At 42.8% G+C, this 72,089-nt stretch overlaps 2 long non-coding RNA genes across 3 annotated transcripts; one reads left to right on the forward strand and one right to left on the reverse strand.

The window, feature by feature from the left end:
• Positions 1-13,772: 13,772 nt before the first annotated feature.
• On the reverse strand, positions 13,773-16,123 carry LOC309333868. 2 transcript variants are annotated; one of them, XR_014152732.1, is made up of 2 exons: positions 16,020-16,123; positions 13,773-14,193 (listed from the first exon to the last, which is right to left on the reverse strand). It is a non-coding gene; the product is annotated as an uncharacterized lncRNA (long non-coding RNA). The 2 variants fall into 2 exon arrangements; XR_014152733.1 differs by having other exon boundaries at positions 13,773-14,357.
• A 3,867-nt stretch (positions 16,124-19,990) lies between these two features.
• LOC309333886 lies at positions 19,991-44,204 on the forward strand. The gene is made up of 2 exons (XR_014152756.1): positions 19,991-21,086; positions 43,468-44,204. It is a non-coding gene; the product is annotated as an uncharacterized lncRNA (long non-coding RNA).
• The last annotated feature ends 27,885 nt before the right edge of the window (positions 44,205-72,089 follow it).

The raw sequence follows: 72,089 nt of genomic DNA on the forward strand, positions 1-72,089 counted from the left end.
AGATCTTTGTCGGTGACAACAAATTAAAGATGTCCACATAGTCACCATTAAGGATCTTAGCCCTTTTCCTCTGGGAGAGATGATTTCCCAGAATAACATCAGTGGATAGATGAGTGGAAGTTTTCACGTCTTCCACTAAGGCACCTGCTTTCCATTCCAGAGACCCTATAAATGTTTTATGATGGGAATTAGTCCTCCTCTCATGTACCCATAAAGGGAGCCCACAACTTTCCTTGCCCAGGCCCCAGTAACCGTCCAATGGGGCATCGCTATCTGAATCTGACGAAGAAGTACCTGATTCATCCTCGGTGTTGGAATGCTTACTCCTTTTACTCTTCTTCGCCACGTGCTTCTTCTTTGCCTTTCTCTTTCCCCCTCCTCACTGTTGACTGGAACCGGGTCAGTGGCCGTGGATGTTTCTTGTTGTCCTTGTACCTCTTCCTCTGAAGAAGCACCAGATCCACCTTCTGTGGATGTAGGCAGAAGTGGTGGCTCCTGGAATATACTAGGAACATCTACGTCCTGCTGTGAAGAAGAACGGTTAGGTCTGCCATGGTGGACCCTACCACTCACGGAAGCAGCTGCCAACTTTTTTTAACGCAAGGACTGAGAACGCATGAGGGGGTGGTGGGCTGAACTACTGCCAGGTTGTGCAGCACCAAAACCTGAGGTACCAGGATGCTCCTGGTTGCTGGGGAGGGTGTCTGGGATGCAATCCTGGGTACTCAATACTGGTGTGGGGGCCCCAGCGCCCATTGGCATACACTGGAGATAAAATGTCTCAAAGGCAGAAAAGAACTGGGCGAAAACCTGAGGGTTGCAAGGCATACCAGGCATTTGAGACCCCCTCCCCCCCGTGTGCCAGACTCACATCCATTAGGAGAGGGGGACTGTTGATTGCCCAGGACGCCATGCTACTTTACGCAGAACCCGCGACAATGCATGCAATTCGGGCGCAGGCCTAATTGGCGCACTATACTTAGAATCCCTAGTTCAGTATTGCTAACACAGACCTAACCAAGCACAAGGGATCCCATCGGTCTAGCTCAGTATTGTTTGCACTGACTAAGGGACCTTATAGTTACAGCTATGCCAGTTCAGTATTGCTTCTGCAGCAACCCAAAACAGCTCAATCTAGTCCACAGGCGGAATTCTGATTACACACAAGTTGGTAGTACCCCAAATAGCTGCCCGCTTGGAGTTGTGCTATCTATTTTACAGTTTATTTATCTATCCACCAAATAGAGATGCCCTCATCAAAATGCCGCCCTAGATCCAAATCACCACTGCCAAATATATCTAAGTTATTTATTCATTTATTTATCCCCCCCAGCCTAAGATTTATATATTTATTTATCCCCACCCCAAGCCGATGTAATAACACCAAATTACAGGCTGCCCTGGAGAGCACGCCTTGTTTGTACCTGTGCTCTACTTTTTATTACCATGAATTACGCCACAAACCCTTTAGATTCAAGGCACAAAGACACTTTAAATCCAGCTACCATGCATTTAAAAGGCAAATTCCTTATTTACCAGTTAAGCACTTTAAATTACACCCATAAGGATGTTCCGTTCAAGCAGTAAAAAGGACGTTCTATCCCTGCACGTATGCACTTTGTAAACAAGCCACTAGGCACTTTATGGCACTGCGCAAGGCACTTCGATTATGGCAATGCACTGGTCACTTTAATCTCAGTAAAAGAATCAAACCATCCTCCGTTAAAACAGCGAAGAGAAAAAAATGCCCCAGTAAAACGAACAATGTAACTACCCAAACTCCGACACAAAGTCACAGTTTGTGAGGCTGAAGAGTGCCTCACCTAAGATGGCCACTGCCGCTCTGCCATGTGGTCTCTTTTAAGATGGTGGTGCCGGGCCACAGTAACCCAGGCAACCATACACAGCTCTCCCTACCCAAACCACTGTTTTTTGCCCCTTTTTGGAAGCCTCCCCCACTCACACACACCAACCAGCAGGAAAAAACCCAAACCGTGACTCAGCCTTAATATGTTACCCCTGCCTTCAGTACGCAAAAATCCTCGTATGCCCCAAGACGCTCCTAGGCTGCAGAGGGAAGGCGGCAAGGTCCCCAGCAGGAAAAGAGACTCTAGGCATTGGCAAGTGGCTGATTTAAATGGCGGGTATGAGCTTCGGCAGCAGCCGAAGCCGGTGGCGAGAGAAAAGATGCTGGAAAGGAAAAAGGGACCCCCCCCAAACAGTGATTTCAGCTCAAATGGTTGTTTTAGACCCTGTTAAACAACCGCTGCGGAAGCAGGAATGATCCCAAAGCAGGACGCTGAGTGAAGAGAAGCCCCAATGATTTCAGCTCTGATATCAGCAGCCCTGCATTGGGGAAGCCCGCAGCTTGTGAGAGGGAAAGCCCTCGGGAAGAAGCAGATGCATTCCAGCAAGCAGCAGCCTCCAGGAGAGCAAGCAGCAAGTGGGGCTGCTCCACGAGCACAAGGCTGGCGATGACACAAAGACCCAGCCAGGTGGAAAATTCCAAATGGCAAAGGGCAGCGAGCACGAACAGGAGCAGAGAAGAAACTGGAGCAGAGAAGTGGGCAAAGAGGGAGGATCTCTGGCCATGCCAGCGGTAAATAGCGCTGACCACACACCCCAAACCAGCTGATTGGCTGGCCGGGGGATGACGCGGGTGGGGATTCCCTCAACAGTGCAGGGGCTGAGAACCAGCCTGCACGCACGTGGAGGGGGCATGAAGCCCGCAACCCCACCTCCTCTCCAGCTCGGAAGTGGCTTAAACACATATGGCAAGCATGTAAGAAGGATCTGAGAGCAACAACGCTCTCTCCTCCTTTGGATTCCAGTAACTGCTGTTCTGAAGCAAAGGAGCCCACGGCAGCAAACACATAAGAATATAAACAAAGCAAAACAAAAAAGTAAAGTAAAATAAAACAAACCTTTTGAAATCATCTAAAAACAATTCCAGTGCAGATTCAGTCTGGGAAAAACACAAATTAAGATGCTTGTTGAGAGAGAGATGAAGGTTTTCTTCTTTTGATAGAATGATAGAATTGTAGAGTTGGAAGGGACATCAAGTGCCAACTAGTTCAGCCCCCCTCCCATGCACAGCTAAATTATCCCTCGCTGATGACCATACAACTTTTGTTTAAAAACCACTAATGAAGGAGAGTCCACCACTTTCTGAGGGAGCCCATTCCACTGTCAAACAGCTCTTACCAAAAGAAAGTTATTTCCAATTTTTGGTTGGAATCTTCTTTCATGTAATTTGAACCAATTGGTTTGGGTCCTATCCTCTGGAGCAGCAGAAAACAAGCTTGCTCCATCTTCCTTGGGACAGCCCTTTAGATATTTGAAAATGGCTATCATATCACTTCTCAGTCTTCTCTTCTCCAGGCAAATATACCCAGATCCCTCAAACATTCCTCATAAGGTTTGGTTTCCAGACCTGTTTTTTATATATATTTTGGTCACCCTTGCAGACACATTCCAACTGATCTTGGACCAGTTATTTCTCCAAGCCTAAACCTACCTCATAGGGTTGTTGTGGAGATAACAAAGGGAGAATCAGTTACAACCCCTTGAGCTCGTTGGAGGAAAGGTGGAATATAAATGGCATAAATAAATAAAAATGTTTAAATACTTGCAAGCAAATTCAGGCTATAATCATTTGCTGGAGGATCATATCCCTTCTCTCCTCTCTCTCACAAAATTCCTTTCTGCTCTGGCTTATTGTTTTCCTTTACTATTGCATGACATTTGCTTGTTTATATTTGGTGGTGGGAAAAACTGGGTAGGGGGCTGAATTGTTGATCAGCCTTTTGCTTATCTGGGATAGGAGAATACAAGGTGTGGGGGGCAGGGTTACTGTGATGGCTTATGTTCAGCTGTGCTATGCCAGTTGGCGGTGTGTGCTTGCAAAGCAGGTTTTAATATGAAAGTGGCAGGAGGTCTTCCCAGTCACTGCTTGCTCAGTCATTTTGTCTGCATTTGTAGCAGCTTGGAAAATCCATCAGCACTGTTTTCATGATAGATGCATACAAACACCAACCTCCTGCCCTCTGAAGGAGAAAGTGCCCGGCTATTGGTATAGGAGCAATTTCTTTTTAATTCATGCTTGGATTTCTCTGGAATTCTTGGAAATGGAGGATCTATCAGCTATCTAAAGGAGAGCAGCCTACAGCAGAACAGAAATAACTAGTTCTCCATGCTAGGGCATGAAATGTAGACAGGATCTTCAAAAGAAGACTCAGAAACAGATGGTTCCTGAAGAGATATATTACGTTTGCCTCCTCCAGATGTCAAGGTGTTCAGGAGGGCTAACGTTAAAATTAACAGATCTGACCAACCCCCACCCACCCCAATTTAAAACTATTGCTAGTGTCCAGAAGTGATGAAAAATAAAGCAGAAAATTGATTAGGTATAAGCATCTCCACAGATTAAGGGTACAATCCAAACCCTGGTCAATATCTAGCAGGGTTTAATTGAGTGGCGGGGCCACTACCGAACCTGCAGCCCTACCATGCACACCAATTGGAATGAAAGACTGTGATCAGGTACAGCGGCGGAGCAAGTCCATCGGGCACCCGGGGTGGTGCGTGTGCCCTGTGCCCAGGGGCTGAGCCAGCTACCCATGGGAGCAGCGCAAGGCCTCTGAGGAGTCTACCTGCCCCCTCCCACTCAGCCGCCCTACAGCTGAGGGGGAGGCAACGGGTGGACTGTTAGGGGCAGTGCACAGCATGCGGGCGCTCAAGCCACCACATTACTCCCAGGAGAGATGCGTGGCTCGGGTGCACTGCAGGCCACGCAGTGAGTGCTACCCAGCAGTTTGTCACCCCCCTCAGTGGGGACACCTGGGGCAGACCAGACCTACCGCACCCCACTTGCTACACCCCTGGTCAGGTAGATTCCCATGCCAGCCTGAAACTGACAAAGCAATTGGAGACACATTGGGGTTAGACTCTTTTCTCTGATCTATAGACTCAGATAGTTCTGCTAATACAAATGGACAATATAGCCCCCCATACCTCAGCAAGGAGGACAAGAAAAATCACAAGAAGAATATGGGACTTTTACTAGCTTAGTACTTCTACATAGAATTGACATGTTCCAAGAATGGAATAAAACAGTACAGCCTCTAAAAGATGAAGCAGCAGAAGCTTTAGCAACACTGGCAGACTTAATCCAAACAGCTAATAGGGCATTCAAAGTATTAAAAATAACACTGCATGTAAACAAATGGAATGAATGCAAGCAGAATTCAAACTGCAAGCAGTGGGCATTCAAGACAGAGAGATACATGTAAATCTGAGGACCTGCAAAATTTCAGAGGAATTTGGAGAAAAGAGCCTAACAACAGCATTTGCGGAATGGATGAATAGCACCTTCCCAACTAGGGGTGTAGTATGGGAAGCAGCTGCTGGGGCAGTCACCCCAGGTACATTTTCCAGGGGGTGGGGAGAGCAGCTCCCTATCTGCATGGTGTCCTTCTCATGCTGCCCTGCCCAAGCCGGTTTGTGAGATTGGGAACTGAACAGATTCCAGCCTCACAAACCAGCGCAGGGTCCTGTGCTGCTTTGCGAGGCTGGGATCATTCTAAAAATCCTCACAAAGTGGCTCAGGGCTAGTGTCTCTCTATTGGCATTGGAAATGAGGGCTGGGCTGGTGCATTGTGGGCTCCTTTTGCCCTCTTGAGCCCCCCCCCGGCATGTGCATGCCCCCCAGGCACCATTAAAGCATGTTCCACCGCTGTTCCCAACAGCAAACTTACAAATGCAAGACTGAACAGGCATGCTGAGCTTTACGCCTGAAACCAAAGCAAGAAAGAGAACCCCCAAGACATCATAGTATGGTTCATATGCTTTTCTGTTAAAAAAAATAAACTTATGCAGCTCTACCACTCTACCTATGTGGGAAAAGTCCTATTCTTTCAAGATTTGAGAGACTGGACATGCTGCAGTGAAGACTGGATTTTAAACCATACACAATGCTCTTTCAAAATGCAGGAATATTATTACATAAGTGACGGTTTTACTTCAGACTTTCCATGATGAAAAAACCATGATAGCTACCTCCCACACAGAGGCTTAAAAGGTCTTGAAACAACTTGAGGTCTCCACTGAAATGGGGATCAACCTGCTGCTCAGTTGGTGGAGGATGGCATGGACGATGAAGATTCTGCACAAGCAGGATGGCAAGTTATTGTCAGATTATGGGAGCTCACAAACAGAGCTCACAAACAGGGGTGAGGATTGCTGCAGGAGACTGAAGAGAGTGAGCTCTTTTGGAGTAAGGCTGCTTGCTTGCTTGCTTGCTTGAGCTGTTTAAAGGTTTGACAGATTGATAGCAGGCCTCAGGGAGTGACAGAGTGCTTTGCTAGAGAATTTATTACTTTTCTTGATTACATCTCTTTCATTGCAGGCCAGAGGGTGTATCTGATTGTGCTGCTGAAGCACAGGATCTGAGGGGGAGGAGTTACAGCTGAGAGGAAGCCAGGCTGAATGAGGAAGTGAGCTGAGGGAGGAGTTAGCAGACAGCAACAGTCAAACTTAGCTCAACACAGATTCTGAGCCAGTGTGGTGTAGTGGTTGAGAGTGGTAGACTCGTAATCTGGTGAACCAGGTTCGTGTCTCCGCTCCTCCACATGCAGCTGCTGGGTGACCTTGGGCTAGTCACACTTCTTTGAAATCTCTCAGCCCCACTCACCTCACAGAGTTTGTTGTGGGGAGGAAGGGAAAGGAGAATGTTAGCCGCTTTGAGACTCCTTCGGGCAGTGATAAAGCGGGATATCAAATCCAAACTCCTCCTCCTCCTAACCCCCGGAGGAATGTGACACACAGAAGTAGAATAGTTGCAAGCCACATTTTGTCAGAGTTGCAAAATTGCTTTCATGCTCTTACTTTGGGCACCAGTTCTTGGCCAGAAGGGCTAGGGCAGCAGTTGCCAACTTCAGAAGACACCAAGGTGGCTGTGGAACATACAGTGCATGGAATGATTCCTGCCACCCCCCAGAGGAGAAAGAAGACAGGTGGAGATGGACTTGAAGGACTCCTTTTCCATTTTTGATCTAACCCCTTCAGATCAAAGGCTCCTGATTGTGGTTGAGTGTGGTAATAATGTACTACCTTCCATGGAGAAGATACTAGGGGAAGGGAATTGCAGCCTGAAGATGTCAAGCTGAGAGAAAGGAGTAGGAAGTACTCAAACCATAAGGTTCCTGTCTTTGTAGCTTATCCCAACAATATCAAAATAAGCTCCAATTAACAAGAGGGGAAGACTCAAGAACAATGGATGCAGATCTCAGAACACTCCAAGCAGGCTTTGGAAGGCACAGCCCATAGAATGATTCTGCCACTCCCCAGAGGAGGAAGAGATGTGGAGGTGATAGGTGACTCCCTACTGAGGGAAACAGAGGCTGTAGTGTGACGAGGAAACAGGATGTCACAGGAGATGTGCTGTCTTCTGGGTGCAAGGATTGATGATGTGATAGAGAAGTTGCCATGTCTTATAAAGCCCACTACAGCTTCCTTCTGATTCATGTGGATACAAATAATACTGTCACACACAGCCTGCAATGCATAGCAAAAGACGATGAGACCCTGGGCAGCGAGCTAAAGAGACTTGAGGCACAGGTAGTATTTTCATCACCCCTTTCTCTTGAAGATCATGGCCCAGGAAGAGAGGGGAAAATACTGGAGGTAAACCACTGGCTGTGCAGGTGGTGTCGTCAGGAAGAATTTGGCTTCTTGGATCATGTTCTCCACTTTAAGGAAGGAGTTCTGGCAAGAGATAGGCTGCATCTCACAGCGGTTGGCAAGAATGTGTTTGCTAAGAGCCTCAAGAACCTGATCAGGAGAGCTTTAAACTAGATCTTCAGGCATTACAAATGACAGAAGAATACCTGGCACTGGGGATAATAGCTTCATTGATACACAGGAAACAGGTGGTGCTCCAGAAACCTGCTAAAGGGCAAGAAACTATAGGAAGGAAGCAGCTGCTCAGAATGACTCATGGTTTGAATTGTGTCTACACAAATGCACAGAGTATGGGAAACAAGCAAGACAAATTGGAGCTTTTAGTAAAGGATGGCAAACTTGACCTGGCATGCATTACTGAATCCTGATGGTATGAGACTCAGGAATGGAATGTAGGAATTGAGTGGTATAACCTGTTCGAAAGGAATAGACCAAAGAGGCAGGGAGCATCATTTGTAAAGGATATGTACACTTGTGAAGAAATCCATGCCCTGGAGCATGGAAAGCAGATTGAGAGTTTATAGGGTAAAAATTGTAGGCAAGGGAAATAACAGTGACCTTACTGTGGCTGCCTGCTATAGACTGGCAAGCCAGACTGAAAATTTGGATGATTCATTATTAGAGCAGATTACCAAACATTCAAAAAGGAGAGATATAGTAGTCATGGGGGACTTCAACTTCCCTGATATGTGTTGGCACTCAAACTCTGCCAAGAATACAGTATAAGGGCTGACAATTTTCTCCATTGCCTCACTGACAATTTCAATTCCAGGAGATGGAAGAAGCAACAAGGGGTTCGTCTATCTTGGAGCTGGTCCTCACCAATGCGGAGGAACTGATCGACAAAGTGGAAGTACTCAGACACTTGAGAGGAAGTGATCATGTTCTCCTTAGTTTCATGATAGGCAATGGGAAACTGTGTGTAGTTGGACATGCACTCTGGACTTTAAGAAGACCAATTTCAAAAAAGCTTAAGGAGCTGCTGGGTGTGATCCCATGGTTAGAAATACTCAAAGAGAAAGGAGTCCAAGAAGGGTGGGAGTTTATAAAAGGAGAAATATTGAAGGCCCAAAAAAGAAGAAAGAGAAAAAGAAAGAAAAGTGGGAGGCATCTAGGGAAACCAGGTTGCTGCATAAGGAGCTTCAGATGAGCTGAGAGTTAGGAAGGGCATGTATAAGAAATTGAAGAAATGGGAAATCACAAAGGAGTATACACGAGTAGCCAACAGTTGTAGGGGGAACGTCAGGCTGGTTAAAGCTCAGAATGAGCTCAGACTTACGGGAGAGGTTAACAATAATAAAAAAGGTTTCTTTGGTTATGTCCAAAGTAAGAGGAAGAACAAGGAAGTGGTGGGTCCTCTTTGTGGAGAGATGGGAAATGCTATTGGGTGACAGAGTGCAAGAGGAAATACTCAACACCTACTTTGCCTCTGTCTTCACCCAAAAGGAAAGTGATGCCCAACCTGGTGATAACAGTGGTACCTCGGGTTAAGTACTTAATTTGTTCCGGAGGTCTGTTCTTAACCTGAAACTGTTCTTAACCTGAAGCACTACTTTAGCTAATGGGGCCGCCTGCTGCTGCTGTGCTGCCGGAGCACAATTTCTGTTCTCATCCTGAAGCAAAGTTCTTAACCCGGGGTACTATTTCTGGGTTAGTGGAGTCTGTAACCCGAAGCATATACAACCCGAGGTACTACTGTAAATGATGTAAGGAGGGAGCTGCAGCCCAAGACAGGAAAAGAGGTAGTAAGGGAACACCTAGATACTTTAAATGAATTCAAATCTCCAGGTCCTGATGAGCTGAATCCAAGGGTACTTTCAGAACCTTTGTGCATGATCTTTGAGAAATCTTGCAGAACATGTGAGGTCCCTACAGACTGGAGGCAGGCAAATGTTGTCACCATCTTCAGATGGGGGGGGGGAGATAAAGACCTAGGTAACTACCAACCGCTAAGCTTGAAATCTATACCAGGGAAGGTCCTTCTAGAAGAGACAATTCAATAGTTGGTCTGTGAGCATTTGGAAAAGGATGCTGTGATTACTAAGACCCAGTATGGGTTTCTCAAAAATGTCATGCCAGACCAATTGATTTTTTTGAATTTTTTTTAATGGAATTACCAACTTGGTGGATCAGGGAAATGCTGTGGACATAGTGTATCATTATTTCAGTAAGGCTTTTGACAAAGTCCCCCAAGATATTCTCATGAGGAAGCTTGTAAAATGTGGATTGAACAAGGTAACTATTAGGTGGATTTGTAGCTGGTTGACTGACTGAACCCAAAGAATACTCATTAATGGTTCCTTGTCCTCCTGGGAAAAAGTGACAAGTGGGATGCTGCAGGATTCTGTCCTGGGCCCACTGTTGTTCAACATCTTTATGGGCAACTTTAATGAATTGAGGGGATTTCATCAAATTTGCATATGACACGAAACTGGGAGGTGTAGCTAATGCCAAAGGGGACAGAATCAAAATTCAAAATGACCTTAACAAAATGGAGAACTTGGTGCAAGCTAATGAAATGGATTTCAATAGTGACAAATGTAGGCAGGGAGAACCAGATTCACAAATATAGAATGGAGGACACCTGGCTAGCTAGCAGGACATGTGAAAAGGATCTAGGAGTCTTAGTGGATCACAAGCTTAACACGAATCAACGGTGTGTTGAAACTAGCAAAGAAAAAAGCTAATACTATTCTAGACTGCATCACAGAAGTATAGTGTTCAGATCAAGGGAAGTAAAGTACCACTCTATTCTGCTGTCAGGAATGAGCCAGCTCCAAGTGCAACTTTGTATCCAGCTGCTGAATACAGTCAGGAACAGAAAAGTTTGGAGTCGACGCCAGCTGAGCAGAGCACACAGCTGCCAACATCAACTCTCCCTGACCTTGGATGGCTGGTTGCCAAGGGAACAACTGAGAGTGGGCTGGAACACAGCCAAAGCTCTCAGGAAGCTCAAAAAGGCACGAACAGTCACAGACAGTTTTTTCAGAACAGGAAGAGGCTGTAGCTGACACAATAAGTCCGAGGCGGCGGCAAATAGGGGGGCTGCTAGACAGGAAGCAAAATAAGAGATGTAAGGGTCAAAAGTTCAATATCTTCTGTCAACACTGGAAGGTGTCTTAAGAAGGGTCATCTTGGAGCTATCTGTTTCTTTTTGCAATAAATCCACCATTTTCATTACCCACGCTTACTGTGTTATCAAGCTGGGAACCTGGACTCCTAACATCTGTCTTGGTCAGACCATACCTGGAATACTGTGCCCAGTTCTGAGTGCCACAAGGATGTTGACAAGCCTGAATGTGTGCAGAAGAGGGCAACTAGGATGATCAAGGGTCTAGAAGCCGAACCTTATGAGGAATTGTTGGAGGAGCTAGGTATGTTTAGCCTGGAAATGAAGTGACAGAGGAGATATGATAGCCATCTTCAAATATCTAAAGGGTTGTCACATGGAAGATGGAGCAAGCTTGTTTTTACCTGCACTGGAAGGTTGGACTTGAACGAATGGCTTCAATTTACAAGAAAAGAGGAAAAACTTAGAGCTGTTTGACAGTAGAACAATCTTCCTCAGAAGGTTGTGGACTCTCTTTCCTTGGAGGTTGTTAAACATAGATTGGATGGCTGTCTGTCATGGATGCAGGGGGTTGGACTAGATGACCCTTGGGTCCCTTCCAAGATTCTATGATTCTAAATCAAGGGCAGGAAGAAACAATGCAGATGGTTCCCTCTCAATCTAAAATGGTGCTGAGACTCTACTGCCTTTCTTTTTGCTTCCTGGTGGTTTATTGATGAGAAGTGCTTCTTTTTTTTTTTTTTTCTTTTTGCACCATGGTCACTATCAGGTTAACAAACTCGGGCATCTTCTTGAATTTATTATCTAGTTTTTATACTAGTTTTTACATTCCCAGCATGGGAGATGAGATGTGAGGTAGATATCCACTCTCGATTATGTTGGGACAAGAAAACAGTTTATAGTTATTGTTATTCTAATCTCGGAATATTTGGTACTTGGTTTTCTTCAACCATTTGATGCTGTTAATATCATTTTTATATTATGTCTAAACTAAAAGTGTCTAAACTTGGATTGTAAATGAACTAGGCAACTCTATTAAATAGGAAAGAGTTATTTTGGTTCATAGTAAATATTATCCTGATATTCCCCTTATTCAGGAGACACACCAAAGGAAAGCTAAGGGCCCAGATTTGAATGTCAAACCACTTCAGATAAAGGGTGTGTGTGCTGGTATAATTATTAGTGCACAGCCAAAGAGCAATGCTTCAAAATTTAGCTCTCAGATAAGACAGGTTTTTTTGTCAGGATCCCCTAAGACAGTGCATTGTTGTTAAAGAGACAATACTGCACATGGAACTCACTTTTGGCTCAGTCTACAGTCCTAGCAAAGGACAAGGCAGCTTTCTGAAATGTTTACCTTCATCTCCTACATCATTCCTTATAGGTAACCTAGTAGTAAATCTTATGTTCTCAAATCAACTAGGTAGTCTGGTAGCGGGGGGCAAGAAAAAGGTACATTACGGTACGCTGGTTTGACAGCCACGGACAGGAAGTCTCTACAGAGGGTGGTGAATACAGCACATGATATCATGGGCTGTCCCCAGAGTTTGCTAGATAACATCACAGGCGACCGCTGCCTCAGGAGAGCGAGGAAAATTCTTAGGGGTGACTCACCCTAGCCAGCACCTCTTTAATCTCCTACATTCGGGCAGGAGATACAGAAGTATAGTCAGCCACACCAACAGGTTAAAGAACAGTTTTTATCCGTGGGCTGTTGTGCTGCTGATTGGAAAAAAATAGTGGTGCAATTGACTTCCGACAAGCACACAGAGTGTGAACAAGACTGAGTCTATGGGGGGGGGGGCTCGTTTAATTTCACTGCACACAGGTGGTGTAGTGGCAATGAAGGTTTATTTTTATTTATTTTATTTATTATGAAACTCTAAACTTTGACTCCCTTTTACCTAAGTCTAAACTTATTGACTCTTGGAGGACCCAACATAGGGGAGAAAAATATTTCACTTTTTCTTCAGGGAGCTGCCTATCATATTTCCAAATTCATCATATCCTAATCCTAGAGGAGTAGACTAATAAACTCCTCCACTCCAAGAAGGCTTAAGACTGATGTCGGTCCATGCTCTCCTCATCACCATTAGCAGCTTAGATTCAACACCTTCTACCCCATGCTGGAGCCTTAAGTGTTTTACTGACCAAATGCATTGGTCAGGGAGAAAGTACAGATTTCTTAGATATTAAAGATATGGGAGAGCATTAGTATGGGATACTCTGAAGGCAGTGGTGAGAGGACATTTTATAAGTGAAAGATCTAGATTAAAGAAATAAATAAAAATTCATTCCTCACTTCTTGCAGGCATAAAATAATTTAGACTAAATATAAGATTACAGGAAGCCCAAAGTCCTAGGGTATGCAGAAAATTACCAGGTAAATGAGCTGAATTTAAAATGCTAGCAATCCCTAAAGCAGCTGGCTCACTTCAGTATTGGGCCCAAAAGTTTGTGAATTTGGCAACAAAAATTATAAGATATTTGCAAACTTACTCAGGGGAAAAATGGAAACAAGTACTTTCCTTACAATTAAACAAAGGTTTTAAAAAATTGATCCTAATCAGATTTAACATCAATTCCAACACACACACCCATAAAACTATACTGCTGAAACAATTTATATAGATGCCATTCAAAAATATTGAGATAGATTACTAGTGCCCCAGCCTTTAGTGAGGTGTCAGAGGGTAGAGTGCAATGGCTCTGATGGGATCAGTGATGAACCATGAAAACAATAGGTGGTAAAATGTGGGCAATGGTTCCAGATCTCAGGACTGCGACAGACATCTCATTGGAGCTAGGAGGAGGTGCCACAGATGTCTATGCAGATTTGGTTGTTACCACTGGCTGAATCAGGAATATGAGTGAGGAGACCCTTTGTATCTGCTTTGATGGATTTTTATCACTTCCAAATTCACTTCCTCATCTGGGTAGTCAAAGCTGATGCCTGATCTGATTGAGGTGCTATATTCTTCCACTGCAGATAGCCACTTGCCAGGCAGCAGGGTGCTGTGGTTGAAACATGGCCTGTCTGAAGCTGCCAGGACTGAGTGCCGGTCCTCATTGAAAAGACTGATATGCAGATCAGTGACCAGATAGTCATATAGAAACTGCAGCTTGTACTCCTACTTTTCCACCTGATGTCTCTTCTTCATCTCTACCTCCACTTGGTTGCGGGCATGTTTCAACTTCACTTTTGGGACTGAATGCTCAGACACTGACTGGCGCAGCTTCTCCCTTGTTCCCTGCATGTCATGGTCTAGCCAGCAGCATCACCGGCACATCTCCTCAAGTCACTGGGCAATCTAGAGGCAGTCCAGTTCAATGCTGCTGTTGAACTCTATGAACCTGAAGAGCTGGTCCAGGCAGCCCATCAGCTTTGGGCACAGGCAATTCACCATGATGTTATTGGGGCATACAGACTCAAGTCAAGTGAATTTGGAAACACACTGACTCTTCACTGAACAGATTAAGTATATCACTTCCTTAGATAACAATTCGTACTGCTGCCATTCACACAAAGCATCCTCCACCATCTAAGCTAGAAGAAATAGTAACAACACAAACAACAACAATAAAACAACTATTAAAAACCTGAAACCATCCAAGTCTCCCAGCTTGAACAGATTTATGGGAGCTTTCTATAAAGCATTCCAAACTCAATTGGTACCTCTTCTTTCTAAGTTGTTCACAAGTATCTTTTTCTAGAGGGGAAGTCCCTAGCACATGGAAACCAACAAATATTATAGTGCTTCGTAAGCCATTAAAAAAACCTGTAACTAACCAACTCTTACTGACCCATTTTATTGATAAATGTGGATGCAAAAAATCCTGATAAAACAGACAGGCAAGCATGAATTGAACCAAATTACATTAATAAAGACCATATATTATTTATTCACCATAGATATGTATATCATTATTCCCATCTGGCACATACTAAATATTATTCATGGCCTATGCCCAACCGAATTCTACTGAAATACTCTAAGTAGATGTCACTAAAGCTTTTGATTGATTTAACAAGCCTTTTTTGTTTGCTGCATTGACCAGATTCAGGGTATGATTCCCCCTTTGTCAATTTGATAAAAAGACCACATGATTCTACCCATGCAAACATACAGGTCAATTGAAGATACTTTGGGGGTTTTCCTCATCTGCCAGGGCACAAAGCAAAATTACCGTCCATCCCCTTGGCTTTTTGTTGTAGTCATGGAATCAATGGAAATAACAGTTCGTGGTAAATGATATATATTGAACTTCTTTTCAGATGACAATACAATGATAACACCATATCCTCAAATTTTAATTCTGGCCATCATGCAAGAATAATCCCAATTTAACTTGGTATCTGGATTTAAAGTGAATTATGGTAAATCAGAATAGTTTTGCATTCAAACGCCTCCAGAATTAATACATGGTCTCCACAAATTCTCAGTTCTTAAACTGTGTAATATGCAAATTCATTTTTTACACACACACACACACACACACACACACACACATACAAAAGTCTCAAAACTGGAATAAATTATAAACCAATAATCACAGACTTCAAAACTAACATGAGAATTTGGAAAAACCTATATAATAATATAGTAATATTTCAACAGTTAAAATGTTACTTCAGAAAATTTTGCTTCTTTTTCAAATTATTCCTATCCAGACTGCACCATAATTAGGTGACAAAAGCTTATTATATAATTTATTCATTAAGATAATTGATCACAACTACATGCTATTGTATTATTTACCCCTATTGACAGAGGGATATCCCTGCTTAAATGGTATCATTGTGCATCTCATCTTAGAAATATTCGTTATATAATAAATGGACATGAAGAACTACATTTGTTAACCACAGAAATTAGACAATTGATATTTGTCCCTATTGAAATTCATTTTGTTAGCTTGGGCCCAGTTATTCAATTATTTTGAATTTTGATTCTGTCTTCTGTGGCATTAGCTACCCTTTCCAGTTTGGTGCCATCTGCAAATTTGATGAGCATCCCCTCAATTCTTTTATTCAAGTAGTTTATAAATACTTTGTTATAATGTCTTCCCCTCCTGCCCTTTACAAGGGGGAATTTTGTATTCAAGTAGCATGTTTGGCACAGTAAACTTTTAATTTTTGGATCTGTGTGTTCAGAACTCACCTGACCTGATTGAATTTGGCAAGGGAGCTTGATGGGATCTGCTTTACCTTTGCTGTGTTATTTATTCAGCCATCTTTCCCTTGAGGAAAAGAGCTGGCCACCTGCCCCTTGTTGACAGATGCGCTCACTTTGGTTGACTCAACAAGCTTGTCATGTGCTTTCCACATTATGAGGTAGCACATGATTCACTGAAGCAAATGGAAATTTGCTGCTGCTCGAGGTGAGACAAATTCAGTGGGAGAGATTCATAGTGGTGAAATGTGAGCACATTGGTGCTCATATCTGTCCTCTTTGTTTGCACAACCCATTTGCATTGATGGTCCAGCAGAGGATGAACATAGAAACAGGAGGTTGCCTTATATGAAGTCAGAACCTTAGTCCTGATGGGAGCTATTCCCAGCCCTATATGGAGATAGGAAATTTAACCTGAAACCTTCTGTACACAAAGCAGATGCTCTACAACTGAGCTATTGCTCCACCCCAGGAGTAAAAGGAACCTGGACAGGAGAAAGCTAAGAGGCAATACAATAAGGGGCCAAACTGAAAAAGAACAATCAGAAATGCAGAAATGAACCTGAGCTAAGCCTACAAAGGAAGGTTGTTCAATGCAACTTGAATTGAAGCAGGCCACACCTGCAAGGAAAGAGTGGAAGAAAATAGGAAAGAGTGGAAGAAAATAGGAACTTGCTCCCAATTCTTCACAGGGTAAATTGTTTGATGCCATAGAATGTTGTTGCACAGTCCACCTGTTAAAATGGCCCACAGGGGGTGGCAAAGTTTTAGAGCTAGCCCACCTGCTCAGTCCAGTTTCCCACCCTTGACAAAGGTGATGGAACCTGTTACAATTGTACAGGTTCCCTACATGGTTTAGAACCTGAGAAGATGGGGATCTAAATTGTATGAGAAGCCTCCATGTGTAGAAAAAGCTGGGGGGGGGGCGGCTAGCTGGAAAGCTAAATAGAAGCATATTTCTGTATCTCCAATTGCCCTGGGACAAATTCTTTTTTTAAAAAAATAATTTTTATTAAGGTTTTCCAAATTAAAACAAATTAAATCCAATTTATAAACTTTTTCCAATAACTAGGACTTCCCCTCCCCACCCCCTCATGTATTCCAAATCTTCCAAATAAACAATTAGGTTCAACAAATTCTTATCCCCAAATTGCAATCATCCTCCATTACCCAGTTTAGCGTAATTCCCATCCCCCTAAGATCGATCTATTCCCTTCCACGAGTTTCCCCCTTTCAAACATAATACAAAAAAAACAAAAAAAAACATAGAATTAAATAATAATTTTACAACCTTTGGATTCCAACTTTCCCTCCCCTTTTTCCCTGTTACGTTCCTCCTAACCCTCCATCTCTAATATCTTCCTGGAGTTCCCACATTGCGTTAAACCCACATCCCTCTGATTCTTTGCCAGTCTTATTAATTGCGAATGTCCAATCATTAAATTACGAATGTCCAATCCTAAAAGAAGTCTAACGAGAAGAGGGTCCATTTCTTCTATCCAGATTTTTATATCCAGGAGTAGAAACTCCAATTTTAAATCCATAAGCTTGTCAAATCTGGATATCCCAAATATCCCCTTTCCCATTTCTGTCCAGTTCTTGTTATTTCCTTGTTCTTGTCGGCCATTCTCCTCCTTTTTGTTTCTCTGTTCTCCCACAGAAATGTTCTTTCTCCAAAAGTTTCTAATATCCCTGCAGAGGCTTGTTGTTCAGGAACAAAACATTACATCATGATCCTTTCATTTTCCAACAGATAGTTCCATTGTTTCCTATAGTGTGTAGACCTCTGTAGACAAAATAGTGTTCCATTTCTGCAGTTTCCCAGGAGATTAAAAGTTCTATTCAACTGCACAAGTTTCCTGTCAAAAACACATGCAATATCCCTCAGCTCCTCTAGGTGGATTCCCGTAACCAAGTTCCCTTCCAAAGCCCATCCACCAGTCCAAATAGCTTGTTTATCCTTATTTGAACAATTTGAAACAATTTATACCCAACTTATATCAAATGTAACCGGCAAAGTCCATAACCAAGTCTCTGTTACATTCTTCCGTTTTGACAGCTCCTTGACAGCTGTCAAAACCTGTCAAAACCTCTGTTACTCTTCTCCAGGCATTTTCACGAATCGCTCCAGGGGTTCCGGGGGGGGGGTGTTGCTTTTTAATACAAATTCCACTTTTCTCCTCCGGCTCAAACTTCCCTCGCGAAGTTGCTAATTCGGTGAAATAAGGTTACTCTCGATCTTAGTTATCCATTCCTTTGTTTTGGCTCTTCTACAATTTCGGGGGGGGCTGACTTCCTTTTTTCCACCTCCCCCGTTCGCTCCAAATTTTAAAAATTTGTCCCCTTTTTTTAGTCCATATTCCAATTACTCACGGGTTCTTCTTTTAGATCCAAATTTTCAATAGAAGAAGTCAGCGCTCTCCGCCGGATGGCATGCGGCTGCGCTCGGCAGGGATAGCAGAGAACTCAAGCACCACGCTTCTCCCCGGCACCCGATCCGGAGCCTTTAAAAAGGCTCCTTCACGAGTCGGGAGGGCGCTAACGGTGCCAGCCGAGTCTCCATGTCCACGGCCTCCTCTGGCCGTGGTTTTTAAGGGTCCCCGCATCGCCGATGCGGTAGGACCCAGCCCCTGCCGAGCAGACTCCCTCCGGAGCTCGGAGGGAGTCCGCCATTCGGCGATGGCGCCAACCCGGAAGTGCCCTGGGACAAATTCTAAGCAGAGTGGATCCTACTGACATATAATCAAAAAGTTTTATACAGCCTCAGCAAGGAGATGATTCAAGAAATATGGGAACCAAAAAGGAAATCTGCAAGGTTAGTGCTTCAGAAAGAAATAGAGGGAACTCTGTATGAGGCTTCATGAAGGCCCAAAAAGGCAAGAAAGCAGCTGCTGTAATGGAAGAGGCCAGAGAGTCAGATGATTACATTAATAAAATTAAGGTAGGCACTGGCCTTGGACTGGAGAGCAGCCCCAACTTCACTTGAGCAGAAATTTGGTATGTGCCTGATATTTCTAAAACATAAAATGACGCACACAATCTTGCTCTAACTAACCAGTCTGAGATCCAGCTCTTACAAATGACAGAAGATTTTGCTATGAAGTTGGAGGAACAATCAGACAGGGACAGGAGGAAAAAAATTCATCTAAGAGGCCTACCAGAAAATCAGGAAGGGGGGGTGACTGCAAGAAAAACACTGGGGCCTAATTTGAGCATTAGAATGTCTGGCACCTGGTGGGCGGGACTTTGTGTTATGCTTTGGAATCAGCCCCTCCCTTCTGGTGTTCAGTTAAGATCAGTTAGAGAGACCAACTGTCATTCTTGCCTCATTAAGTCATTTTAGTTTCTCTTGGATGGTATGTTATTGTGTTACAATTTTCTTTATTATTAAAGTTTGTTTGACATGCTTACTTTGCTGAAAGAAAAGAAACACTGCTGAGGAAAGGTATGGGATGTCCTAAACTGGGTGAGTGAGGGGATATTCCCAGTTTTGCGAGGAGGATTGATTTTGTTAATCACCTCACCCTCCACAACAATAGGGTTATGGGCCCAGTCTGAAAAGAGAGAAAAACAATGACCACGTATATAAAAGCTGTGAAAGCCCTAGAGCCTTCTGTGCCTGTTCTTACTTCAAGTAGCCATCCTTTATAGAAATTTCAAATGGAGAATGAAAACCTCAGCGCCTAGGACTTGCCAATCGTCAGGTCGGCAGTTCGAATCCCCGCGGCGGAGTGCGCTCCCGTTGCTCGGTCCCAGCGCCTGCCAACCTAGCAGTTCGAAAGCACCCCCGGGTGCAAGGAGATAAATAGGGACCGCTTACTAGCGGGAAGGTAAACGGCGTTCCGTGTGCTGCGCTGGCTCGCCAAATGCAGCTTGTCATGCTGGCCACGTGACCTGGAAGTGTCTGCGGACAGCGCCTCTAGAGTGAGATGAGCGCACAACCCTAGAGTCTGTCAAGACTGGCCCGTACGGGCAAGGGTACCTTTACCTTTACTTACCTTGGTTTACAACCATAATCCGTTCTGGAGGTCTGGTTGTAAACCAAAACATGTTGTAACCCAAGGCGCACTTTCGCCAGTGGGCCTTCCCACCAAAATTGGTTGTAATCCAAAAAAAGGGACACGCACTTCCGGGTTTGACGTAGTTGTAATCCAAAACGGTTGTAATCCAAAGCTGTTGCAAACCAAGGTACCACTGTACATAGTTTTCAGTTTAGGTTGTTTGATTTCCAAGACAGAAGTCCAGCAGACAGTCCAGTGTTTAACAAAAGCCTGAATGAAGGCCCAAGTTTGCAAGCCGGGAAGGCTGTTCCAGGCTTTGTCACAGTTGCAAAACAATTTGCTGATCTCCCAACACAGACATTACAACTATCCAGGACTGCCTAAAAATCCTCCCATTCAGTGTTAAAGGCCTGGGCTCAGCAGTAAAAAGAGCTTGAACTGACACAGAGAGCACCCAGACATAATTATGTTGCAGGAAACCCATCAAAGTAAATGCTCCAAATCACCATTACTAAAGGGTCAATGGCTCGGTGAGCAACTGTGTGCCCTTGCCTCTTCCAAAAGTAGGAGCATGGCTATCCCCTTCTCCAAGTATTGCCCATTTCGGATGAGAGACTCAATAGCAGACCCAAATGGCGGATTTATTTTTGTTAGAGGCTCACTTGGTACTATGAATCTTACTCTGGCCTACACATAAGCACCAATTTCTGACCAACAGGCTTTTCTTAAGAACACTTTGCAAAGAAGGCTCAATTATAATTGGAGGGGACTTTAACTGCTGCCCTAATGACTCCATAGATTGCAGCTCTTTCTGTTCTTCAAGAAGCAGTTAGGACAACTGATTGCAGAGCATGATTGGCCACTAGCAGACACTTAAATCCTACAGCACGTGAATTCTCATGTTTCTCTCACCAATTCAAAACATGGTCCAGGATCGATCTCCTATTAGTAACTCAAGATATTATGCAAAATGTGATTAGAGCTAATATTGGTGTCTTAACTCTGCCGGAACATGGCCCTGTCTCATTTTTTTTTAGTTTTGATATACGCCCTCCAAGGTCCCCAAAATGGTATTTTGATGCAAGCTTAATCACTGATAAGGTATCTAAAGACCGTTTATTAAAAGCACTAGAATATTATTTTAAGGAAAATAATTTACCACTACTGTACTGTGGGACACGAGAAAAACAGTCTTAAAGGGACACTGCATTAGTGAAGCCTCAAGAAGGAAAAAGGTATATGAATCTGAAATCAGTACTCTTACTGCTAGGATTAAAATATTGGAAAAGGAGTCACAGACCACAAAATCCAAAAAATTAAGTCAGGCCCCGTAAAAAAACCTTGCTCTGAATTACAACCTATTGAGTCTGAACACATACATAAAGCAATGGCAAGAGTCAGGAGTGTTTATTATGAATTTGGTAACAAAACCTGTCATCTGTTAGCTCATGCAGTCAAAAAGTGTAAATTAAAAAATCAGATTACTGGCAGGCATGACGATTATGCAATGATACTTAGATAATTGATGAAATCTTCTGAAAGTATTATACTTCTCTGACAATCCTTCACAATCCTCTATAGAAAAAGAAGAGTTTGGACTTGATATTCCATCTTTCACTCCCCTTAAGGAGTCTCAAAGCAGCTAACAATCTCCTTTCCCTTCCTCCCCCACAACAAACACTCTGTGAGGTGAGTGAGGCTGAGAGATTTCAGAGAAGTGTGACTGGCCCAAGGTCACCCAGCAGCTGCATGTGGAGGAGCGGGGAATCAAATGTGGTTCACCAGATTACGAGTCCACCGCTCTTAACCACTACACACTCTCTCAAGTGTGCCTTAAACCATTGTCTCAGGAGCACAGGGATCATCTGAATCAACGAATATCCCAAGAGAATGTATAGGATGCAATAAAAAGACTAAAATTGGGCAAATCACCAGGGCCAGATGGTTTCTCAGGAAAATACTATAAGGCAATGGCTCCCAATTAGCTAATTACTGAGGACCCCCTCCACATTTCTCAAAAGCGAAGCCATGGACCCCCTACTTTTGAAATTTTTGATAACTCTGTAGTAGTTAACTCTGTATAGCAGTTTTTTGAACAGAATGTGAGGTAGCGCCTAATAAGCGAAGGATTTCAGATATACCAAAAAAAAAACCCCAGACAATAACATTTGTGATATTACCATGCAAAAATGACAAAATTTTAATTGGGGGGAGCCAAGGGATGGAGCCACAGACCCCCTGGGTGGATTCTGCGGATTCCCTAGGGGTCCCTGGACCACTGCTATAAGGTATTCAGAATGGAACTCTCACCCTGGTTAACTAGTCTAGTTAATTCAATTTTAGAAGAAGGGGAAATTCCCAAAACATAGTGAACTTTAAAACTGACCTTATTTCTGAAACCAGGGAAAGATGCCACAAAGGTGGACTTGTATCGACCTATTGCTCTTATTAATGTTGATGTGTAGCTTTATTAGACTTTACCGATTGGTGGGCTCTGCGTTGCTCCCAGTCGGGAGGAAGGATGTCAAATGACACCAAGAGTTGGTTCAGAGAAAGAGTTCTTTATTCCTGCTCTCCGGAGCAGCAGATAGGCACTTGCTTGGTCAGTCCACAGCAAGTCCAAAGAAATGAGAAATTTCATGCAGTATATATATCCTCCAGGCACCGTCTCCCTCCTTCCCCAGGAATCCAACCACATCAGCCTATACACACAGGTTGACATCACATATGTTCCTGCTCCGGTACTCTTAACCATAAAAGGGTATTCCTTCCTGTACTTCTGACCATAAAAAGGTATTCCTGTTTCTACTCTTATCTTGGAGCAAGAGGTCACCAATTCCAAGAACACACTCTGGCATTGTTCCTGGACTAGGTCTGTGCGTCAGGACGTAAGATAAGACCTAGACATGTCATCCCTACTCCACTGAAGCAGCCAAGGTCATCCTTGCCGTCATGAACTGATAAAGGAGAGGGCTCTGAGCCCTTGTTTATACAGCCGGGTTTTGGTTTATACATTGACTCAGAGCTCAAGTTAATGGATTTTAGCTAAGGAAAAATAGGGATTTTGGTGCCCATTTCAAACTGCCTGCACAGTCAGTTTTGGGTGTGGGAAACCCATTCCTTCAGATGCAAAACTTTTCATGGCAGTAATAGTCAAAAGGATTAATATTTTTGTAAGACAATATATTTCAACTGACCAAACAGGTTTCATGAAAATATTTTTGATTCAGTGAGACAAATTCTTAATGTAAATCAGGAGCTCCACACACAAAACTCCCCTGGTACTTTAATTTCTCTGGATGCCTTCAAGGCCTTTTACAGAATTCAATGGCCATTTAAAAAATCTTTAATAGCTAAATTACAATTTGGTAAGCAATTCCTTCATATCATTAATCAAATTTACTCACAGTCTAATGCCATCATTAGATTAAATGGGTATATCACCAAACCCATACACCTCAATAGAGGCACCCGTCAAGGCTGCCTGCTGTCGCCACTGATTTTTGCAGTGTGATAGAGGTGCTTGCCATTCAATTGTGGGTAGATGCAACACTTGAAGGTGTGAAAATTAGAAATATTGAGCAGAAAATAAATAGGTTTGCTGATGACACTCTGGTTATTCACCAAGACCCTCTTAATGCACTCCAACCACTCAAAAAACAATTGAATGTATTTCATGCAGTTGCAGGACTGGAGATAAATTATGCAAAATCTGCTGTTCTTCCAATTAACCTACCCACAATGATTCATGAGTAACTAATACCACAACCAGAATTTAGCATTGCTCATGGTGGGTTTAGATATATCGGCATCAATTTAACACCAGATCTTAAGCAGCTTAGTCGTAGACACTATAAAAAACCTGTTCAAAAATATTTCCCAAGAAGTGGTGAAATGGAAACATTTAAATCTCAGTTGGCTTGGCAAGATAGCTGTGATTAAAATATCTATTCTTCCAAATATTTCATATTCTTTTCAGGTTTTGCCCATCCTTATTCCCTCATCTCTGCTTAAAGAATCACAATGAAAGCTAATTCTATTTGTTTCATCTGGGAAAAGATCTAGATTATTTAGGCATAGATCTAAGGGAGGTCTCAGAATGCCAAATCTAGGACTCTTATTCTGCAGCATTTCAGATTAAATCTCTGATCCCCTTGATCAGGGGACAATATGACATTCCATGGGTGCAGATCAAGGCCCCTCTTTCTTCACCGTCTGTAAGGACATTTCCTTTCCTAAAACAATCCCAGACTGAGTGGGAGAAGATTCAAAACCCTTTTTTAAAGGCAGTGCTTATGACATAGAGCTATTGAGACTGAGTTCTGGTTCCGAAACCCTCACCATTGACTCCAATGTTGAACCCTCTATTATTCCGACAGGAGGATAAATATGGACAATTTTTAAAAATTGAGGAGAAAGGCATCAATTAGGTAAGAGAGCTTCTGCCTAGAGGCAAAGCAATTTCTAAGCATGAGCTCACAGAGAATCTGGATGATGCCTAGTTAACCTGGTTTCAATCTATTCAATTGTGCACATTAGCAAGATACTTGGAACTCAAGGGGGAGGGGCTTCATTCTCCTATGTCATTTGAGTCTCTCTGTAACAAATCAAGATATGAAATAAAATGAGCTGCATCTTTCATTTATAGCAGGCACGTCCAACCTCAAATAAGCTGCGATCTACCAACAAGTATCAAAAACTGGCAGTGATCTACCACACTCTGAAGTCATTAAGTAACTAAACAAGTGAGAAAAGTCAAACTATATTTTTATATTAGTTTGCACAGATCTGAGGAGCCAGCTTCTCTCTCTCTCTCTCTCTCTCTCTCTCTCTCTCTCTCTCTCACACACACACACACACACACACACACACAGAGAGAGAGAGCATCCTCACTCTCTTCCTCCACCTCAACCTTTCTGCTTCTGGAGCTTTTGGTTTCAAGTCCAATCATGTTATTGCCCCCACCCCTAAGTCAGTACCCTTTAGGAATGGCCCCACACATATCCCAGCCCTGCCTTAGGGCACCACGTCCCCCTCACCCCACTGCTGGTGCTCTAACCTCCCCCCCCCCACAGAGAGAGAGTGCAGTGCAGAGCAGGTGTCAGGGAAGGTAGCAAGTCAGCTTCCTCGGCTGGAGGAAGAGGAGGAGGAGGAGCTCAGACTTGCATGAGACTGGACTGGCTACATCCCAAGCTGCAAAGAAAGGCTTTTCTTTCTCAGCCTGCGATCGACGAAAATCAGTCAGTGATCCCCAAGTCGATTGCTATCGACATGTTGGACATGCCTTATTTATAGCATTCTTTTAGAACAATATGCAGGTGATACAGGAGGCCTCCATACAGTATGGGGAAAAGACTAAGGGATCATAACTGCAGATAATAAATGGCAATCAATTTGGCACAACCCATCCCTATGAACCATCTCTGCTCATTGGCAGGAGACTTCTCTTAAAATTATATTTCACTGGCACTAGACTGCATCATGTCTAGCCAACATAAACACTAGCATCTTTCCCCTATGCTGGAAAGGCTACAGGGAGCTAGACTCATATTTTCATGCATGGTAGAGTTGCACAATGATATACTTTTGGAAAAAGGTGTTTCACATTATTTCCAAAATTATGCAGCAATTTCTTTCACCCAATTCGGCTCTTGCCTTCTTATCATTAGACTCAAATTTAAACAGTAACCTTAAATACAGAGATTTGGTATTTTTTATTATTAGCAGCAGCCATATTAACAATAGCCCGATACTGGAAACAACATATAGTAATCCCCACTGAAATCTGGGTAAATAACATTTGGAGTGTGGCTCTATCAGAACGCCTTACTTGTCACAGAAGGGTAATTAAAGGCACTTCAATAATAGACACTTTTGGCACTTCCATTCTTTTCCTTTATAAATGTGACAGAATATACTTTTATTCCATCCACAACACAATAATCTCTGTGGAGAGGATACTTGAATTGATAAAGCATAAATAAACATATTTCTTGTGTACTGTGTACTGCATATGAAACTTAATGCACCACTGGACAATTTACAGTAGTTATATCTTGTTCTTGTATTTACATAAAAACCAATAAAAATTATTTGGAAAAGGGATAACATAATGTTTGAACTGGGAAAGGTTGTGGAGGAAAGGGGTTAAGTTCACTGCATGTTTGGTGTTAAAGGAAAATATTATGAAAATGATGTATAGAAGGTACTTAACTCTTGTAAAATTAGCAAAGATTTATCACAATAGTGACCTATGTTGGAAATGTAAAGAAAAAGAAGGTACCTTTTATCATATGTGGTGGAGCTGCCCCAAGGTGAAAGACTTCTGGGAGAAGATTTATAATGAATTGAAAAAAATGTTGAAATATATGTTTATTAAGAAACCAGAGGCCTTCCTTCTTGGAATAATAGGTTTGGAATTGCCCAAGAAAGATGTTAGATTGTTTTTGTATGCCACAACTGCTGCTAGGATTTTGTTAGCCAAGAATTGGAAAACACAAGAAGTGCCAACAGCAGAGGAATTGCAGATGAAGATGATGGACTTTTGAGAGCTAGCCAACCTGACTGGAGGAGTCCGTGACCAGAAGGAGGAGGAGTACCAGGAAGAATGGATGAAATTTAAAGAATATTTAGCTAAATATGCTAAGATAATTTAAATAGAAATACTTGCAAATACCAGATTGGCTTAGGACTTAAATATGTGATTCTATATAATAATATGTTTAAAGTTTATATGAAAAGTAAGAAAGAAGTTAATTGACTAAGTAAATTTTATGAGAACTTAGTTTTGGAAAACTGTTATAATGATATACATTGAAACTCAGCCAGGGGGATTTGAGGAAGTCACCTAACAGTGTTAATAATAGTGGAATAATTACAGTTAGGATTTATGTGTGTTTGTTTGTTTATAAATTTGGAAAATCAATAAAAAAAATTGGGGGGGGGGAATTATTTGGAAAAAAGGTTCACTGCTGGCGTCATGATTCATGGTGCTAAGTTCAGGCAGGGGAAAGCTAGGATTTATGAGGTAAAATTCCTTGCAATTCTCCCCAGTAGGTTCTGGGGAGTTCACGGCATCCCACTGTGCTGCTTAAGCTCATGTCTGTCAATTTGAAAGGCAGAGCAGGTGTGACCTGAGAATGTGTCCCTGCAATGGATGAACCTCCCTCACTGGCATGATTTGTGATTGGTTCCTCACTAATTTAGAAGGTTGGTGTTAATCATGAGGCGCTCCTGAAACGACGTATGATAACAGGCTGCAATCAATCAGTTGCCGAAAGGACTGGGTTTGGCTCTTTGAAGGTATTTGAATGATTTTCTGAAGCTTGAAAATCCTTACAACAGCCAGGAAGTAAGGGGGAGGACAAGGTGCTTTGTGTTTTCATATGGTTTCCAAAGAGGCCCCCCCCCCATCCTCCCCTGCAAAATGAGAGGCATGTGTAGCCATGGCTATGTTATTCTGTCTGGCACCGAGGAAAAAGAGTGGGGAGGCTTTTGATTTATGCTCAACAAGGAATTTAAGAAGGTTTTATTATGCCCTCCTCCCACGACTGAGGTTGAATGGACTTTATTTAAAACTATCTTTGGACTGGACCAGAAGTGTGAGGGGGCAATGAAGAGTAAGATGAACGGCTGCTAATTAAATCTGGCAAGAGGCTGTATTTGAGAAAAAAACATTGTCTTTAGCTGTGTGCTGAGGAAGAACTCCAGAGTGGAATTTTAATGGCGGAGATTGGACATGTTATCTGGGAGTTATTTATAGCTGCATCCTGTACACAAGCTGGTGAACAGCAGAAGGAATGGAATGTGAATTGACCTTGCAAGCACTGCAGGGAACTAAACAAAAGAAGATAGCAATTAACTCTCTCAGTACACCAGATCTGAGGACTACAAACATGAAATTATTATTATTATTATTAATAATCAAATTTATACCCAGGGGTCTCAGGGTGGTTCACAGAATAAATTGATTTAATATTTATAAGAATTGACAGAGGTATGTAAGGACAGAATAATAGCTGCGATAATTGACTAACATCAAGTGAAGGATCAAGTGGATATTAAAGAAGAGATGAAGCAGCTACAGGAGGAAGTGATGGACATATGTTTGCAACAGGAGCAGGAAACCTGATTATTATTTTTTAAAAGAAATTGTATTAAAGTAATTTGGTCTGATCTGTAATAATTTGGAAAACGAATAAAAAATAAATAAAAATTATTTGGAAAAAGAAGGGCTTCCCACTTCAGGGGTAGAAGTAGAATGCTTGTGATCGACTTCCCTCATCATGTGAGGGATTTGAACAGCCAAATAGGGTTCTAGTTAGTCTGGTCTTCAAGGTGAGTGTAATGCATCACAGAGTGAACTCACCATATATTAAATCAGAAATAGGTAACTAGGATCCAGGAACTGAATGTAGACCTACAGGCCTCTATATATGGCCCTTGGAACTCTAATCAGGCTACCCACCTCACTGGCTCTGCTCCATACCCTCTGCTAGTAAGTTCACCTAGCTGGAATGTGCCCTTGAACCGTGTCAGTGTTTGTAAAAAAAGAAAAAGAAAAAAAGGAAAGGGTTCTGACCTCCCTTTGTCACCTCAGCCTAGTCCTCAGACCCTTGTCAGCATAAAAGAGTCCATGAGAAAAGTATCCTTGCAGAGTTTTATTCTTAAAAGTCTTTCTGCAGAAGCGACTGACCAACTATACACACAACAACACTACCAGCTTTCACTAACCAACCAACCAACCCAACCCAACCACAAACTAACATTTCTCACTCTATATATACAACCCGGTGCAGGCCGCTGACTCATGCTGACCCAGGTTTTTTAAGCATTAAAGAAACAGCGGCCATTTTAGCCGTGACATACCCTCTTCAGGGTGAGTGTAATGCATCACAGCGTGAACTCACCATATCTTAAATCAGAAATAGGCAACTAGGATCCAGGAACTGAATGTCAACTTACAGGCCTCTATATATGGCCCTTGGAACTCTAATCAGGCTACCCACCTCACTGGCTCTGCTCTATACCCTCTGCTAGTAAGTTCACCTAGCTGGAATGTGCCCTTGAACTGTAATAATGCCTCTTGTTTGCATGGGTGGAGATGTGTGTGTGTGGCCACACCTGACACTGGTGTGCAGCCCCACAAGGGAATGTGGTTGCTTGACTGAATAAGGTTCCCCTGCATAAGAAATATCTGGAATAAGAATAATCCAGTGGTTCATGACTAAAATATTAATTTTTCATCCTACTCAAACTGCAGTAATTTTGGGTGGGTGGGTGTCAAGTATAGCCATCATGGGCCAGACTAGTCTGTGAATCCAAGTGTTCTTTTCAGATGCAGTTACTTATCAGATGCGGTCGCTTTATCTCTCATGTATGGAGAGAAGGTGCCGTGTTTTCAATCTTCAATCTTCAACATTTCCTTGTTTTTTTCCTGCATTCCATTGAGAACAAAATATTTGCACTACGAGCCTGATGATTCCTGAGCCGTGTCTGACAATAGGATAATTCTTCTCTCGCTATTCAAGCATAAGCTCTTTCAGCAATGCTGAAATCTGTATTCCATTAAGGATGTCAGAATAAAAACCTACACGACTGCACAGCTTCTCCACCTGTTCCTTTCTTGTCCATCAGCTGCTGAGCAAGCGTGACCTTGTTTTCATTAGGACAGAACACCTTGAGAATGAACAGGAGCTGTTGGGTGGAGATGCATAGAGGAGAGGACAAGGAATTCATTAGCTAGCCCGGGCTCCAGGCTTTCCCCTCCAGAGATCTTCCTAGCCATAATTAGGGATGCTTGAGGAATTTGATCTTTTCAAATTCCAAATGTAAACTGAAACCAATCCATAGCTCTTAGACTAGTGTGTGTATTGCAGTGATTTCATATTTCCCTCTCAGTGTTGTAGTGCAGTACTTGGCTAAAAAACTGCACATTTTATAATGCATCTTTTGAAAGAAAACACATGAAAAATCCATATTTAAAGGTGGATTTTGGGATGGATCTTTAAAAAAAGAATGAAGATGACTGTGGCGGCAGAATTGAACAGGATATATTTATGAGGGTGTGTATGCAAAAGTAGCATGGCCTGGGAATAAGCATACTTGTCAATCTAAGATCCTAATTTCACAATGCAAATCAGTGGGATAAGCAGGGGAGGGGAACCTGTTTTAGCCAGAGGGCTTCATTTTCTTCTGGGCAGCTATCCAAAATGTGCATTGCCAGTGGTGAGTGGGTGCCAAAGGCAAAAATGAGTGGATACAAGTGTACAGCAGACAAGTTTCTATGTACAGTGGTACCTCGTTTTAAGAACTTAATTCGTTCTGGAAGTCCATTCTTAACCTGAAACTGTTCTTAACCTGAAGCACCACTTTAGCTAATGGGGCCTCCTGCTGCCACTGTGCCACCGTCGCCGCAAGATTTCTGTTCTCATCCTGAAGCAAAGTTCTTAACCCAAGATACTACTTCTGGGTTAGCGGAGTCTGTAACCTGAAGCGTCTGTAACCTGAGGTACCACTGTAGGTAGGTTTATAAATACTTAAATATTTAATTAAATAATTAAATACTCATACAGCCCTTTCTATCCTCATCCAGCTGAGCTAGAGGCATTATGTGAGTTAAAGAACACATTCCAGTCAGGCAAAAACACTCAAGGAGGGTGTAAAGCAGGGTAGGTGAGGCATGTTTAATCGCCAGATAGAGAAACCTAGAGGGCTGCATTTGGGCTCCAGGCCTGAGGTTCTTTATTCCTGGGATATGCCAAAATGCCTCTGTTCCTCCCTCACCCAAAAGCATTCTGAGAGCCAGGAACTTTGTGAAATGTAGCATTTTCAATTTTTACTGCAGGTACTTTGGGAACTGTTACGTTCTAGAACTCCACGTGCTTAGGCTGGTGCTGTGCATGTTCACAACAGTGTCTCAGATATAAGGAGTCATGGTGCATACAATTCCCAGAGCACCCCCAAAGTACACTTCCCAGGGCTCTGGTGCCTAGGACACTGCTGTTGCATCATTCAAGGCACCAGGGAGCATTATGCACAGAGCAAGTTTGTATTCCAAGTCAGACCAGTGCTAACCTTAGCAAATCACTCATTTTCTGTGTTCAGCAGTGCATGATGCTGGACGTGGCTGTTTTCCTGAATGCATATCGCAGGAGAAAACGTGCAGTGTGAAATATGTGTGCAAAGCCTCTTAGAGTCTGTCTGCAATCTAGTTCAACCCCCATGTAGTGAAATTCTGCATTAGAGTCTGCTCCCAGGAGCATCCACCAACTTGTGAGACAGCCAAGCCAATTTCACCAATTTCTAAGGAAATTTCAGACACACTGAGTTAAAAGCAGCCCACCGAGCAGATTTCAGGGAAGGATCAGGGGGCATTTGCATTTAAAAAATAGAGATGTTATCATGGAGAATTAATGTCCTTTGATATAAATCTTGGCAGTGAGAGTGGGGGAGATAGGTGCAGCTCCTCATTATCTTACAGAGGTTGTGGGGTCAAACTGGGACAAGGAGAAGTGATTTATGTGTTCTCTTTTGTCGGAGAGATGAGAATATGTAAAGGAAATAATGACTTGCAAAGACCATTAGAGAAACTCTCTCAGGATCTCACAAAGGCCGAATCTGCACTGGGTCTCCCTTTCCTTTTCAGATCAACATCCCCAACTCTCATTCCCCCCCCCCTTCAACCCAGAATCTTCTCTCTTTCTTTCTTTCTTTCTTTTTCCCTCCCTCCTTTTTTTCATGCATCTTGCACAACTTTGGCCCTCCCCTGCAGTCTCCTGTGGGGCACGGCTGGCAATTAACATTCAAGGGTTATGGCAGCCTAGAAGTAGAAGACAGGCTTCTTTTTTATATATATATATAAATTTTTATTAGGTTTTCACATTTTTTAAAGACATACATACACAAAAAGACACAGACAAACACGTATGTAATTTCATGCCCTTACTTTCATTACCCTCTTTCTCTGACTTCCCCCCACCCCCTCTTCCTACATCCCAATTTCAATAATTATTTCAGCAAGTTCCTATCCATTATCTTACACATATTATTATTATTATTTTTGTTATTTTTTTAAAAAAAGAAAAAACATTTTACTTAAAAACATTTAACTTTTCACTTTCCAATTCTCTTTTTCCTAAGGTCGACCCCATTTTCCTTCCCATGAATTTCTCCCTTTAATATTACTTGTAAATCCATTTGGCCTGATAAAAGATTATAAAGTTTTAAAAGTTTTTGTTCTCCCCTCCCTCCCTACCCCGGCTTCCGTCCCCAGAGAAGCATCCCCAAAAAGAGTTGCTAGCCCGGATTCCTCACATCCGAGGCCCTTAATTCTCTGTTAGTCTCTCTCTGCCAGTTTTGTTGGTAGTCTTTTTTGTTGGTCTTCGGTTCTCGAAACAGTTCTGTCACAGTCACATCAAGTTTTCTTCCATCCAAAAAGTTTAAAAACTGTTGTTTCTGAAAATCAGGCCCATGCTTAAGAAGAAAGTCTCGGTCATATTTCTTTATTCTTTTAAATTCCAGTGTTCCAAGTAATCCAGGAGCTTCCTTCTTCATCTTTCTCATCTTTTGCAGAGTTGTAATCCAAAGGTCTTCTTCTTTACTTTCTGTCAGTATAGGCTTTTGGTTGGTATTTAGTTGGTCGATATTTTCCACTTGAACTGTCTCCCTTCCTCCTTTCCTTTCCATCCCTCCTTGTGGCTCGGCTGCAGATTCTTTTTCAGGCGTGTCGTTTATACATTCGGCAGAATTGTTTGTTTTGGGATTCAAGGTCATGAGTACTTTGCTCATAGCCGTAGTCTGCTCTTGTAAAATTCCCACGAGAAAAAACATTTTTTCTATTTCTGCCAGTAATTTTCCCTCTGCAGCCATTGTAGTGCCTCTGGTCCCCCCTAGGGGGATTCCAATTGCTCAAGAGTCCTTTCCAACAGTCTGTTACTTTGTCATTTATTTACTACTTTGTTTCCAACCATCTCATTTCAAATGTATCGCTTTTAAAAGAGAGAGTTATTAGATAACAAGATTTTAACTTTGGCCGCTCGTTTGACAGCTCCTTTGACAGCTGTCAAACTCTTTGTTCTTTTTCCCTCCGGCAAGACGCCCCCGGGTTCAGGGGGGGGGGTTACATTAAAAGTTCCAAAATTCCTCCCTTTCTCTCCAGCACAAAATCTTCACCTGTCAGATTCATGGAAAGATCTTTTTTTCCCTGATCAGACAGCAATTTTTCCACCTTAGTTCTCCGATCCTTGCTTTAGATCGTTTGTAGATAGGGGGGGTGCGGACTTCCCTTTAGCACATCCCCCGGTCGTACCAAATTCAAAGCCAAATTCATGGTGCATACAATTCCCAGAGCAGGTATTCCCTTCTACTCACGGGTAGCTTGTTTTACAGTCCAGATTTCAGGAAGAAAGTTAGCGCTCTCCGGTCATGGCTCGCGGCTTCACTCCACTGAGGCAGCGATCTACTCACAGCACCACGCCACCCTCCGTACCCCTCCGTAGCCTTTAAAAAGGCTCTTCATGAGTCGGGGGGCGCTTAAGGTGCCCACCGAGTCACCAGGTCCGCAGGCATCCGCGCCTGCGGTTTCTGAGGGTCCCCGCGTCGCCGGCGCGGCAAGACCCCTCCTCAGCGGAGCCGATTCCCTCCGGAGCTCGGAGGGAATCCACCATTCGCGTTCGCGCTAACCCGGAAGTCCTAGAAGACAGGCTTCTTATCCTGGAGAAGCAATCCTTTCCAAACTGAATGGCTGGAGACAGAATGATTGCTCAGATATTTTCTTTTCAGAGTTTTGGCCACACTGTGTGGCAATTCTGTAGCCAAACATAGCACAGAGGTGTGGAATCTGTGGTCCACCAGATGTGTTTGGAGTCCAACTCTCATCGGCCCCAGCCAGAATGGCCAATGGCAGACACACCGAATTTCCCCCAACATTGGGGAGCCTGTCACATTGTATGATGTCACACACACCACCACCACCCACCTGGCCAGGCCAACTGAGCCCACCACCCCCACCCACCCACCCACCCACCAACAACTGCCTTACCTTTGTGAAAGTGACACACTGGGGCAAAGATGCTTTGTCCTGCCATGTCCCTGCCAGGTCAGAAAGAGATAGAGACAAAAAGGGAAAAAGGGGGGGGGCAATTACAACTTAAGAGATGCTGAGGAAATCGTAAATGAAGCAGAGGTCTTTAAACTTTAGGCAGAGTTAACAGAGCGCAAGTGGACATTAAGGAAACAATTCAAATGCTTTCCTTCCTCACAAAGGTTTGCATCAGTGCAGCTCTCTGACACCCAACCTCATTACTTTAATTACAGTGTAGAAATCAGAGTGTGTCAGTAGCAAAAAGATGCAGAATGGTGGGTGGAGATTGAAAGCATAAGGAAGAATTCAAGCATATCACGTTGTTCAATCTTAGGTCCACAGTGGTGGTGTTCTTAGGCAGGAGCAGCCAATATTGCACCCTTCAGAGCTACAAAGCCCATCAGGGCAAGCCAATATGGCCAATGGTCAGGGACTATGGGAATTGTAGTTCACCAACATCTGGAGGGTAGCAAATTGCCTGGCTCTTAGAGATGAGGATTTGGCAGTTTTAAACTCCAAAAATAGGAACAGCTCACCATATCTTTTTTGTCCAAACTGCTACATAGGATGGCTATCATGGACACTCCAGGAAACACCATGGCATTGGAAAACTACAGAGAGCTCTTGTTAAATCACTCACAAACATGCAGTTGAGCTTGGAAAACATGGAAAGATTGAGAACTGTGGTTCTTTTTCTTTTTTAAATGTAGAAAATTAGGTGAGAGCTGACTTTCAGCTCAGATGAGAAGCACAGACCATTGATTGTAGTCAATGACTGGGTGGTTGACCACCTGGGAACCACCTGGGTCAGTGGCATTTATTTGGATATTTTAACAGATTTATTGAGGGAATTCTTAACTGCAGATTTTTAATTGATTTATATGACGCCCCAGATAAATTATTTATGAAGGTGTCTGAGAGTACACATAAATTAATAAATAATGCCACCTGCCATCGTAACTTGGATCTCAGACATCAGAATAGAGCACATATTCACATCGGGATAGATGACACATGTCAGTTTCAGTTCCTCTCCATTTCTCATTTTTCCAATCTTAAGCTCAGTCTGCCATATATTTCTGCAATAGTATGCATATAAAATAAAATAAAAAAGTCCACACCAAGCTTAATCAGCATATGCAATTTGGCTAATATATCCTCCCCCAACTTCGTTCTTTTTTTTTTTGCAAACAACTTCCCTAATGTCATTTTAAAATGCTATCTTCAAAAAGATAGAATACATGTTTTCCATTCCTATACATTTTTCCCCACTCCTTTTTTTGGAATGACAAAATTCAGAGACTTGTGATATTTTTAAGGATAGCTCAGTTCACACATTTTTTTCAGGAAGTGCAAATTAGGTAGGTTCATATCCAGATACAAACTGAACTGAATTTGTCCCTCATCCCTACATACAAATGCTTATGGCAATGACAGGATATGCAGCACTTTACTCATCCTTTATATAACCAACTGTGCAGGACAGGGCCTCCTCCAAGATCACCACATCACCAAGAGGTCTGATCCATACAGTGTAGGAATCAGGCCTTTAGTGTTGTGGCACCTGCCCTTTGGAACTTTTCCATCATGTTCCAAGCAGGTGCCATCTCTATTTGTCTTTTACAAGTAGACAAATTGTTTTAAAGATCACTGCGAAATTGCTTTGGGGTATATTATGAGAAGTGATTCATAAACAAAGCCATATATATATATTCCTCTGGAAGACTTTTCCAGTGCCATTGTTCAACTGCTGTCTTGCTGAAATTCTCTACAAGCAATGTCAACAGCCACCTAAGTTTTCAGATGTGGCAAGGTTACTTGTCAGGAGATTCATTTCCTTAGGACCATTACTTGATGGATTATAGCCATTAATAACCTTCATGTTGGAAAAGAATAGCTGCTGATCAGCCGAGCAACACACATTGCTCTTCTGCCTGCAGAGTCCTAACATGGCTGAATGGAGCAGATATCATGGATGGGTAAAGAAAAGAGCTTGAAGGGGATGGTTGTATGGTTTGCATCTGCACTTGTTAGACCTAGCCCTCTGTCAAGGTAGCTGGCATTTTGTCCCAAATGCTGCTCCCAATGGGCTGAGAAGACAGGTGCCTTTCAAAAACTAATCTTCCTCCAACTTGTAGAAGTGATTTTACCTTTGTTTTTAGCACGCCTGTTTTAGGTGATGCTTGCCTTTTACCCTTGCATTTTGGGCAATTTATCCTAAAGTGTTTGAAAGGTCAGTTGGCTAAAAACCTACCTACAGTACTTACTCCCTTGATGAATGCAGGAGATCAAGAAAGTCTACAAATGTTCAACCCTCTGTGCTGAGATTTAGAAATAAGAAACAAGAAACAATTCAGGTTTTCTGATGCATTGCTTCTACTGCAGAAAGTTGTCTCTGAAGCCCAGAGTTAATGGGGAAATTCAGATGCTAAATGATGACTGGAGCTGGTCTAACACATGTTGAGGGTACAAGGTAGAAAGCCAATTCATTTTTAAAGGCAAACCTACCCAATTTGTGTTTTCTGAAACAATATGCAAACTGAAACATAGCCATCCTTTGAAATTCACACTTCTCTGAATTTTTGAAATGCAGCTATTTAGCCAAATAATGTGCACAAAAATGAATGTTTGTGAGTATGTGAAACACAAAGACCCTTGAGATTGCCTGGAGTCCCAGGGGTTGCCTTGCTTTCAGATTTTTTTGATTTTTTTTTTAACCCAGTGAGCTTGTCACTCAGATAACTCTTCTCATCCTCTTTGACTTGCCACTAGCTGGCCAGCCCCAGAAACATTGCTTTTTTTTTCTTCCTTTCCTTAGCCAACCTATTTCCTACTTCTCCACCATCCTTTAATTCTAAATTATATTCCGGAAACTTGGAAGATCTCAAGGGGCCAAAAAATGTGGTTGTATATTAGAAGCAAAAAAACTTGTTTTGGTGAATTGGAAGAGTTGCAAAAAGATTCCACTGAGCATATGGATTGATAATATAGACAGATTAGCTACATACGAAAGAATTGCTTGTCAGTGCAAAATAAGAATGGATAAATATGAAAATACGAAGAAATTTGGAATGAATATCTAAGTGACAAGGTGGATAACAGTGGAAAATAGAGGGGGGAGAGAGTGGTGATAAACAAGGGATAGGCATAGGGATATTACTGTATTTAAATTCGAGTTGTCAATTTGTGTTATTATTGTTATTATGGTTTTTGTTGTACGTGTCTTTTTGGTTTGGTGTTTATATTGATTGGAAAAGGTGAATAATTTTTTTAAAAAAAATGTTTGTGAGTATGTGTGAAAATAGCATACAAAAATGCAATATATTTGGGAAATTATTTTGCAAAAATATTTCTATTAGGCAAAATTGCATATCAAAATTTATTGGGAGAAATTCACATGAAAATGCAGACAAAGTTTTTTCTTTAAAAATAAAAAAACACTAGTGCCAGGTTGGGGAAAGTTTATTTTAAAAATAAATTAAAAAATGAGGTATTTCATCAGATAGAAAATACCAGTGGAGCAAAAAATTATATATATCCATATATATAAGGTCAGTCATCCCAATGTCAATTTTATTTTGGTTTAGTTCATGTTAAGTGCAATTATCTAATTCACACTACCTCCTTGCAAGATATGATCTGCCAGTGGCTAGAGGGGGAATGCACGCTGCCAGACTCCCTCATTTAAAAACACTGACAACATATCAAAGGCGCCTAATTTGAAGAAATGCAAGTATAATTAGTGGTGGGCCCAGTCAGAGAAAACTGGAGAAGAATAGATTGGGGCCTACTTTGGAGGCTGATCAGCCATTTCGTAATGCCTTCTCAAACATCTGTGTGACTCGGAGAGTTGTTCTTTTACTACATAGCAAATTTCAGTTCTAGGGAGTCAAAGAGAAAATGATATGTCTCAAGATATGACACCTGTGACACAACAGGCCCTTCTGTCAATATTCCTTGCCAAAATAATGTTCTCTGTTTATTTCCTAATGGCTATTATGCCATCGTTGGGATGGAACTGATGGAACTATTTGGCTTCCACATCCACTTCGTCTCCTTATGCTGATATAGACCATTCCTATGTAGCCTGGTCAGTGTATGCTGAGAATAGCTTACTCCCAACCAATGCTAGGGATATCCTGGTCCCAGGGTATGCTTTGAAGGCACATGAAGCTACCACCTTGATGAAGCTAAGCAGGCCTGGTCCTGGCAGGAAGCACCTGTTAACCAAATGCATGTGCTGCCTTGAGTTCCTTCTGTTTGTTGGTCCCCTTATGAGGCCTCTCTTTTTCTGGGCAGCATTCACACTGGCCCTTTTGGCTCTCTTGAGGGTGAGCGAATATGTCACAGCTTCAAAACCAACTCCTCACCATGGCTTTGTGGATGTCAGCTGTACAGATTCAGAGTTCATGTGCTTTTCAGAGACGGACCAATGCGATAGGGGCACTAGGATCTTATTCCAATTTTCCCATGTCCAGTCTGGGACATGCATGGTTTTTCTGAGCTTTTGGCTTACTGTAGGCAGACAGCTGTTCATTCACCAGGATGGATCATGGCTGATCAGGTGGCTGGGTGCTAAGAGCAGCCATGGGGAGCTTTGGACTATCCCCTAAAGTGTATGAACTCAGTTTTTTCATATTGGAGCTGTTACTTCTGCTGCTTCCCGGGGGTTAGTGATAAGCTGATAATGACTGTGAGGCATTGGTGACTGGGTGCATTTCAGGGTCATGTCCATCTTTCTTTGGGAGCACACTACTGTCAGTAATTCTGCTTAATTTTCAGGCTACAAGCAGGTGGGATGATCAGGCACCATACAGTGCTCTGGGTGGAACAGCATGCTGTGGTCTCACCAGCTATGCCTTCTGCCTTGGGTGCATGTTTTCTTGGGCACTGGTGGAGGAAGAGGGGGGCAGGGGGGAGCACACCGCCCCAGGCAGCGCAATCCCGGTGGGGTGCCATCATGGCTGCCCCCCGCCCGTGCTGGGTGCCACGCCCCCGGGACGCGCACCACTCCCCAGCCTGCTCTCTGCACCCCAGTGCCAGAGCATGAAGCTCTGCCACTGTTCCTGGGCACATGGTTTCCTGGATTTCCAGACTGCGATGCCGTGGTGCGATTTTAGACTAGTGCTTTCCAAATACACTCAGTACTTCTGCTCACTTGACATGCTGGTCATTCATCTGGCTGAAAGCAACCTGTGTACACAAAAGGCTGTTGGTTTAGAGTGGATCTGTGATGGACAGCAGAGCCAGACTAGCAGTTCCTCTGAAACTCCACCAGATGCAGTTCCTCTGAAACTCCACCAGAGTGCTGGAGCCTCTCATTCATTGGCTACAGAGTCAGCTGGCCACAGTGGGGAGAGGAACAGCACTTTGGGGGGAAGTATAAAAGGAGCAGTTTCTCAGAGAAAGAGATAGGGCTGGATTTAAGATGAGAGATAGGGGTGGCTTTGAGAAGAGGAATTGGATTTGACTTGAGATTTTAAACAGGTTTCGGGTTGGGAGAGAGGGAGTGAGATAGGGAGAACTAGTTCTGAGTTACACATTGAGGAGACTATACATAGCGAGAGGACAGAGCCTTGCAGCTTGGGTAGAGAGACCAGGTTGAGGGTCTGGGATATTGATTTATTTTACAGTGGTGCCTCGCAAGATGAAACTAATTCGTTCTGTGAGTTTTTTCGTCTTGTGATGTTTTCGTCTTGCGAAGCACGGACTTTGGAAAAGCTTCAAAAATCACCAAAGTCTTCAAAAACCTCAAAAAAGGCTACCACACCGCGTGCTATGAGTTGCTCCTCGAAGTGAATGCACGGTTTTAAGAAAAAGGAAACAAACTTGCAAGACAAAGGAAACAAACTTGCAAGACGTTTTCTTCTTGCAAAGCAAGCCCATAGGGAAATCCGTCTTGCAAAGCAGCTCAAAAAACGAAAAACTCTTTCGTTTTGCGAGTTTTTCGTCTTTCGAGGCATTCGTCTTGCGAGGTACCACTGTATTCATAAAATTTATACTCCACTTGCTTGTAAACATAAACACATCCCTAGAGCTGGCACCTTATGGAAACATCTCCATTTTAAATTGCAACTACAGCACACAAGTAGTTTGTGGCCTTGGCCTATCAGTATTTTGGGTCCTTAATATAGTCCTGATTGTGGCTTCCAGGAAAGAAACAGTTTCCTAGCTAGCTATGGTTCCAACCTGCAACCCTGTTATTTTAGTACCATTTATTATGCATGCCATGTTGGCTAGGAGAGGGCCATCAAAGCCCCAGTTCCTAATGTCTGCAGCTTTAATTTCCTGCTGCCTTCTCCTGCCCCAAGTGAAACATCATGTTCCTTGTGATAATGCAACTTAAGGTCATCCTTTGCCTTCAGCCATAGGCATGCAAATTCTCCCTGACTAATGAGGCAATCTCAAAGGGCTGTCCCCCCCGCCCCCCCGCCGCCTTAGAAAATACTATTTCATATTGAAATCCCTCCTGACAGGTGGGATGGTGCCATTTTCTCTCAGGGCTCCTGACCTGGACCAGAAATGCAGCAGTAACCAGTTTGGTTTTCAGGCAAAAAACAAGAGAGTGCAGAAAGACTGTCAGTCAGCTTGTCCGACTCATTCTTTTGGTTCTTAGACATTCTGTTTCTTCAAAGCAGCCCTTGCCAACCTGGCAGCCTCTAGATGTTTTGGCTAAAACTCTCATAAGTCCAGCCACCACAGCTGTAATTCCTTGGGCTGATGGGTGTTGTATTACAAAACATCTACAGGATGCCAGGCTACTGAAGATTGTGTAATGACAGGGGTAGCCAACACAGTCCTCACAGGCAACCATGTGCTCACTACTATTTCCTTTGTTACCCGCGGAATAATATCACCTGAAAAATGCAGAATGCATGAGAGAATGTTTGCTTGTTTCTGTCTGCAGTGACTCTGCCTCTCCTACATTGAACAACACTTCCCTTCAAAGATGCTCGCATTTCATTATATGACAGGACTCAACACCCACAACCTCCCTCCCTTCTGTTATGACAAAACACCAACACCCTCCCTACCTTCTCTCCTGAAGAGTAGAGATGTCCAAAGAGCTTCCCTTGGTGAGCAGCCACAGTGACCCATTGTTGGAGGAGAGCATAGCCACACCATTTTGTGATCTTGTCTCTTCTTCTGTTCTCTTAGATGTGGCAGTCATTTTGGGTTATGACAGCCTCCCCCCCCCCCAAGACATATGTCCATGACACTTTCTCCATGTGTGCCTACTGGAAGTTGGTGATCCCTGCTATAGGGTGATCTTCCACCACTGCTATAGGGTACAGTGGGGGGTGGAGGTTTACTTTCTTTGTAAATGCTGTACTCTTTGGCTTCACCATATTTGAAACTCTCAGGTTCACACATCTGTGTGAAGTGTATGAAAGGCAACATCTTTGGAATTAGTAGTTATCTTCTGGGGTTGTAAGCATGCATGAGGTCTGTCCTGAGACACCATCTTAGGTGGTGTGAGATACCTGAGTTTGACAGCATGCTAGGAAGGAACAAACTCTATTCAGCATTAAGAAGCAGTTCCTCTTTTGATAGGATGAATTTCTGGAAGATCCAACTCATCTGCCAGGATGCAATTTGTCAGCATAGGGACTCTCAAATGCCACTGGATGTAACATCTCTGATGGGAAGGGATGTGCAAATTGGCAAGGTGGCCACTCTTTGTTTCTGGAAGCACCACTAGAGGATGATCTGAGGTTTGGAGGGGAGTGGGGAGATTGTGAATTGATCAGACAAATAACTTTTCTGAGATATAGTGGGGGAATTCAGCTGTGAGGGATTTGGAATATAAACTCCCATCATTCTGAAGTCCATGTTCCATTATGAATTGGGCCTCACTTTACTCTAGATTTGAACTCTGCTTGAAATGAGTTCTAGTGTGTGGGGGGAGGGAGAAAATATACATTAGCAAAATTGGAAATAAAAATGGAGGAACAGAACATTGAATACGTATCAATGGCTATCAGTCACAATGGTTAGGTTTTACCTCCGCTTATCTGACAAATTCCTCTAATTACCTGTTCCTGGAAATCACAATTAAAGAGAGTGCTTTTATGTTCAAGTCCTGTTTGTCATATTCATAAGACTGGCCACTGTGAGAACAGGATGCTGCACTAGACGTGCCTTGGGCCGGATTCAGCAGCCTTCTTCAAATGCCATGAGGAGTGTTGGATGTATTGGTTCCACTTTGGGAAGAAGAATATGTCCTTTGGAACTTCAGTATGGAATCACAGAACTGTAGAATTGGAAAGGACCCCAAGGGCCATCGAGTTCAACCCCCTGCAATGCAGGAATCACAACCAAATGAACCCTGAAATTCAGATGAGGATGATTTTTGGAATCATTTGTCATTCCTATGAAAGCTCTGGCCATAGGGCGATAGCTCCATGTACTCATTCATTTTCTGACAACCAGAGCAGCCTCAAAATGTCTTCTTCCATTTGCTTTTAGATTCCCAATCTGCTTCATCCAGACATATGCCTTTCAGCTTTCTCTGGGTAGATTGAGGGTGGGGGTGGGGTATACAATTCACCACTTCCTGATCAGTTGTGGTTCTCTCCCACTTCTCCCTCCCAACTGAAGGGGATCCATCAAGATAATTTCCCATCATTAGATGTGAAGTGTTTTGAATTTGAAATGCCTTTTCACTTAGAAAAAAATTGATGCCTATAACGTGTAATGCACTCACAGTTTGCGATATTGCCTGACAGCTCAAAGTACATTACTGGTAGCTAATCCTGGCAGCTGAGATCCATTAAAAGGTAGGTAGTATCTGTTAATACAGCCATATTGTTTTGGTCATTGTGCCGATACATATGGCTGTGTGGAGCAATATATGTATGTGAGGGTACAAGTCCCCCTTTCCCAGTTATTTTTAAATTACCTAATTTATGGAAGGTATCTGTGGAGGCTGATCCATCAGGGTGAATGGGGCAATAGCCACTAACCTGAGTCTGCCCTCAGCAAGCTCCCAACTGCCTGCCTTCTTGCTTACAACCCGTTCAGAGGATGACAGTGTCATGAATCCCATGGAAGTGTCATGGGGTGGGTGGGTGGTCTAATCCTAGGAGGAAATGGGAAGAGCTTAGAAAGCTGGAGCTGGATGACCGTGAGGAGGATCCTGGTAGGGTGAGGGAAGGTGTCAGTAGGACCCTAACAAGTGTCAGAGCCAAGGAAGGAACAAGTAGTTTCGAAGATGGAGAACTGGATCCCAGGAAGGGACCAAGCTGATAAGCAGAGGAGTGTTTCGTTCCAGTGTCACTGACCACCCCTAGTTAGATCTCTCCACCCATGGAACTACCCCTGGTGTTCCCCGTCAGCAGTGAGGCTCCTTCTGAAGAGTAAATTAAATGTTAACCTAGTGCCACTTTCCTCTCCTAGGACATGGAGCTAACAGCACCGTTGTAAACAGACCTCATGAGCTGAATTCACCTGGAGGGGTGCCATTTGCTCATCCAGTCTTGTAACATTTGTCACACTAAAGCTATGCCTACCCCATCCATCAAAAGGAAGATGCAGGGAGTGTGCCACTTATGGATCAATGTCTTAGCTTGTACCTAGCTATGTATCTTATCCTCTTGCACACTTGCTGTACCTTGTAATTGTGTCTTGCTGTCAGGGACCGACTGGACAAAAAGGAGTGGTGGGAGGCACCAGCCAGGGATCTCCCAAGGGAAACCCCGAAGAGGAAGACTCAGAGCTAGGGAATTGGTGGTGCTGGATGCTGAAGAGGCTACAGGGTTTAGTGAGCAAGAAGAGCCTGTGACAGGGAGCAGTTCAGACTCCAAGGCTGAAGCATGGTGTGTGTGTGTGTGTGTGTGTGTGTGTGTGTGTGTGTGTAGAAACTGCTGAAGAATTCAGGGAATCTCGCTCTCCTGCTGCGACAAGCTCCCCTCCCCCTTGCTCTCCATAAATGCCCAGAATAATAAGAGCAGGCCAGGAGTGCACATATGCAGTTTGAGACTGCTTGGGAAACATCCAGGAGAGGAGGAGCCTTAGAAAGGATGGAAGGCAGAGACCTTCAGTCCTGGCAACTGCCCCATAGGGGCAAGACCTGCTGGGAAGTGTTGCTGAGTTGTATGTAGTTTCCTTGAATAAAGAGTTAACTTCGCTGACAACAGAGCTCTGCTTCTTTCATGCTGAACTGCATCTGAGTCCAGCCCTGCCACTTCTTTATGTACCACTCTGATTTATGCTTTAAAGCCTTTGGCAGAAGCTGAGCTGGGAGTTCAAGTTCTTTGCCTGGCAACAAGGGCCAGGACAGGCACCGTGTGTCAGGTTCCTTGCATTTTGTCTCAGTGTTGCCCTTGTAAAACTCTGTGGGAAGGAGGGTGAGAACAAAGCTAGGATTAGTTGAATTTGTCTGTCATTGGCTCTGGCTCCACTTATGGTTGACCTCTGCTATACCAGTCCCAACGGACATCAGCCACCACTGGAAGATATGGGACAGAACTGTCCCATTTTAAGCGAGATATCCTGGATTGACAGAAACCATCCCAGTTTCTGATTCCAATCCCAGATGTCCTGTTTTGGCTCCTGGGCTCTGGCACCACCAGAGTGTGAGACCAAAGTAAGGGCATCTATTTGTCCCACCCTGTGGTGCAAATCAATTGGCTTGCAAAAGAGCATGGGACCACAAATTGAAGGAAAACCCACATTTGCCTCTGTGTGTCACCACTTTTCTCCTTCCATTGTGGCAGTTCTGGACGCTGGCTTCCGGAAGTATGCACCAACAGCAGCAGCTTCAACAGATGCCACGCTGGCAGGTTCAGCAGAAATTGTTCCTGCAATAGTGGCTTTGGCAAAGGCTGCATTGGTGGTGGTAGTGGTGGAGGCCACAGAGGAGGAGATTGTGCCAGGGGTGGTAGCTTTGTCAGAGTCCATGGTGGCACTTTCACCGGAGGCCATGTTGGCAGAGGAGGCTGGCAAAGGTACGAGGTGTCTTGCAGTTACAAGGTGGAGTCTTTGCTACCATCTTTAGCTGTGGTACATACAACAAAGGAATGAACTGAGTCCATTGTGGTTAGATGAACCTATAATAGCATAGATTACTATAAAAGGTAAAGGTACCCCTGCCCGTACGGGCCATTCGTGACTGACTCTGGGGTTGTGTGCTCATCTCGCTTAAGAGGCCGGGAGCCAGCGTTGTCCGAAGACACTTCCGGGTCATGTGGCCAGCATGACGAAGCTGCTCTCGCGAGCCAGCACCAGCGCAGCGCACGGAAACGCCGTTTACCTTCCCGCTATAAAGCGGTACCTATTTATCTACTTGCACTTAGGGGTGCTTTCAAACTGCTAGGTGGGCAGGAGCTGGGACAAAATGATGGGAGCTCACCCTGCCGCAGGGATTCGAATCGCCGACCATACGATCGGCAAGTCCTAGGCACTGAGGTTTTACCCACAGCGCCACCCGCGTCCCTCAGTTCATTCCTTTGTTGTGGTACATACAACAAAGGAATCAACTGAGTCCATTGTGTTCGATGAACCTATAATAGCATAGATTACTATAGTAGTATAAAATTATGTGCATGTCCAAGCAAAGGTTCAGCTTCTTAGTAATATAAAATTACACCAAACAGACCTGAAATCAAAGGTCTTTCTCTCCTCATACAGACTCCATTAACCTGCATTCCAGCCTGAGGCTGTTTCCTCCCAAAGAGGCCCATTTGTACACCTTTCTTCTACAGTGACTTGAGGGCAAAGACAACTCCCTCAAGATGGCAGGCGATGAGGCAGGAGTGACTCTGGAGCAGCCACACCTTTCCCTGAGTGCCTTATAAGTAAATAAGTTGACACCTCTGTCACCAGAAGTCATCAGCAGGCAAGCTACAATTAATATAGGTACAATTGAGCATGTAGCTTATGGAAAGTCCATAGTAGTAAAATCTATTTCTGAAGTTCATACCGTTGATTCAAAAATGAACTGGAGAGAAATATTACTATCAAGCTGGGCTATGCCAAAGCTAAGATTTACGAACGTCATGATCCAGGTTGTTCTCAACCAGAATGTTACCAATCCTGTGGGAGCAGTATACCTGACAAATTCCCAACAGATATTTCTGGGACCAAAGGGAATTTTAAACTAGTTAGGCATGTCTCTTTCGTGGATTGTCCTGGCCATGATATCTTGATGGCTGCTATGTTAAACGGAGCAGCTGTCATGGACACAGCTCTGCTGTTAATAACTGGCAATGAGTCATATCCTCAGCCACAGACCTAAGAACACTTAGCTGCTATGGAGATCATGAAACTGAAATACATTCTAATGCTACAGAAAAAGATTGATTTGGTAAAAGAAAGCCAGGCCAAGTAGCAGTGTGAGCAAATTCTAGCTTTTGAACAGGGTACCAGTGCAGAAGGAGCTCCAATTACTCCAGTCTTGGCGCAGCTGAAATACAACATTAAAGCTGTTTTCTAGCTGGGTATGTTTAGCCTGGGAAAGAGGAGACTGAGAGGAGATATAATAGCCATCTTCGAATATATCAAGGGCTATCAAATGGAGGAGGGAAAAAGCTTGTTTTCTCATGCTGTGGAGAGTAAGGCTCAAATGTGGCTTCACATTACAAGAAAGGAGATTCCAAATAAACATCAGGAAGAACTTTCTGACAGTAGGAGCTGTTCAGCAGTGGAACTGTCTCCCTTGGGAATTTGTGGGCTCTCATTCCTTGGAGGTTTTTAAGCAGCGGTTGAGTGATCATCTGTCATTGATGCTTTAGCTGAGATTCCTGCATTGCAGGAGGTTTGGGTAGAAGAGCCTTGGGGACCTTTTCAACTCTACAATTCTATGATTCTCTTCTATGACATCAAGAACTGAAGGCTCATTTGTTTCTGCAATGCATGAACAAGGTCAGTGATGTGTTGCATTGGGGTCAGACAAACAAATTCCAGGGAGAAACATGATGGACTTCTTGTGCATCCTCAGGGAGATGCTGGAGGTTGTGAAGCAGGGCCAATGATCCAGATACATCCTCTCCCTTGACCAGGCCAAAGCCTTCAATTCTGTAAGGCATGAATACCTGTGGGAAGTCTCCACCATTCCTCCTATGCCCAGTCCCTGACACTTCTTGACTGCAAAGTGATGGAAGGGAGGAGAAGGCATTGACCCCACCTGGAGCCACCAGAAGCAGGCAGCAGTTGTGTGGGGTCAATTCCACAGCCACCTGAAGCATGCCTGGAGGTAGATGATGGCATGGGGTGTGTTGGCTGAGGCCTTCCAGGTGATCTCAGTTGTAGGGCTGAACCAGCCGTACAGTTTCTCTACGGAGGCACCAAGTGGGATCACCTTACTCAAGATCACTGCCAGGAGCTTCTATGCAAGAATATCATGGGGGACACAGTGGTGTGATCTAGGAAAAGTCCTGAGGTCCATAAAGAGAGGCCTGGAAGACTGGATCCCCCCCACCCGGCCTATGGATGAAATGAACAAGATCAAATAAACTTATGAATTAACATATGTGAAACTGACAATAGATTTTGTTCAAACTTTGACACAGTCATAGTAGACTCACTTACGCACATGAATTTCATTGTGTCTACTCTGTGTAGAACTGGGATGCAACGCACTGACTGATTCATTCATCCCTAATTGGAAAGAGCACTACACTCAGGGCCACCCCAAGACTTTTTGGTACCTGCAGCAAACCACAAAATTGTGCATTCCTTCCCTGCCAGGAAAGAAGGGGTGAGTAAAGATCTACATCAGGAACAAGGTGGGGAATAAATATCTACATCGAGATCTGCTGCCCCTGTGGATCCTGCCATCCAAGGAAGTTGCCTTACTTTGCCTCTTGGGCAGGCCAGCCATGTCTACACTTGTATGGATTTATGGATATACATTACTTGAATACCAGGGGAAATCCTGGCCCATTCAAGGTGTCCTGTGACCTTTCTTGTAGGAATGCATTAGACTGAAACTTAACCTATCCACTGGCTTTGCTATTTTCCAAATATTCCAAAAACCCAGCTCAAAAATGTGCTAAAATCTATTTGGGTGTTTTGAGAAAAAATACATAATTAAGTGCAGTTTTCTATGCTGACTTTTTAAAAATAATAATTAAAAAGGCAGATTACTGTGGAAACGGGTTGGAACAGGCATGGGTGAACATATGTGAAAGTGATCTGGACTGGAAAGAGACTGATTCTCCCTTCCCTATGAGGAGTATTTTGGAAGCAGCTCTAGTTCCTGGTTCCTGGTACTGGTACTGGTTTCTATTGGCACGTCTGCCTGTAGCATGGCTCTGCCACTCTCTTTCTCTATTGGCTCCTTTAGTTCCCTCATTTTCTTCATCTCCCTAAGCTATAAAGATGCTTGCTGACTTCGTGTGTCTTGAAACTTGCAATTTCCCACTGCATTTGTTGCCATGGCTACAAAAATAAAATAAAAAGACCCCCAAAGTGGAAAATGTGTGGAATCAGCCTCTTTGATTTGTGTTTTGCCTGGGCAGAGTCAGACACCAGGGCTGTTTTAGAAGCTAAGGCTATAATGGACTCTTATATTTTCCCCGTGAGAGCTTTGGAGAGCTCTCGCCAAGCCCCCCCCCGACTACTTCTCCCAAGCACTGTCCGCTGCAAACCTCCCCCCCCCCCCGACATCTATCCAAGGCTTTCATCTCAACAAGATGTTCTTCAAGGCGGGCGGTGCTGGCAACACATTTATTTGTCTTGATGGGGATATGATGACCGTCGGGAGCAGATGCCAGGCTCCTAAATCTGAGACAACAGTGCAGGGCGTGCTTATCCGGCACAACGCTCTACCTGCATCATTCTCCCAGCAACTGATCCATCAGCAAGGATGATGGAATGTTGACCATGGCCTGATCTCCACTCTGCACCCCCCCTGCCCTCCCCACCCCCCTTTTCCAATCACTGTGATGAAAGGACCAGCAGCCCTTAAATGAAAACTTTACGGTGAGGAGCGGCTGACACTTTTTCATTATGAAGATACATGGGGTGGCTGGTAGCTAATGAATGTCAGTGCTCAAAAGGATAATCTCTGCTTCTCTCTGATACAATTTAACATCGTATTTCCCTAATTTGAGCCTGATTTAGTCACGGGGGTATTTGGAAGCCTCTTCTATGGTACCGATAGTTAATTAAACAGATGTTGCAGAGGGAATCATTAATTTTAGTACCACAGATGGGAGCGGAATGACTTTGTGAAGTTAATGTTTCAGCAAAACAATGGGCTTCTGTCATCAGTTGGTATAAACCAAGTAAATTAAGAGGAGAACCAGTGGAAGAATGGGAGGGGGAAGCTTTGTGAGTCTATCAGTTTTTCATTCCAGGAATACAGCTTATATTTGAGTTAATCATATGCTATGGCAGTAAAGCGGTTGAGGTAGAGAGACAAAATGGCAGGGAGGTCACGTGACCTTGGAACTGGTGTTGAGTAGGAAATAGAACAGGGGTGGGAGCCTCAGGACTGGGTATTAAATATGACCTTCTGGGCCTCTCTATCTGGTCCTCATAACTCTCCCCAGGCCACACTCTTCCACTGGTTCTGCTTTGTACCCTCTGTGTGTGTTTTTGCCTGGCTGGAATGTGTCATTCAGCTCTGATAATGCCTCCTGCTTGTCTAGATGGAGAATAGGTTGTATGTGCACTTAGATGTATCAATTAACCTACTGTACAAAAGCAACATTTACATTTGTTGTTTCTCTATTTTTTGTGTCTGGACATGGCCACTGTTGTCAGAAAATGGCCCTCAGAAGACTGTCCAGAACATAATATGGCCCTCTGGTTGGAAAAAAATATTCTGCATCCGTGAAGCAGAAAGGTGAATTTGAACATAGGAAACTGAGGCTCTTATCAATGATGATGATGATGATGATGATGATGATGATGATGATGATGATGATGATAATGATAATATTGATAGATCACTTCACAGCACAAAGCCAGAGAAGTAGTGTGAACAGTAAAAACAAATACAGATACAGTGGACGCTCAGGTTGCGAACATGATCTGTGTGGGATGCCCGTTCACAACCCGCAGCATTCACAACCCACAGCGGCGCGTCTGTGCACGCACGGGTTGCAATTTGGCGCTTCTGCGCATGCGTGACCGCCAAAACCCGGAAGTAACCCGTTCTGGTACTTCCGGGTTTCAGCGATCTGTAACCCAAAAAAACTCAACCTGAAGCACCTGTAATCCGAGGCATGACTGTACACAAATTCTAAGGACCATAACAAACTCTAAAACACCAAAATCACCCACACAAACTCTAAAAACAATGAAAAAAATCACATCATATAAAAATTTGCTCCTTCCTAAATGACTGGGTTACACCTCAGGAAAAGCCTTCCTAAACAAAGGTATCTTCTGTATGCACCTGAACATCATCATGCAAGGGGCCACACTAGGCACTTTACCAGTAGTGGTAAAGAATGTGCTATCAGTAAACCAAGGGTTAATATTTGGAGGAGGGACAATCTGCCTTCTTGTGGAGGTGGAGTGCAAGAAGAAGCTTGAGGTAAAGGTTCTATTTTTTCCTGGGGCCTTGGTATGATACACCCAGAATAAACATGTTGTTTCCGTAAGTACTGGAGTAAGTCTTTTTAGTAGCGGCTAAATAACAATCTTAAAACTGGTAATTTAAATTTGTTTCAGTATTTTAACTTTTGTATGTTTTAAAGTATGGCTATGATCTTTTTCTTGATTTTAATGTTTTATCTTTTGTAAACCATTTTGCGTTTTGGTGGGGTTTTTTGCAATCAAGTGGTGTATAAATTTTATGAAACTAATCCAACTCTTAGGTATTGCTGGAACAGTGTGTGGCTGCCCCATGTGGTGAGTCACTGAACTGCAGGTGGCAGCTTCTCAGTCCCTGGACTGATTTTCATCTGATCATTGATTCTTCTGAGCAGGAATGAACATAAAAGGACTTCCTGTTCCAGTTGAGCCTTGCTTGAACAACAAGGAATTTCAGAGCTATGGCTTATTCATGCATCTTTTGTCTTGACTGAGCCCTATCTCCTGGTTTGCTTTTTGGCCTGGCTTTCTCTTCGGTCCTAATACCTGCTTGGCTTCCTGCCTCCTAGTTCATGTGTTCCAACACCCCACGAATCAAAATCAGGGCAATCAATTTTTGGTCCACTGCTCTGGTGCAAGCCAGCTGATCCACGACAGAGCTGAGAACAAAAAATGAGTGTCCTTTGGTTCTGCACTCTGGCACAAGCCAGCTGACTTGCACAAGCTGGACCAAAATATGGGGCATTCTGGGATCTAATCAGAAGCTGTGATGGCTTCTGTAATTCCAGGATATCCTGCTCAATTTGGGATGGTTGAGTGGCAGGCTAGGTTTTTTTTTCAGTCCTGAATTGCTCTCTGGTTTTGATATCTGGCTTTCCTCTCAGCCCTGCCTTCTAGTTTTATCACTCCTGTCTTTCTCTTGAACCCTGACCACTGGCTGGCTTCTGCATCCTGTCCTACACAGTTAGCTGCATGATTCAGCCCTGACTGTATTGTAGGTGTGGCCAACATACTGTCATCCAGATATGGTTGGACTTCAGCTCCCATATAACCCCAGCCATCAGGGATTATGGGAGTTGTAGTCCACCATCATCTGGAGCACAAAAGGTTTGCCTACACTTTCTGCGTTACGTCACCACACCTGTTCAATGGACAGTTCCAGCTATTAACTCTTCTCTGTTGTATAGATTGCTGACAAGATAGCATGTGAGGATTTTGTATAGCACTGCAGTAGAAAGTGCTGCATTATTATCTCAACCTAACTTACCTCTCACAGGGCTGCTGTGAGGGTAATAAGGGACATCCTGTATCTATGGAAGATAGCAGAATTCAAAAAATATAATAAACGGAGCTTAAAGTTCTGATTTTAAGAAGGGTACCTGAAAACTGGTAACCAATTTTTTTTTTTAACACAAGCTAATGATTTCTAGTACTTTAGGCATTTCGTTATAGAATTTGCTTTCTTAATCTTTATTGATATAGTTTGTAGCTCTTGTCATAATCTTTTTCTGCATTTCAGCATTAATCTTGAGCTCTGGCACCAAAACCTAGAATCTAGTTGAGTTACTGTTGCCTTGTGCTCCTTGGATATACTTTCCCCCTAGATAGCAAATACTATCAGGGGCATGCAATAAAACCTGATCATGACATATGCAAAGTCAGATGATTGGTCTAGCTAGCTAGCCCACCCAGCATTGTTTGCTCTGATTAGTTGCAATTCCTCAAATTCTTTAGCAGAAATCTTTTCCCACCCTTCAGTTTGATATTCCTTATTAACCAGAGAGGCTGAGGATTGAACATGAGACATTCTGCTTGCAAATCATATCTTTAGCATTGCACATTGATCTTCCCTGTCAGTCAGACCATTGGTCCATTTAGCCCAATACAGTGGTACCTCGGGTTAAGAACTTAATTCGTTCCGGAGGTCCGTTCTTAACCTGAAACTGTTCTTAACCTGAGACACTACTTTAGCTAATGGGGCCTCCCGCTGCTGCCGCACCGCCGGAGCACGATTTCTGTTCTCATCCTGAAGTAAAGTTCTTAACCCGAGGTACTATTTCTGGGTTAGCAGAGTCTGTAACCTCAAGCGTCTGTAACCTGAAGTGTCTGTAACCCGAGGTACCACTGTATTGCCCACTACAGAGGAAGCCAATGTGGTCCCTTTCAGATGTTGCTATCATTGGGATTGCTGGCTTGGGCTGGTGGAAGCTATACTTCAACAATATCCTGAAGAACTGTGCTGATGACCTCTGGGTTTACTGTGACTGGCAGAGGGTCTTCATATATAAAACAGATAACTTTCTCTACCTCAGCAAACCATGTTATCACTTTTTTTCTCCTTACAAAAAGAAACATGCTTTTAGTCCAACAAAAAGTTATGCAAGCCATGCATCCATTTCAAATGAGGAACAGCTGAGTCATGTTCTTTCCTCCTCACGTATCTCTCCATCTATATATTCTCCTAATCACTTTACCCATTCATCTATTAATTCTTCTTGCAGGAACCATTGGAGTATTTGTTTGTTTGTTTGTTTGGAGAATGTCAAATAGTTTCAGTGCCCAGACAATAATTATGCTCTTGGCAGTTCCTACAGCAGATAAATCTTTCATGAAGCATCTTCTGTCCTTTTCATAAACAACACATTTATTCTGTAGATTCAACAAGGCAAGAGAAAAGAAAATTATGAAATGGCAGCCAGGATGATCAGCAGCCTGTAGCAACACCCCATAAGGAAGCATTGAAATATTTGTGGATTCTTAATTTAGAAAAGGGGATATGGTAGAGTTTTATAAACTTATGCATGGGATGCATTTTGTGGAGAAAGTGAAGTTTTTCTCCCTCTATTATAACACTAGGGCCACATCCACACTTTATGCTTTAAACTCTACTATACCACTTTAACAGTTATGGTTCCCACAGATTTCTGGGGCTTTATGAGACCCTATTCCTCTTACAGAGCTACAAATCACATAACAACCAGTTACGTGGGGCTACCTTTGAAGGTGACCCAGAAACTACAACTAATCCAGAATGTGGCAGCTAGACTGGTGACTGGGGGCAGCCACCGAGACCATATAGCACCGGCCCTGAAAGACCTACATTGGCTCCCAATATGTTTCCGAGCACAATTTTGTACCCAGCCAGATGGGCGGGGTACAAATAATAAATGTATTATTATTATTATTATTATTATTATTATTATTATTATTATTAACAGTGCTTTTTCCCAGGGAACTTTGTTTAAAGTCATGATACTGCCTTAAATGTCTAGTCCAAATGGAGCCTAATTTAGTGGAGGGCAACTTCTAGCCCCTCCAGGCCTCCCAATTTGACCTACAAGACCTTTTGGGGAAAGCCCACCTGCCCTACCCCTGACATTAGGTAAAGTTGCAGCTGGGCTAAATGGTGGTTGCTTTACAAACTCCAGCTTTTATGATTCTTTGGAGGAAACCATGAGTGTTACAGTCCAACATAGTGCTTTAAATGAATGATGCAGATGTGACCTAGAACTCAGGATCATCCATAGACGCTGAACAATGGGAGAGAACATGGAAGAAAAAGGACTTGTTCATGCAGCTCATAGTTAAACTATGACATTACTACCACTGTGGAAATGGCCACCAACTAGATTTCTTTAGTAGGGTATTCAGCAAATTAATGGAGAAATAGGTGGCCCATGGCTATTAAACCTGTGGCATGTGCATGGCCACTGTGGGAAACAGAATGCTGAACTAAATACAGTGGTACCTTGAGTTAAGAACTTAATTCGTTCTGGAGGTCCGTTCTTAACCTGTGGTACCACTTTAGCTAATGGGGCCTCCCGCTACCACTGTGCTGCCGCCGCACAATTTCTGTTCTCATCCTGAAGCAAAGTTCTTAACCTGAGGTAGTATTTCTGGGTTAGCGGAGTCTGTAACCTGAAGCGTCTGTAACCTGAGGTACCACTGTAGACCTTTGGTCTGATCCACCAGTGGTCAGATAATGCTTTAAAGGAAAGTGAATTTCAGCCCTGAACAGGAAATCCTGATCTTCTTAGCATGGATGAAAGCATTCCTCCACTACTGTCTGGATAGACAGGCTGAGTAACCAAAGTATGACAGAGTTGGATACCAGATTGTCCTCTCACACATGTGGGTGCCTTCAGGTGCTAGAGCCTTAATCTCAGGAGGTATAAGCCTTTTGGTGGGGGCAACCAAAAGGTGCATCACAGTTTACTCAAACAAAGCACAAATAATCAGTGTGGATTCAAAACATGAACCAGAGGCAAGGTCGGGTAACAGCTCAAAGTCAATATCAGAAGGAGTATTCAGCAGGTTAGGCACAATGTAGCAAGGAGGAGATACTAGAATCAGGAACCAGGGAACAAGGGCTGTTGCATAGAAGAGGGAACAAATTTGTTTTCTTGGGCTTGGAGGGTAGGACTCGAACGAGTGGCTTCAAGTTACAAGAAAGATTCTGACTAAACATCAGGAAAAAAATTCTGACAGCAAGCACTGTTTGACAGTGGACTGGTCTTTCTCATAAGATTATAGACTCTCCTTCCTTGGAGGTTTTAAAGCAGAGGTTGGATGACCATCTGTCATTGATGCTTTGGGGGGGGGTTCAGTTCCTTGAGGTCCCTTCCAACTCTACATTTCTATGATTCTATAATAAACCAGAGATCTGTGTTGTTTCCAGAAACTGAAAGAATCAAAAGGGGATGCCTTATATACTATGGCCTCCTAGACCACACCCTAATCACAACATCTGGATGTTCCGGTGATTTCTTAGTCACAATGATAACCCTTACTCATAAGCTACATGATGACTAGGTCCAGACCTATGTGCACCAGGTTTCTCAAGGACTAGGGGAGAGACTCCACCACCACTTCTTACAGCCACAAGGGTTCTTCAGCAGATCTGTCCACAGTGGGGCCCTCAGTACTGTTTCCAGGGGACAGTTTTGCTCTTCAGGTCTTTGACCTGTGTGTTGTCTGGTTCATCCTCTAAGAAATCTGTATGTGGTTCCAAATCAGGGCTAGGCAAGACATTGCCTCAATCAAGCTACAGAGAGAGATAGTGCAGAGAACCAAGCAATCATAAGGGGGGACGGGGAACACTTGAATTAGAGGTAGGAATCAAATCATGTTCATTGTAGTCTTATAACTAAGGGGTTAACAGCAAATCAAAGGAGTGCCTTATTCTCCCATAATTTGAGCACTGGACTGAGATTAGTAAAGTGGCTAAACCATATGATTATTTATAAGAAGTGATGCCAATGGAGCTGGGTATAAGGGGCGGAGGGGACTTCACCTCCCCCAATATTTTTGGACAGGGGCAGTGCCCCCAATATTTAGGGGGCTGCCACCCCACTCCCACCACCAGGTGCCCTCCACGCACCCCAGTCCCAGCCTCCACCAGGCAGTCCAGGAGCTGGGTGGGGGCTGGGATGAGTGAAGCAAAGATCAACCACACTCATCCTAGCCTCTGCCCGGGAGCCCGGGAGCTGGGCAGTGGCTGTTGATCTTTACTTCCCTTGTCCCAGCCACAGCTGGCAGCCCAAGAGCTAGGAAGGGGCTTGGACAAGCAAGCATGGAGATCTCCCTCCGCACATCCTGCCCCTGCACGGCGACATCACATGAAGTGTCATGTGACATGTCACATGACCGCACCATGTCAATGTGTCTGTGGGGGGGGCAAGTTAGCTCCCCTGAGTGGTGCTATGCAGATATAACAGCAGCCTGATGTTTTAATGTGTCAACTATTCCCTTGCTGGTCTCTAGTGCTTCAAGCTTGTTATCTTTAGTCAATTGATTTGTGTTTGGTGTTATCTCTTCTCTCTGGATGTGCACCTTTATCTTTTACTCCCACCTTGTAAATCAGGCCCTCACCCAACAGACTCTTGTGATTAAACGTCTAACATCTTTACATTCTTTTTTCTTGCATTTCTAGGTTCCTCTCTATGTAAGTTTAGACCATAATCCATTAATTCATTCATAGGGCTGTGTGGTGTATTTTCCTCAGTGATATCACTGACGGTCTTAACTACCTTGTTTGAAGTACAAATGGCTCCAGCTTGTAATAAACTCAGTGGAAGACGGGGGCAGATTCACTATGAAACTAATGAAGTTTAAGATTCAGGGCACCTAATCCCAGAGAGGCCCCAGAAGTGACTTTAGTCATGCATGTGTATTTTCCTAATTTTCATCCCCCCCCCCAATAACTAAAAAACTATACGACATAGGAATTTTTTATTCACAACAGTGACTTTGATATGTGAGCTAATCCAGTACAGCAATTTTAATCAAAATCTAAGATGTAGTAGTTAATTTAAAAAGAATATATGTGGTGATCTGTCGTGGAACAACCCCAATGAAGAAAATAACAGTAGTTACCCATACCTCATTGCTGGTTGCGAAGGGCCCCCCCTAACAGTTCAAGTTTCAGGGCTCGAAAAATATGGGTTCGCTACTGATGGTAGAACATCTGCACCAACATAGAGAAGGTTTTTCACTCAATCCCTCATGACTCCACATAACACCAGGAAAAGCCCCTGCCTGAACCCAGGAGAGTCACTACTAGTTGGAGCAGAAAATATTGAGATACCTGGGACAAAGACCTAACTCAGTATAAAACAGCTTATTCTGTTTCTATGATCATCATTTCTCTCTCTCTCTCTCTCTCTCTCTCCCCCCCCCCCACAATAGTTTGGAATGTAAATCTGATGCTTTGGGTTTAGCATTCAATAATAATAATAATAATAATAATAGTAATAATAATAATAAATTTTTATTTGTACCCCGCCCTCCCCAGCCGAAGCCAGGCTCAAGGCGGCTAACCTCATAAAACTAACACAGTATACAAATAAGATAAGAACATAAAAACAGGCAATCAATTAATTAAAATACATCTTAAAATTAGTTCAGAGCAAATTAAAATCTGGACGGGTGGCAGTCCACGGGTAAAATTGAGAGTGGTTAATATTCTCCAGGGCCAAATGTTACTACTGGTCTTATAAAGGACCTGTGAGCGGGCTAGGAGGCCTTTTTAATGCTTGCTCTTATACAGAAAGAAAAGAATCAGACTGAACTCCGACAAAAGGCCTGGCAGAACAGCTCCATCTTGCAGGCCCTGCAGAAAGATGTCAAATCCCGCAGGGCCCTGGTCTCTTGTGAGAGAGCGTTCCACCAGGCTGGGGCCATGGCCGAAAAGGCCCTGGCTCTGGTCGAGGCCAGTCTAATCTCCCTGGGGCCTGGGATGTTTAGGGTGTTATTATTTGCAGACCTTAAGGTCCTCAGTGGGGCATACCAGGAGAGGCGGTTCAGTAGGTACGAGGTGATTAGGCTGCTTTGAAGGTGCATGCACAAAGGCTATTCAATGTTAGGTCCTTATTACTGATGCAGCTCTTATTGATCCATATGAATCTGCAAAACCAGTACTTGATATGATTCATGCTGACTTCTCATGCTCAGAATACCATTTAACCTTTCAAGCTGAAGAAGACCTACTTGGAGAGACAGTGCTTTAAAAAGGACAAACAACATGTCAGAATGAATAACAGTCAACAAATGCACAACTCCAAGTTTTACAAATATGTGAGAATCCACAAAACACATTTTATAAATGCAAAGATTAAAAACAGCCAGCCATGCCATAATAACTGCTTTGGCAATGGCACTTCATCCAGCCTCCCTTGCACCTGCAAAATCTGCACTAGAGGGTTCCCTGGCCTTCCAAGACAGATTTTAGGAGCCTGCAGAGCTGCTAGGGAGAATGAGAATCCCTGTTGCATGAGTGGACACCTACACATACTGTATCTTTATCTTTGTAGTTATAAAAAAGAACACACAGAGCTGCTTTATACTTGAGTCAGACCTTGCTTCATCTAGCTCAGTATTGTCTACACTTCCTGCCAGCAACTCTCCAGGATTTCAAGCAGGAACTATTTCTTAGCCCTACCCTGAGATGCCAAGGACTGAACCTGGGACCTTCAGCATGAAAAGTGGATGCTTTGAGCTATGGTCCTTTTCACTAATTATCATCTACCATACCTTGTTTTTCCTATTTGGGTTTGATTTCCCTTTGCTTTCTTTCTGACTTGGAAATGGTGGTTGATTTGCAATATAGCCTAACATTGTGAGCTAGACAGATTTCTATTGTCAAACCAGTGAAGTGTGAATTAACCCCAGGCATCCCAATCTCCAAATTCTCTTGTGAATAAACAGTAACCAAGACCTTAAAGAAGCCCATCAAAGTAGACCTTGAGATCCATCCACAATTCACAATCTCATCCATGCAATGTTGCAGTCATTTTAATCCCCCCATCCTGTCACTAGCTGGTAGAGTCTGCTTCTGCAACAAGTAATTGATTCTCTTCCCCCATTTACAGCTCTAATTAAACACACACTGAATTAAACTCGAATTCATGGGAAACAATTAGCTCACTCTTTTGTCTCCCTTGTCTATAATATGAGGCAGCCAGGTGTCACGTTCTACAAATCTCCATCAATGGTTCTTTGTGGAAGGAAATTAGGTTTGAAGAAGTCTTCTGCAGTATCTAAAGCTCTGAATTTCTTGGGCAGTGGTGTGCCATTAGAACAGAGATGCATACTAAAGAGATTAAAACACAACTTCCCATCAGAATACCAAGCGTATCTAATGTTACTCATCCTCAGGGTAAACCTATTGAAATTAATGGATGCAGCCAATATAGGTACATTAATTCCAGTGAGCTTACTTTGAGTAGAACTTAATAGGATACAGCTCCAAGATTTGAGAGTTGGGCACAATGAAGTTAAGGTGAGTATCTTTATTCCCCCTTTTTAACAAAATAGCTTTATATGCATAGAAAGTTAGAAATCTAATAATTGCCTTCCTAGATTACACCAAGCATGAGGGAGAGTAGGCATGTGAGAGAAATTACCTAACTAATTTATGCTTCCCCAAACAATATCCAAGCCAAAACATAGCAAGTCTCTGAAATTCATAACTTCTCTGAATTTTGCAAAGCAGTTGTGCATCCAATCAGTGTGCACAAAAAACATATATTAGCAAAAACAATGTAAAAATGCATTACATTAGGGGGGAAATGCTTTGCAAAAATCAATATACAGTATTAGGTTAAATAACATACAAAATGTTTGTTTGTTTAGTCGTGTCAGACTCTTCGTGACCCCATGGACCAGAGCATGCCATTAAAATTTTATACATTTTAATGTATAAAAATATTTATACATTAGATAAAATTCACACCAATATGTTTCATTTCCCCCTTCTCTTTTTTTAAAAGCAAACCAATGCAGAAATGTGAAGAACTGAATTTAAGATCAGGGAGATGAGAAACTAAAATTGGCAAGTTCATCCATCCTTGCCAGACAGATAGGGCTGCAACAAGCTAAACTGCAGAAATCACATAAAATCTGTAAATTATATGTGATCTTTGTTTCATCTAAACGGTTTCTACTCCTTTTCCAGGCGGCAAAACTGCATCATGTTATTGTTGATTAACCTTGTTTCACCCAGACCACAACTTGCCTTTCTTAAAAGGGAGCAAAAATGCATCTTGCTAGGATTGACTGAACTTTGCTTCCAAATCTTTGTACTACATATTGCAGAGGGGGGCATTAAGTAAATAATAATAATAATAATTAATATTCAAATCAAAGTGAAAATCTTTGTTCACTCATTTCATCAATTTGGGAAACATTTCCCTGGCTTTCCCTGTGTTGATTTAATAAATGATGTCATTTATCCAAAGGGCTCAAGATGGCATGGGGGGCCTGCTGGGGCAATGGCCCTGAGCGCATTTTTCTAGGGGGTGCTGGCAGGGTGGTGTGAGGAGGATGCAGCAGGACAGGTTTGCACCCTTCAAATCAGACAGACTGGAAGGGTTCATGTCTGCCCTGTTGCAAAGCGAGGATGAGGCAGGGATTGAAGGACTCCTGGCTGTTGCATCCTTCTCATGCTGCCATCCCTGAGCCATTCTGAACCTAGCAAAGCAGATCAGGGCTGGCATTGCATCAGTAGTGAGGGCTGGGCTGGCATGCCCTGTGTCCCCCAACACGCACATGTGTCCACACCCTGGGTGTCATAATGACACACTTCACTGCTAGCTAGGAGAGACCCCTACCTGAAATTCTGAAGAACCACTGCCATTCAGTGTAGCCAATGCTGAGTTATGTGTATCATTGGTATATGGCGTATTGGTCTCAGTATAAGGCAGCTCTATTGAGTGCAATGTGACTTAGAATTAGGGCTCAAGAGATCCAATGAAGTTCTACTCAGAGTATACCCACTGAAATGAATAAGCCTATGTTAACCATTGCTATTTATTTCAATGGGTCTACTTCAAGTAGGACTAATATTGTATGCTACTCAGTGTCTGTTGGATGGTTTGACTCAACTCTCCAGCATTTCAAATGTTTATGTCTGGATTGACGTTTTGAAAGCGGATGTACCTTCAGCCATCACTTCCTTCCCTGGAAGCATGATTCCATGTGCCACTCAGAATTCAAGCTACCGTTGGAGATCTGTCTCCCCATCATCCAGCCATCTGAAATTACAGCTCATTTTCTCATAAAAAGGGGAACTCTGCAAGACAAATTCCTGGGTAGAGATGACTGAAGTAGGTCAATTAATACAGTGCTCTAAAGAGCCTGCATCTGTCTCTTCCTCTTCATCACCATTAGCAAAGGCAGCTGCCTCCATCTCCATCCCTTAATTTAAAGTTCTTGGAACGGAAGTTCAAAAAAAAAAAAAAAAGCCTTGCTCTGGTTTGGCAGCTGGAAGAATCGATGCTGCTGAGGTCCTTGAAAACAGACAGCTGGCTGACAGTGGCAAAGGATGATTCGTCAGTAGGAACAAAATTGTTGTGGCATTGAACAGAGGGAGGCAGCCTTCCACAGGGACAGCAACATCAGGGTCCTAGAGGAGATGGATATCTGGGTGTGCAGAGCCAGGAATAAGCAGAGCTTTGCCGAATGAACAATTCTTGCACTGTAGCAGTTTCTGGGAATTGCGGGTGTGGAGAATACAGTTGCACCCAGGTTCTGCTTGCAGGCTTCTGAAAGATGCATTTGATTGGACACTGTGAGAAGGAGATGCTGGACTAGGTGGGTCTTTAACCAGCAGAGCTCTTCATAAGTTCTTATGTCCAGGTCCACTCAGCAGAATGGACCCCAAATGCAGCAATATTGGTGTAGTGAATCCTACCACTAACCACCAATTAATAAAGTAGCAGATTCACCCCGCTGCCTCCAATTAAATATAGTGCACCCACCACATAGTACACCAATCTTATGGGGGTCTTGTGTGAGGGAAAACTTTGTGATTTAGAGTTTTAGACAGAAGCTGAACAAACAAGAAACATTTTATTTACAAAAAGAAGTTTGTGAAACAAAGTTGGGTCAGGAAATGTGTTCTTTCAGGTATAAGTTAACTTATTACCTGAACTAAATATAAAGATGTTATGTACTTAAACATAGCAGTATATCATTCTTAAACTTCAGTTGCTAAAAATCAGTTGTTACACTTTAGGTAGATGTTGAGGTTTCTATAATAGGTGGTAAAATGCTTAACTCAGTTTCTGTTACTTCAGTCTTTTTTCCTTAGTTATGACAGGTGTTACAGTTAAATACTTTTGACACAGCACAACTTCCTTCACAGCTTAATACAGTGGTAACTCTAGTTATGAACTTAATTCATTCCGGAGGTCCGTTCTTAACCTTGAAACTGTTCTTAACTAGAGGCGTGGTTTTGCTAATGGGGCCTTTTGCTGCTGCTGTGCCACTGGCACACAATTTCCATTTTCATCCTGGGGCAAAGTTCTCAACTTGAGGTAACTCTTCCAGGTTAGCGGAGTTTGTAACCTGAAGCATTTGTAACTCGAGGTACCACTGTACTTTGGTTCAGGAGGGGCACTTTTCATCAGTTACCCACTCTCTTAGCAATCTCACGCCTGAGGTATTCCATTTGGTATCACAGACCCAGGGGATCCCCTCACCCCTTGTTACTGGCTTGGGAGTCTTCTTTACCTAGAAGATCTCCCCCCCCCCCCCCGGCTAGAATGAGACCCAGGGAGTCTGTATTTCCATAGCTTCTCCCTCTCCTGGCTCAGACTCAGCCCTCCAGGTACCTCCTGTCTATATCCTTTCCCCAGACACTCAAGCTGCTCTTCCCATCTAAGCTGCTAGGCTCCTTCCTCTTGCTATAGTGAGGATGTTCAACTCAAATCAGAACCAGTTCTCCCTCCATCAAATCTCATCCTAATCCCTATCTCCCATCTCACATCAAGCCCTGCCTCTCAACCTGAACCCTATCTCTCAACTCCTAAAACTGCCAAAAGTCACTGTAGTATCCTCCTAGCTTCACTGTAAGACTTGTTCTAGAATCTGCCCCAACTTGGCAGAACAGTTTGACCCAATGTTAAAAGTTAGCAACTCTAATTGTATAGAAGGGATTGTATGTTTTGTTTAAATGTCCCATAGTAGCATGGTCAGTATACTGAATGCTGGTATACATTATGAGGGGGGGGTATTTCTAGTGGTTTTTCAAAAAAAGAAAATAAACAAAAGCAGTCTATTTTATCGTCTAATGCCTCTAAGAGCAACAAACCGTCTCATGTCACGTTTAGAAACCAACACCATGACATGAAGTTTCAGAGAGCAGAAATAACAATGGACAAATTTTCCCTTCACATGCTCCTTCTTACATTGTTTCCTAAGAACAAAAGATACTTCCTCATAGCGAATCAGGCCATTGGCTCATCTTGCTCAGCATTGTCTACACTGATTGGCAGTAACTCTCCAGAATTTTGGGCAGGAGGTTTTTCCCAGTCCTATGTGGAGACACCATGGATTGAACCTGGAATATTCTGCACTCAAAGCAGACACTTTACCATTGAGCTAAGGCTATTTCCTCCTGCCAAGCCATTTCTCCAGAACTAAGATTCATCTTAATCCGAGCCAAATTAATTTGACCTTTGTGCTCCTCTCCTTTCCATTCCAACTGTCTACCATTCCACAATCTCCTGTGTACAGGGAGGTAGTGAATCTTCCTTAAAACAAACAAACAAAAACAAACAAACAAACAAACAAACAAACAAAGCAAGGCCAACAAAATCTGTAATTAAAAAAAGAGAAATTTTACTAAGTCTTCACTGCTTCCATATAGTGGAAGCTGAGCCAAATGTTTGTTTAATTTGTTTGTTCATTCAATCTTATAAATGTATCAGCAGGCATCTTTACGGCATGCCCAGGGCACAGAACATGCAGTTTTCATTGCAATAAGATGGTGAACTCCAAAGAACAGGTAATAAAGCTGTATTGCACTTATGCACACTTCCTCTTGTCCTGCTGCTTTTCCCTGGGGGGAAGCTGCTGTTTAATGTTCAGGTGGAGCAAATGGCAATTTGGGTATTCCTGGATTACCACTAAAGAGCGGGTTTTCCCTTGGAAAGGCATGAAACAAGGAGAAAACTGCTCATACCAGTGCATAGAAAGTGCAGGTCAAGCAGAAAACTGCTTGAACCCGTACTTTTTGGCACAGAACAAGTGGACGTGTGGATGAGTGCTCACCTTTGCAAGCACATCATAATAGGTCACAGTCAATTGCAGAGATGGGGAACCACTTGCCCTCCAGATATTGTCAGATTCCAGCTCCCATTCAGCACAGTCAGCATGATCCAAGATCGTCCCTGACCATTGGAAGTTGATGGTGGTAGTAGGTGCCCAGTAACACCTGGGAGGCCATCAGTGCTCTATCCCTGGTTTATTAGAACAAATAAGGGTTAGGTTTTATCAACTTACACATCACTTCCCATTGTTGGCATCTTTCGGTCTTGAGAGACAATGGAGTTTGCATCTGCATCAGAAAGTTAGACTGCTGTGTTAGCAGCACCAAAGTGACCTTCTGAGGTGCAAGCCTAGGCAGTGTGTATAGAGGTCCTGCGCTGCCTAAACAAAAAGAAACCCCTCTCGGCCATGCTGATGTGGTCCAAAGGAAAGCATAGCAAAAGTCTGGCACTAGCTTGGCTGCAGGAGTTGCCAAAATGAGGCATACAAGGCGCCATCCACCCTCCTTAGGGACTCCACTCTGGATTTGTGTAGAGCTTAGCCTTTTCTTATCCCACAGATATCCCACAAGGCAGCAGAGGTTTAGGACCAGACTTTTTCTTCTCTTAGTTGGGGTACCTTCCCAGGCTGATGAGTCCCATCTGTCCCTTTCTTCCTCTAGAGCACATGCATAACCCCTCTTCAGTATTCTGCCCTTCAATATTCTGCCTTGATATTCTACCCATATCTCCAACTTTTTTTTGAATCTCTTTCCACACTTTTACATAATTATCTTTAAATAAATTTTTAATTCACTCACCATTTCCAGCTCATTTTTTGACTGGTTATCCATGATTATTTTTTTTACCAACATCTTGTGTCCCCCGTCCCCCCCGTATTTATTTTAAGGCCTGCCACCTCCCAGAACTTTTTTAGTTCCTCTAATACCTTAGGAACACTTCCAAGCGGTTGTTCTACTGTTATTACCACATCAGCAGCGAAAGCCTTTAGTTTATAAGATTGTTGTCCTACCAAAATTCCTTTATCTTCCTCTTTCTTTCTTTCTTTCTTTCTTTCTTTCTTTCTTATACCCCATAACAATACTTCCACCATCAATATACGGTATACAACAATGGGAATAATGGGCAACCTTGTTTGGTCCTTTAATTATTTTACAGTTATCTGAGAGATTATTATTTACAATCATTTTCGCAGATTAAATTGCTTTAATTCCTTTTAAGAAGGTATTACCCACTTCCATCTTCTCTAACACCTTGGTCATAAATAACCATGAAATATTATCAAAAGCCTTTTCTGCATCTAGGAAAATTAATGCTGCTTGTTTTTCATTCCTAACTTCTAGGTTTTCAATCAGGTTTATCACAAGTTCTGGCATTATCTTTTAATTGTCAACCTGGTAGAAAACCTGATTGATCCTGATGTATATTCTCTCAAGACTATTTTCAGCCTATTAGCTAATATGGCAGCAAATAATTTGTAATCACAATTAAGTAGAGAGATTGGTTTATAATTCTTAGTTCTCATTAAGTCACTGTCCTGCTTAGGGATTAGGGTGATAAATGCATTTTTCCTCAATTCAGGCACCACTCCTGTCTCCAAAATTCTATTCAAGGCGTCTTTAAGTGGCTGTATTAAACCTTCTTGAAACTTTTTATACTATGTTGCTGTGATTCCATCTGGACAGGGTGCTTTCCCTGACTTCATTTGATTTATTACCTGCTGTATTTCCGTTGTTGATATGAGTGCCCTTAAAATACTCAAATTATACTTTGTGATTTTAGGTATATTATATCCCTTCAAATTATGATCCATTTTTTCAAGGTCTTCTCTCTCTTTCTGATATTATGCTAAATAAAACTTAACAAACTCATTTATTATTTCTTTTGGACTTGTTAGGTGTTTTTCTCCACCAATAATCTTATTGTCTTATTCCTATTCTCATTTTTGAGCTGCCAAGCAAGCAATTTGCCTGGTTTGTTTCTAAATTTGAATTTTTTTCTGTTTCATTAATTTTACTTTCATTTCAACGTCCTGATTCACCAACACTGAAAACTACATTTGTAAAAAAAATTAATCACTTGTATGACTTCTTTATTACCAAATTTGTTATTAAGTTCTTTTTCCTTGGAGATTAATGCTTTCAAAATCTCCTGTTTCTTAGTTTCTCTTGTTTTCTTTAAATATGCATTTTGCTGAATTAAAAAGCCTCTTGTTACCACCTTGCTGGCATCGCACACTACATTTAAATCTATATCTTTATTAAGATTAAGATCTTAGCTACTAAATTCATTATATTATTATTATTATTATTATTATTATTATTATTATTATTATTATTATTATTTACCCTACCCATCTGGCTGGGTTTCCCTAGCCACTCTGGGTGGCTTACAGCACATAAAAAATTGTAAAACATTAGACATTAAAACTTTCCTGAAGGCAGCTTGAGACTTATAGAATTGTAGGGTTGGAACTCCTGCAATGCTGGAACCACAGCTAAATAATCCCTGACAGATGGCCATCCAACCTCTGTTGAAAAACCTCCAATGAAGGAGAGTCCACCACCTTCCAAGGGAGTCCATTCCACTGCTGAATAGCTCTTCCTGCCAGAAGGTTCTTCCTGATGTTTAATCAGAATCTCTTTTTTTTTGAAACCCACTTTCCCTCTGGAGCAGAAGAAAACAAGCTTGCTCCATCTTCCATGTGGCAGCCCTTCAGATATTTGAAGATGGCTATCTTCTCTTAGTATTATTGCCACGAATTATTAAAAATAAATAATAATTTATTTTTATACCCCGGCCATCTGGCTCGGTTTCCCCAGCCACTCTGGGTGGCTTCCAACAAAATATTAAAAATACAATAAAACATCAAACATTAAAAACTTCCCTAAACAGGGCTGCCTTCAGATGTATTCTAAAAGTCTTTTGTATCCCACTCTAGTAATATATTGTACATTTTGGATAGTAACTTAGATTTACTTTCTATTATTTCTGTCTGAAATTTCGATTTCTTATCATTCATTCCAATTTTTTTGTCTTCTGTCCATATTGCGTTGATTTGATGATATTGTAGCCAGCTTGTCAACTTCCCCTTCAGCTCCTCATATGGTCTTAGTTTCCAACTGTCTTCTGATCTTACCAGTAAATCTTCATATGTTAATTTTGGCTCTTCCATGTTAATTTTTTTAATTATTAGGATGTTTGTTGGGGACAACCACCAAGGTGTTCTCCATTCCAACAACTTTTTGTTTTTTTCCCAGGCTTCATATAGTGGGCCCCTGATGATATGATTTGAGAACCCCTTGTGGGCTTTTTCCTTGTTTGACCATAGGTAGGCATGCCAGCCAAACCTATTGTCTGCCCCTTCCAAGTCCAATAGGTCAGAATCTTCCAATGTTATCCAGTCCTTAACCCAACATAGGCAGGCGGCTTCATAATACAATTTTAGGTTAGGGACTGCGAGTCCTCCTCTCTCCTTTCGGTCCGTAAGTAATTTAAATCTGATCCTTGGCCTCCTTCCCTGCCATATGAATCTTGAAAGGGTTTTCTGCCAGTCTTTGAATAATTTAGACCCTCTAATTACAGGAATGTTTTGGAATAAGAACAGCATTTTTGGAAGGACATTCATCTTTATTGCCTCCATCCTACCCATCCATGAGAGATTAACTCTATTCCAGACATCCATATCTTTTTTGATTTCTTTCCATGTTGTCGAATAATTGTCTTCAATTAAATTTATATTTTTTGATGTAAGCCATATTCCTAAATATTTTATTTTTTTTGCTACCAATATGCCATATTTTCTCTCTAATTTTTCTTTTTCCACCTTTCCTAAATTCTTTATTAGCATCTTTGTCTTTATTTTATTCAATATAAAGCCTGATGATTTACCGTATTCTTCTAAAACCTCCAGCGCTTTACCAATACTTCTTTGCGGCTCTTCCAGAGATAACATCAGATCGTCCGCATAGGCTTTTAGCTTGTATTCCTTCAGCCCTATTTTAATTCCTTGTATTTCTGGTATCGATCTTAATTTGTTCGCCAGGACTTCAAGCACCATGATGAATAAGAGCGGGGAGAGAGGGCACCCCTGCCTTGTTCCCTTCTCTATTTTAAATGTATTTGTAAGATTATTATTTATTACCAATTTTGCCAATTGTGTTGAATATATTGCCTGTATTCCTTTTAGGAAGAAATTAAAGAAGTTATGGTGAAGTGGGCGATAGATCTGGGGCATAACATAGAATTGGAAAAATGGTCAAAGCTGTGGAATGAGGGAATAAAATTTACGGCGAGTGTTGCAATTAGAGAAAATTTAGAGAAGATGATATATAGATGGTACATAACACCAGAGAAACTAAATAGGATGTACAAGACTGGTAATAAGGCCTGCTGGAAATGCAAAATAAAAGAAGGTAATTTTATACACATGTGGTGGACATGTGAGGAAATTAAAAAATTTTGGAACATGATATATAATGAGTTAAAAAAAATATTTAGATACACGTTCCCTAAAAAACCAGAGGCCTTTTTATTAGGTATGATTGGGGAGGAAATTAGGAAAGAAGATAAAACTTTATTCCAATATTCAACAGCAGCGGCCAGAATGTTAATCGCTCAAAACTGGAAAAGTACCCATATACCAACCGTAAGGGAGTGGCAAACAAAACTACACGATTTTGTTGAATTGGCAAGAATGACGCAGAGAATCAGAGACCAAAAGAATACAAAGTTGAATAATGATTGGTCTAAATTCATGGCATACATAGAAATTAACTTTAAAAACCTACCAACTATAGCAGGTCTAATATAAAACTTCCGATGTGTAAACTAACAATCAATATCAGCGGTAAAAATGATATTTTAAAAAAAAAAATTAGAAATCCGAAATCAATAGGGAAGGAAGTCAGATAGTGTGTGATCTGTATTGGTCTAATGTTTATTTTTTATTTCTATCTTTTTTATTTTTTCTCCTTTTTGACCTGTCCCCTTTTTTTCTTTTTGTGATGGTGCCCTTACATTTTTTTTTTTTTATTTAATGTTTTGTGTCTTACTTTTTTGTGAGTATGTGAAGAACGAAACTTAATAAAGAGAATTAAAAAAAAAAAAAAAAAAAAAGATGTATTCTAAAAGTCAGATAGTTGTTTATTTCCTTGACATCTGATGGGAGGGCATTCAACAGGGTGGGCACCACTACCAAAAATGTCCTCTGCCAGGTTCCCAGTAACCTCAATTCTCGCTGTGAGGGAACCACCAGAAGGCCCTCGGAGCTGGACTGAATGATGGGGATGGAGATGCTCCTTCAGGAATACTGGGCCGAGGTCGTTTAGGGGTTTAAAGGTCAGCACCAACACTCTGAGTTGTGCCCAGAAAAGTACTGGGAGCAATTGTAGGTCTTTCAGGACCAGTGTTATATGATCTTGCTGGCCACTCCCAGTCACCAATCGAGTTGCTGCATTCTGGATTAGTTGTAGTTTCCGAGTCACCTTCAAAGGTAGCCACATGTAGAGTGCATTGCAGTAGTCCAAGTGGGAGATAACCATAGCATGCACCACTCTGGCAAGACAGCTGTGGGCATATAGGGTCTCAGCCTGCATACCAAATGGAGCTGGTAGACAGCTGCCCTGGACACAGAATTGACCTGCGCCTCCATGGACAGCTGTGAGTCCAAAATCACTCCCATGCTGCACACCTGGTTCTTCAGGGGCACAGTTATCCCATTCAGGACGAGGGAGTCCCCCACACCTGCCCACCTCCTGTCCCCCCAAAAACTGTACATCGGTCTTGTCAGGATTCAACCTCAATCCATTAGCCGCCATCCATCCTCCAACCACCTCCATTCACTGCCTTCACTGGTTCTGATTTAAAAGTGAGGTAGAGCTGGGTATCATCTGCATACTATTGAACACCCAGCCCAAACTCCTTGATGAGCTCTCCCAGGGTCTTCATATAGATGTTAAAAAGCATGGGGGAGAGGGCGGAGCCCTGAGGCACCCCATAAGTTAGAGCCCAGGGGTCTGAACACTCATTCCCCAACACCACTTTCTGGACATGACTCAAGAGGAAGGAGAGGAACCATTGTATAACAGCACCCCCAGCTCCTCTAATTGGTCCAGAAGAATGTCACAGTCAATGGTATCAAAGGCCGCTGAGCGATCCAACATGACCAGGAAACAGCTTTCACTTTTGTCCCTAGCCCGCCAGAGATCATTGACCAGCACGACCAAGGAAGTTTCAGTCCCATGGTGAGGCCTGAATCCCGACTGGGAGGGATCCAAATGTTCTGCATCCTCCAGGTGTGCCTGGAGTTGTTCAGCAAACACTTCCTCAATAACCTTGCACAAGAAAGGAAGATTTGAGACTGGGTAATAGCTGGCCGTATTAGCCGGGTCCAAAGATGTTATTTTAAGAAGCAGTTTAATAACTACCTATTTCAATGAGTCTGGGAAGGCTCCCTCACAGAGGGAAGCATTCATCACTCCAGGGAGCCCATCGCCCAGCCCTTCCTGGCTCACTTTTATGAGGCAGGATGGGCAAGTATCAAGGAGAGAGGTAGCTGGTTTCACTTGTCCAAGCAGCCTGTCCACATCCTTGGAGGTAACAGATTAGAATTGATCCCATGCAACTTGACCAGACAGGACTCTAGCACTCTCCCACCCCGGCCCTGCTACCATAGTGGAGTCTACGTCCTTCTGAATCTGAGTGACTTTATCTGCAAAAAACTTTGCAAAATTGTTGCAAGAGATATTGGGGTCCTCACCAGGCCCCAATGGTGGAGGTGGTTCTGTTAAATTGTGAATCACCTGAAAGAGTCTCCTGCTGATGTTTTCTGCATATGCAATAGAGGCGGTGAAGAAGGTCCTCTTCGCTGTCGTTATCACCACTTGGTAGGTTCAACATTGAGCTCTAACCCATGTGTGGTCCGATTGAGAATGAGTTTTTTTGCCACCGGCACACTAGCCATTCTCAGTGATTATTTCATCACCTTCAGCTCTGGGGAAAACCACAGGGCTGTCCAGGCTCCATGCAATCAGAGAGGGTGCCAGACAGTTGATAATCCTTCCGGTCAAGACCAGACCCAGAGGCAGGGATAGTCTTCAAACAATGACTAAACCTGCCTCCTCGGTAATGAGATGGTCTGTTCCTAGTGTAACTCCTCCTCCTACCCGTGATCACTGAGATCAGGTGTCCTTAAGATGAACGTGCTATCAAAAATGTTTTTATTTCAAATGGTTCCAATGATCAGCAATACGGGATGCTTCAAGGAGTATCAAAGAGATATTATGAGATTTGTGTGGCAGGGGAAGAAACCAATAATAAAAGTGAGAACCTGCCCTGCCCTTCAGATGTTCTGCAGTTCCTGTCATCCCAGACTACTGGGAATGCAGGCTGGAGCTGATGGGATTTAAATTCCCACACCTTCTGGAGGGGCACAGGCTCCCCTGCCCTACAAATAGCCCTGCAAAGAAGACCAGGTAGAAAAGGGGCTGGATTCAGGTGGAGGATACATCATCTGAGGGTCCCCAAAAGTTTAAACAACAAGCGAATGTTGGTTTATTACTTTCAGTCGTCATTGTCAAAAGATCAGTGTTGCTGCCAAAGAACATACGGTCGAAGCCTTCAGAAAATATTAAACTGTTCCCTTTATTGCCATCTTTTATTACTCTGATCTTTTCAACATGCTGTTTGGTTCTATCATTCGCTTGTGATTAGACACTTATATTGTATTCAGATTCAGTCTAATTTTCATATGAATGTTTATGTGAACTCATAACACACTTAAGACACATATTATTGTCAGTTAAATAAAGCACAGATTTGAGCTTCAGTATTTCATTAAAGCAGATTGGATAAATTACAACCTTCTCCTTACAATTATACACTGTTCACTTTACTTCAGGACTTAGGGTACTGAGCACCACCCCTTGGTAAACTGTTACTTTACTACCCAAGTGGAAAAACAGGCAGTACAGAAGTAAACAG

The sequence above is a fragment of the Podarcis erhardii genome (assembly GCF_964252035.2).
Source record: "Podarcis erhardii genome assembly, chromosome: Z".
NCBI lineage: Eukaryota > Metazoa > Chordata > Lepidosauria > Squamata > Lacertidae > Podarcis > Podarcis erhardii.